The 72,089-nt window shown below is 44.3% G+C and overlaps 2 protein-coding genes across 5 annotated transcripts in view; both read right to left on the bottom strand.

The window, feature by feature from the left end:
• Positions 1–14,127, bottom strand: part of LOC310860557 (transducin-like enhancer protein 1) — a 79,190-nt gene extending 65,063 nt beyond the window's left edge. For all 4 annotated transcript variants that reach the window (XM_083767537.1, XM_083767534.1, XM_083767535.1 and 1 more), the window contains exon 1: positions 13,518–14,127. In XM_083767537.1, coding sequence (XP_083623663.1) covers positions 13,518–13,541 — 24 coding nt within the window. In that variant the 5' untranslated portion in view covers positions 13,542–14,127. The remainder of the gene's footprint in view (positions 1–13,517) is intronic.
• Positions 14,128–38,410: 24,283 nt separating this feature from the next.
• Positions 38,411–66,037, bottom strand: plpp2b (phospholipid phosphatase 2b). Its single transcript, XM_083767553.1, has 7 exons — positions 65,749–66,037; positions 65,465–65,541; positions 48,325–48,476; positions 45,794–46,059; positions 45,147–45,204; positions 43,661–43,837; positions 38,411–41,980 (listed from the first exon to the last, which is right to left on the bottom strand). The coding sequence occupies exons 2-7, from the start codon at positions 65,523–65,525 to the stop codon at positions 41,813–41,815; spliced, it is 882 nt and encodes a 293-aa protein (XP_083623679.1). The 5' UTR covers positions 65,526–65,541; positions 65,749–66,037; the 3' UTR covers positions 38,411–41,812.
• Between the last annotated feature and the right edge of the window lie 6,052 nt (positions 66,038–72,089).

The following is a 72,089-nucleotide window of genomic DNA, read 5'->3' as shown; positions in this document are numbered from 1 at the left end:
TGGCCGTGATTAAAAAGGGTGGGTTGCACGCACACACACACACACACACACACACACACACACACACACACACACACACACGCACACACATCTGTAGTAAAGGGTTGGTTGAGAATGTGGCATTCCTTGAATGCAATCAATGTTGTTTTCATTTGAGTTCTCTCTAATTACACCACAAGCAGCTAACCACATATGACCTCATATCCCCGCTGCAGCCCACAAACACACAAACTCTGGAGACAGATTGCACCCCCACCACAGACCATTTTGCAGCACACATGCACGTTGCACGTACGCACACACACACACACACACACACACAACAAATATTGACATCTGCAGTTGAATATTAACCCATTTTGGGTGGGAACCCCTGTTTTAAGCATTATGTTATAATTTAGCTATTGGAAAATAGCAGATCTACACAGAGTGCCGCGCTACGAAAATGTGCCTCAAATCTTTGAATATATATTATTACAGAGTGAACGTTTTAACTCAAATCTTTGCTTTTGGGGAGGTCCCTGGAACAACATATTTTCAGATGAGGGGCGGAGGCATATTACATATCATTTTTGGGGTCCTTGACATGAAATATTGAGCACCACTGATACAGTATCATATTTATTTCAGAAACCTGTCCGGATTTAGAAGACTTATTTTTTCGACGTCAGGCCTAAATGGGTTAAGGATACTGTGGTGTGATCTTAGCAGGTGGTTGTGTGAATATTAATAATCATAAAACCATAGAGGCGACGTGTCAGTGTCACTGTCTGTCATTTTGGAATCTCAATTCCAAAATGGCATCATATTATCGGCAGCCATCTTATCTGAATCCGGTACTAAAATGAACGACACGACTGGCATGTGGAAAAGCAATCTCAGCATCCCTGGCCTCTTTGGTCCTTTTTAGTAAACAACTAGCCAGCCGCTGCAGTGGCTGCACAGGCAAAATAATTATATTGCTGCCCGCATGGCAAAATTGTAGACAACAATGGCCCGTCTTACTATACCATCTTATCCGGGCCGGGTAAGATGGTGGACACAGTTATCCTATCATTGTTGGCATTGCATCTGCTATAGCTACGGCCAAATTAACCTGCTAGATATGATCAATAATCACGATCAGATGTGTCTGGGAATTTTAACCCAAGGCCATAACAACTGGTCATAGTCAGAGCTCAAACAGTTAGCACATCAGATACAGGCGTGTGTATTGAGACTGCTGGTGTGTGTGTGCGTGTGTGTGTGTGTGTGTTTATTTTTTGAGGGCCGCTATCCCCTCCAATGCATGGCTTTTGAAGATTACGTCATATGGCAGCCAAGTCTATGGGATTTTGAATGTTTGTTTATATGACGTAAATCGTTTGCCAGCAAAGTCTAGGGACTTTGAAGATGTTATCATGTTACAATGTTTGTTTAGAGCACTTGAGACTAGAGACGTGTATCGTTTGCTAAGGCTATGGACTATGGACTTTGTTTGTTTAGGGCACTAATAGACAACGTTAGACGTCATGTGGCCGATATAAATACAGTGGGCGCCCCTCGCTTCACACAACTGTGATTTTGGTTTTACATCTATAAATGGACCAAGTCTGTGTGCTGTACGTGTGTACGTCTGAAATCGACGTAACTCGAGAACCGTTCGCCCCCACCGACTTCAAATTCGACAAATGCGTTGCACACCCTCACAGGGAGCGCAGTGCCCGGTGACGAGTCGGTCGGACCCACGGTTGTCCAGAACCGCCACAAAAGGCCTCTGCCCGGGCCAGACATATTTGGGCATGCCTGACAAAGAATTCCATATATGGGAATAAAACGGGGACAAAGCTGACATGCATCACTGCATAGACAAAGGTTCGTCCTACCGACTTCTGACATCGCCATGCCTGACAAAGAGCTCCATATATGTGCATAAAAGGGGACCGCTCTAGTAGGACAAATTTAACGACAGACTAAATGGGTACAGCGAACAGAAATAGTTATAAATGTCTGACAGACAGTCAGAGTAGCCATTCGCCATACAATGTTGTAGCAGTGTTTTCATTACCAGTCACGTATTAAAGCCATATGACCCCGTCTGGTCTCATCCACCAATTTACGCCAAAAAACCAGGACATTGTAATCTGAGATCTGACTGTGACATATTGACATCATTTACTCATTAAATTTGGAAGTTCGCATTGGAACATAAACACATCTAATGTTATGTCTGTGGAGATCACCGCTCAATTTGTCTCTTTTACATTCCACTTAACCCATTTTTGGCAGGAACCCCTTTTGGTGTTAGCATTATGTTATGCTTTACCTATTGAAAAATAGCAGATCTACAAGCTCATAGCGCGCCACCGAATGGCACGCTACGAGCTTGTAGGTCTGCTATTTTTGAAAAATCGAAGAATGACTGACATCGAAACATAGCTTTTTCAAAAAACTGTCAGGATGTAGAAGATTTTTTTTTAAATCTGATCTCAGGTCAAAATGGTTAAAACTGTGAAAATTGTATCACACGATGATAACACCCATTTATTTATTTTTTCTAACTCAAATCACAATCCCACTGTGTCCTCTAGTCACTGCTGACCCTGCTGGTTGGTTTGTTAGACTAGAGAGGGTGTGTAGATAACCACGTGCCTCCTCTGGTACAACTTGACCCGTTACAATTATCCGCTTCTCGTCTTAATCACCAGCCAGAGAGGAGTTTCCCCCAGAGGAGAAGAAGGGCCGTTCGCACATGATCTTCTATCTCCCAGAAGTACTTTATTTTTGTTAGCACTTTTATTCCCAGAGGAGCACGCTATAACTCCAGTTTTCCCGTTTTTCATATGTTTATGAGGTGACATTACTTCCCCTTTATCATACAACAACAGCTGTGGGTGCGACTTCAGTTCAGGTGGATCACCACCCACCAGGCACACCAGGCATAATTAGGGCGCGTTCGGAAATACCGCACCGGAGCGCACTCGCCTATTAGTTTGCATTGCACAGTGCGCTCAGTGCACTATTTCCGAACGCGCCCTAAATGAACTGGTGCGCGTGTCCACATAAAGATGACATTTAAACAAATACTGTACACAAAAAGAAATCTTCCTCCTTATAATAATAATACCTGATGATCATGTTTTAGGGTGGAAAAGGATCATGGCACTCCATCTTTAAAATGCCATTTCATTATGTTTTCAGAGAACCACGGCTATGTTAAATAATAACCAAATTATTTTTGCCCTGTACTGTACATCGAAGGCCTCATGCTAGCCAACAGTGGCCGTGCATTCATTTCATACTCAGCGGAAGAGACAATAATAGTAAGCATACTGCAATGCTTCATTTGTACTCAAATTTGTGCCCAAATCACAGGTTTTCCTGTTGTGTAAATAGAACCTCTCATATCTCTCTCTATAGTCACGTAGGTGTCATCATGTAGCTGGCCCTCTCGCTTGGCCCATTAGCCAGGCTGCTAATTACACTGCTTACTCACAGAGCCAGTCGTTAAGAGTAAACATCTACCATGGTCTCTCTCTCTCTTCCTCTTGGTTGCCTAGTGCCTACCACCTCCACCACGGTCTCTGTCAGTGTACCCAGACAGTAGCGGCAACATGCCTGGGCAATGGCTCAGTGGTCCAGGCACCTTAGCTGGTAATCCAGTCTGGCAGTGTGCCGCGGGTTCGACTCCCGATCCCGACGGCCTTTACTGCATGTCTTCCCCCCCTCCTGTCAGCCTACTGTCTGTCCCTCCATAGAAAATATAAAATAAAGGCGAAAGCCACAACTAAAAAAAACATTTAAAAAAAAAACAGATGCCGCCAAGAGCCTCTTCCGGGTTTTTAAACAGCTGGTGGATGGAACGCGGCTGCAACTTGACTGCCGCGTTGGCAAAAGAACAACAAAACACGTTGCAGCCACGCGCGAGGATCTTGCCGCTAGTACAGTCTGGGTACACTGACTCTCTTCCTCTTGGTTGCCTACCACCTCCACCAAGGACACAGTGACAGTGGGGCTCACCCAGAATAGCATCATGGACTCTCTCCATTTTTCACTGTCTGAATGTTTGTCAGGCCGTCGCTCTGTCCATCTCTGCACGACAACCCCCCCCCCTCCTCCACCACCAACACACATACACACACACAAAAAACATTGCGATATACTGGGGTACCCTAGTGGCTCAACCTGATGACATTATATATTACACATTCGTTCATATGCAGTTTGAGGAAGTGACCTGCAGGGGATATTTCACTTTCAGAGTTTTTAAGTTCAGGATTTAGCAGGGATGTCCCGATCACGTTTTTTTTTTGCTCCCGATCCTATTCCGATCATTGGATTTTTGAAACATGCCGATACCGATTTTTCCCGATCCGATCTTTATATTTTATTTTATTTTATTTAGATATTCGATATTCATTTTTAGCTGCCCTGCCCCATTCCTATACAAACCCATTGTAACTTCAAAGTTTTAAGTAAGTCCTCCTAATACGTGATGGGGCCATGTTTTTAATTATAAAAAAATAAATGAAAAAAGTAATTGAAAGAACATGGCCTCCTCACATATTAGAAGGACCAAGGTTGAATCTAACATGGTTCAAATGGAGTTTGAAGTTACGACGGGTTTGTATGGGAAGGGGGCCGAGTCTGAATACTGAATCGAGCAACTAAAAACAAAACTATCTGGGGTGTTCACATAAGTAGCTCACAGTCACGAGTAGATGATGAGATGACCCCAAAAAAGTGGAAAGTGAAATATCCCTTTAAGACAGCGCGTGATGCGGGTCCACTGACCCTCCCTCATACCCCAAGAAGCAATCTCCTGGGCTCAACCTTGCAAGAGAAACAAATGTCTCTGTAATCGCTCAATGATTCCCTCACTTAGGTGGGAGTAGAGGGATAGCTAGGCACCCGTTTCATTAGCAACACATCTTCCCTTTCTGTCCCGCGCTTCTACTACTTTAGTTTTTTTTTACCTCCCTCCCTCAATTCATCCTCACTTAACCCTCCCTCCCTCACTCCTTCAAGCCTCGTTATTCAAATGTCCCCGCTGTCAGCCCACATTAGCGGAGCGTCAACAGTTTGGCTGTCAGCTGGTTTAATTGCTGGAGGTGCCTTCCTTCGTTAGGTAAACGCCTTCAACCCGTTCTTCTCGTGTTCTTCCCTTCTCAGAGTTGCATCCATCTCCACAACAGCCTGTGTACTGTACTGTTACTGTACACCTGAGATCGTTTCAGCAAGTGGAAGGCACGGTGCCAATCAATAGTGTGGCTCTCTCTCCACAGGACGAGTCGGGATAAGTAAGGAGCTATGCTGGGAGTCGGCCCGGAAGGGAAGGTTTTGCTAATGTGCTCTGAAGGTGGATCGTCTCTGCTCAAGGTCCTGGCCTAACCTTTCCCCATATTAAAATTAATCTATGCCATCGCAAAATCATGTTAGCAATGGGGGTATTGATATTTGTTCATAACTATTCTATAACCTTGTTCTACATGTCTATGTCTCTTCTCAATACTCTGTATAGGCCCTCTAAGGTTCATTACAATACCCCTCTGTCGAGACTCTGTGGGTCCAACTGTCCTCAAAAAAGGTGAGAGCATATTGGGGACCTACTAGGTTCGGCCTCCCCAGAACACCCACGGGGTAATTGTAACGTTAGCACGCCATGACTCCATATCCATGATTAAAGCAAAGAACACCCTTTTACTAAATACTTTTAGTTCCCAATGCAAATGTACAGTGAGTGACTACAGACAGTCTTAGAAATAAGAACGTTGTTTGTTATGCGGAACATCATGGATAACGAATTACAAGCGTTACTGACCTTGTCGTCTATGCTAGCAGCTGTTGTGCAGTTATATTGGGTATTTAATAATGCTACTGGTGCCTACATGGAGTAGGAACAGGGTCCAAGCTTTTAGACAGAGGGAACCCACGTGGATGTACTTATCATTCAAGAACAGGCATTGTTGTTTTTTACAGACGGTGCTTGAATAGGGCCGGTACTCATCGGTACAGAGTACCAATTCGGATGACTTTTGCCCTTATTACTTATAATTACATAGCCACACTTAACTGGTGAAACTGCGTACGCATGTAGTGAAGCCGAGTGCAAATGGCCACTCTGTTCTCCCAGCACTTTCACGGGTGCCCGCGGTCACCTCGACTGAGGAGATCCCTCAAAATTATGGATTTAATGGAGTTTCAAAGTTGGATACAGTGATTAACGAGGCTAAAAACTGTCACTACAGAAGTGGGGAGAACTAATGAATGGAGTTACAATGCCCACACATACAACCTCATTCACGAAACATGAGTGCTAGAGGATTTCATCTTTTAAGTGTAGCCAGTTTAAAAACATTTCCACTAACATAGTGGTGGCTGGCATTCCTAATTTATTTTCTAATCCGAATTTGTTCTTTGGTACAATGAAAACGTATGTTTAGAAAAACATGTGCGATGATGGTATTATTACGACAACATGGCTTCTATGGTCCCATTCTTTGAGCAAAATCAATAGTGGTGCAGAGTGCCAAACCTCAAATGGGAAAAAGAAGGAGGGAAAAAAAAGTTTCAGTGCGTTTGTAGATAATCATGCTTAAGTTGTGATTTATAACCATATTAACAGCACCACGTGCACACACTGCACAGTCACTCTGAACTCACGGTTCGTACCAGGCGCGCTGAAGAAAGGCCTCTGGACACTGCAGACAGAAAGCTTCTGACATAAATTATATATACCATACACATTCCTGTTTAGTTCTAATCCTCAAATCAGTAGCCAAATGTTACCCATCATGTTTTGTGCCTGTGACTGAATGTGCATTTCTCTTTTCTCAGTAGACCCGCACACACAAACAAAAACTATTGTGTAACCTAACATTTGTTTCATACCCCTGTGGTAGCTAAATTCACAGATTACATCAACAGAAAGTGGAAACATTCTTTGAATGTACAAGCATTGTGTGACTAGTTATAAGTAGACTTATATCGATTCATGGATGTTGTCGTCAAACGGCTGTCAAAAAACGTGACGTGCCCTGTCGCCCACAGATACGCAATACGCATGCCCTGTGTCCATGAGTGATATGCGTTTTCAGGCATGGAGATCATGGTCTTCATTTTCGCCCTGTCGGGTGTGTTTGAGCTCAACCACGACTCTGTGAAGCAGAACACACAGCAGTTCTTTATATCCCGCTGTGAACGTAAGCGGCTGTGGAGGTCATCCAGCTTGTTCTCATCGAGAGACTGAACGTTAGCGAGCAGCATACTGGGGATCGGGGGTCTGGTAGGTCGTCCTCGTAACCTCGCTAGGACGCCACCTCTCTTTCCCCGTCTGTGTTTGTTGCTGCTCCGTGGCGGGGTATCCGCGTTGTTGTTGTTGTAGAGTTCTCTCGGTAAATACCGCGGCTTCCAATCGCTGGGAACATCCAATCTTATGTCCAGTAGTGTCTTACGGTCATAAACAACAATGCACGAAGAGACAGAGACATAAAACATGAAGACAAACAATAAGACGAGAGCTGCTCTGAGCGTGTCGCCATAGTACGGCGCCATCGAGCTGTCAGCTGTCAGACCACAGAGTCGTGGTTGAGCTCAAACACACCCGACAGGGCGATACAACCGGAGGGGTTCTCTGTGTTCCGCACCGACCGTTCTAGGACGGTCACGGGCAAGTCGAAGGGAGGTGGTGTTTGTTTCCTCATAAATGACACTTGGTGCACAGACGTGGTTATTGCCTCACAGTACTGCTCGCCAGTACTAGAACATCTCACACTAAGGTGCAGACCATTCTATCTCCCCAGGGAGTTCCCCTGTGTATTGCTAACGGCTGTTTACATCCCGCCAGAAGTCAAGGCAGCCGAGGCGTTGGATGAGCTGTATGGCGTTATTAGCAAACAGGAGACTATACACCCGGAGGCCGTATCAATTGTGGCGGGGGACTTTAACCACTGCAACATGAAAACTGTGTTACCAAAATACTACCAACATGTCAAATGCCCAACCAGAGGGAATAAAACTCTCGATCACTGTTACTCCACCATCAAGGCTGCTTATAGAGCGCTACCGCGCCCTCACTTTGGGAAATCCGACCACCTGGCCGTGCTTCTACTCCCTGCCTTTAAGCAGAAGGTGAAGTGTGAGCAGCCCACAGTGAGATCGGTACAGAGCTGGTCCACAGATCACGTTACCAAACTCCAGGGCTGTCTTGATGCGACAGATTGGACCATTTTCAAGGACTCTGCCACGAGTCTGGATGAATATGCGGATTCTGTCGCCGACTACGTCAAGTTCTGTGTGGATATCTGCATTCCAGTACGTTCAGTTCGCTCCTATCCGAACCAGAAGCCATGGATTAACAGTGACATTCGCATCAAACTGAGGGAGCGCACCGTCGCCTTCAAATCCGGGGATGTGGAACTCTACAAGCGATCCAGATATGAACTGAGAAAGGCTATCAAAGCCGCAAAGAGACAGTACAGAGTCAAATTAGAACTCGACTACAGCGGCTGTGACTCGCGGCGAATGTGGAGCGGACTGCAGGCGGTTACGGGCTATAAACCCAAGTCAGGTAATATCACTGACACCTCCGCGTCTTTACCAGACGAGCTGAATAACTTTTTTGCCCGCTTCGAGGCTCACAACTCGGACCCAGCCACTGCGCAGAGCGCACCGGAGGCGGTGGACCTGCAGGTGACGCAGAGGTCTGTGAGTAAAGCGTTTCAAAAAGTTAATGCTCATAAAGCTGCAGGGCCAGACGGGATAGCCTCTCGTGTCCTTAAGACATGCTATAACCAGCTGTCATGGGTTTACACAGACATATTTAACCTGTCCCTGTCACTGTGTGTGGTGCCATTGTGTTTTAAAAAAACAATAATTGTACCCATTGCCAAGAAAAAACCTGTTACCTGTCTCAATGATTATCGACCTGTTGCTTTGACATCTGTTCTCATGAAATGCCTGGAGAAAATGGTTATCTCTTATATCAAGAGCATAATTCCTGCTAGTATTGATCCTTTACAGTTTGCTTACTGTGCAAATAGATCTGTGGATGATGCAATCTCTCTTGCTTTACACACTGCCCTGGTACATCTAGACAAGAAAAGCTCTTATGTCAGACTACTGTTCATAGACTATAGTTCCGCATTTAACACTATTGTACCATCTAAATTAGTGTTGAAACTCAGTGGACTTGGTGTGGGCAGCTCCATCTGTAACTGGCTATTTGATTTTCTGACGGGTAGGCCCCAGTGTGTTCGCATAGGAGAGAGAAGCTCATCCACAATTCTCACCAGAACCGGTGCGCCCCAAGGCTGCTGCCTCAGTCCTCTGCTGTACAGCTTGTTTACGTTTGATTGTGTCGCCAGATACGAGAATAACATCATAATTAAATTTGCGGATGATACCACAGTGATCGGACTAATAACCGACGGGGATGAGAGGGCCTATAGGAGGGAGATAGAGGATCTAACTCTATGGTGCGATAACAACAACCTCTCACTTAACACCAATAAGACCAAAGAAATCATTGTAGACTTTAGGAAGTCCAAAGGCATCCACACCCCCATTTCCATCAAAGGGTCATCTGTCGACATAGTTGATAACTTTAAATTCCTGGGCATACATATCACAGACACATTCACATGGTCACTCAACAACGAGTACATCCTCAAGAAGGCGCAGCAGCGACTGTACTTTCTGAGGCGCCTTAAAAAATTTGGCTTAAGTACAAAAGGACTAGTGAACTTTTATCGCTGTATAATTGAAAGTGTCTTAACTGGCTGTATCACAGTGTGGTACGGTAACACGACCGCTCAGGACTGCAACAGGTTGCAGAGGACCATTAAAACAGCAGCTAAAATCATCGGCACTACAGAATTACCCAGTCTCCATAACATCTACACCACTCGCTGTATGAAAAAAGCCCATAACATCATGGAAGACACCAGCCACCCCGCAAATACCCTGTTCAAACTACTCCCCTCCAAAAAACGCTACCAGAGCATCAAATCTCGTACCACCCGTCTCAGTAACAGTTTTTACCCCCAGGCAGTCAGGCTGCTGAACAGCTGACCTTGAACTGTATTGCACTTCACTTCACTTGCACTTTCTTTTACTGTTTTTTGTCTTTTCTTGCACTATAGATGTTTGTTTATGTCCTGTGTATGTAAGACGGAGAGTGCTCTGAGCAAAATAAATTTCATTGTATGTATACTCTGTATCTATACAAATGACAAATAAACCTGAACCTGAACCTGAACCTGAAAACGCCATTTTACAATCAGTGTTGCCATGATGTTGTCTTATTTCCCACAACTTTGGGCTTGTTTTTGAGGGGCGGCAACCTCTCCTATGGCCAGCTTTGTGTGTACCACATTGGTGATGATTTGGTTGGCCAGTGTTACGTATGCGTTTGTGTTGGTTGGTACACACAAACACAATAGTGATTTGATTGGCTGAGCACGGAATGTGATGAAGATAATCTGCATTTTTTTCCAGGGTTGAGGCAAAAAGTGGCGAGTTGCGTTTGTTTTGGGCTCATTTAAAAAATTGCTGTGGCTTCTTTGGCAAATTTAACAAGCCAACATTTCTTTGAGGTATACACTAGAATTCCCCATAGGTTTGGGGGAGTGTGAATCACATTGAGTGACGGAATCGTTCTGGTGTCTCTACATATTAAGCCCTTGGAAGTAAGCGTGTAATGTTATAATAAATAACCAAAACATTATTATACACCTACATAGTAATTATAATGATATATACATCTGATTTTGGTGTTTTTAGCCGGGATATAGGGACATATTATTGGGCTTGTTTTGGCTTGTTTTTCGACGTGAGATTTGGCTCATTTCTCTCGTGCAAGATTTGGCTTGTTTGTGGAGGTGGGTTGGCGTATTTCTATTCACGAGAGTTGGCAACACAACGGAAACATCTTAAATGTGTGGATGTAGCCTGAGCTGCAGCAAACAGGGCCCTAATCACCACCACCAAGGACTAGCGAGGGACAGGCAGGCAGGCAGGCACATTTTGATGATGCTGGTGATGAAGGTCTGTGGTGTGCTGAAATGAAACAGAGCTGCTGGTCTAAGCGTTCCACCCAGGCCCACCACAGTCTGCGCCTCTCTCCACGGGACGCCCGGCCATACATTAAGATGTGGTCGGGAACGCTCACAGGAAACACAGCGAGGAGAGGCTGGATGAGAGGGATTGGGTTTTAGAGTGCAAACCACAGACCCACACAGTCTGCCTCCCTCACAGCCTGCCTGCCTCCAGCCAGCTACACTGCTACGCTAGTATACACAGCTCATAGTTGCTAATATGCGTTTGGGAGCCTGGCAAGCTTATGATGAGTTCCCCTTCATCACTGTGTGACCATAAGACACGGTTTCACCAAACAGTGGGTCACAAGACACATTTTTTGAGTGGTGCAACCACTCCAAGGAAGAGCAATTAAGGGTGTGTGGCTATGTGACTATGACCACCAGTAGGGGCAAAATTGGTGCTGTTGTGCCAGAAACAGAGAGAGAGAGATAGTGTTGCACTGTTGCCTAGTGCTAATTACAGAGAGAGAGAGAGAGAGAGAGAGAGAGAGAGAGAGAGAGAGAGAGAGAGAGACACAGACAGACAGACAGACAGACAGACAGACAGACAGACAGACAGACAGACAGACAGACAGACGAGAAGAGAGTTGCACCACTCAGTTCACACAGGTGTGATTTTTATTAAAATAGCCGCTCTGCAAACTTGTAGATCTGCTATTTTCACTAGTTTGGATTCCGGACAAACATCTCATTTATTTTTGGGAACCACAGCCATATAAGACAGCATTGGTATAGTTCAATTTCAGACAGGACACTGTATGACTACTACATGTGTGGCATTAGTGTAACTATAGCCATTTAGTGTTAGGTAAAACTGTAAATGTTTACACTTGCAGAGTTAAATGGACATACAGGATTTTCCTGTGAACGTACACACCAAAAACATCAACCCTTTTCATATCAAGGCCCATTATTTATTTGGCTTTTGAGCCCATTTAATGGGATTTAGATATAAAGGGTCCATTTGGTTACCAACTCTCCATCATTTATAGCTGCAGTGGGGACCACCTGGAACCCCCTCGGGGACCACTGGTTGAAACCCACTGATGTACGTTGTACTGGATTACATTGATTTTCACCTAGTTGGATGTTAATTTACATCAAACCTACATGATGATGAATACCAATATGCACATACCAACGACACACACACACACACTTTACCTGGCCTCACGGCATAGGACTCTAATTGGTGGCGGGTGGAGGGCATGGTGGGGGGGGGGGGGGTATGCAAATGAGCAAATCTAATTGACCAGAGAGGACTTGTGTTATCGTTTGTTTCAGACAGCTCAAAGGCTCTCCACCTAATAACTAGAATAAATAAATAAACCGAAGCCACATGTATATGGTATCCAATCCATTCCTGCACCCAGAACCGTGCAGAGACCCATCCTGAAAACAGATATAGATCTCATGCCGACTTTCCCTTTCATTTTACCCCCCAGGCCATGGGAGTAACGTATTATACACCTATAGTTTCCTGCCAATAGTGGTATAGGCCTCAGAAGCACAATACATAAAAGCTACTTTGACTGACATTTAGCAAATAAGAAATATCGATTCATCCTTGATATGATTATATTAAAAAAAAGGAAAACATTTGGAGTTTTGTTTTTATGAGTAGCACTTCACCGGGCAGATCATTGAAGAGTGTGTGTGTGTGTGTGTGTGTGTGTGTGTGTGTGTGTGTGTGTGTGTGTGTGTGTGTGTGTGTGTGTGTGTGTGTGTGTGTGTGTGTGTGTCAACAAGCCAAGGCAAGCTGACTCACTCACTCCCTCTCCCTCACCCTGTGTCGAAAGGACAAACATAGACACTTCACCATCTAGGTCAACTCCTCCATATACTACTACACTACACTATATAGATTATACAGAGGCTCCATGTTCTCTAGGCAGATGACGGTGAGCAGCACCAAAAGGACACGGGGTTTGCACACACAAAGACACTCAATTAAAGCTGTGTTTTGTTGTTGTTTATAAACCTTTTCCTTCGCCAAAAAGCCCAGCCCCCAGGTTATAGGATAGGGCAAGGCAACATATCTGACCTTTGCCAAGTAAAAAAAAAAAAAGAAGACAACAACCTTGCACTGATCATAACTATTCAAACTATATACAACGTATACTACCATTCAATCTGAAATTTATTTAGCATTCAATCTGAAATGAATTTATTGTGTTGTTGTTTACCACAAATTAATTCCCGGAAACAACTGGCAAGGATGACAAAGACATATCACTGTACCGATTCCAGCTAGGGATCACATTTGCTGGAGTGAATTCAAACCCAATTTGTTTAAAAAATAAATAAAGAATAATAACCTCACTGTTGCGGACATTGTGTGTTTATCCACGCTACGAAAGACATACATACACCCATTAATTCGAGGCGAGGCGAACCATTTGCCGACTGTTGTTACATAGTAGCGTGTAGTCTACTTACCGGTGGCCGGTTTTGAGGAAACATCGTAGCCGCCTGACTTGTGTTGCGTTTCTCTTATTTTTTCTTTTCTCTCTTTGGAGCAAAGGGGTTCGCTGGGAACGGGAGACGACGATCTTCGTGCTCGTGCTGCTCTCAGAGAGGCATCTGGCCTGGTTTCAAAGGCGGTAATGGCAAAGCTAGTCTCAGCTCGCTCATTCCTCGCTGAAGACTCCTTTGTTCTGGTCTATCTCGCCAACCCACAGTCCCACACTGACTGCACTACTACTGCACTACGCGTAGGGTATACGGGAACAGAAAAGATGCACTCCCCCCCCGGGTCCGTACAAGATGGTTCAAGTCCTCAACTTCGCACTTCCAACAATTGGAATATCGCCGTTGTGTTGTTGTTGTTTTTTTCTGGCGCAAAAGTGTCCCCTCCCCGACGTATTCTCGCCGTCTCTCTCTCTCTCTCTCTCTCGCTCGCTCTAGCGCAAAAGGCAGAGGGGGAAACGTGGTTTTGCTTGTGGCTTCCTGAGACGGACACCACCACCACCACATTCAACGCAGCCGCAGCCTCTCTTTTGTCTCGCTGGGGCTGGTTTGCCCTACACTCCTTTCACACTCACAACACTCCCTCACTTCTCTCTCTCTCTCTCTCTCTGTCTCACCCCCCTTCCCTTCCCTTCCCTTCCCTTCCCCCCCTTTTCGGATCCCTGCTTCAGTGCTTGATCCTCAGTGGGACACAACATGAGACTTTGTTGATGGAGAGAACCCAAAGGCACGACGGCTACCTTATTGCAATTTCTTGGTTTAAAAGAGAGAGAGTAGGGGGGGGGGGGGTATTGTAAACGCTTGCGTTGTTTTCCTGGTTCAGAAATACAAATGCTTGCCATTGCCAAATAGTGGTATCATGCGTAAAGCCCAGGCTCCTCTTAAAAGTTTAAAATATTATTGCAAATCGAACAATTACAATCTTCTTCTTCTTCAAATAGCCTAGCGATATTTGTAAAGAAATCTTTCTTGATTTCATTCTCAGTTAGTTTTGCACTCTAATTAGGTTCATATGACAGTGTAGCCTTATAATTAACAAAACATAATGTTCTTCACATATTTAGGTTAAGGTTAATGTCATAAACAGTACAACATTTTCAATAGAAAGTGGAGGGTGCAGTGGAATTGTTCAATGATTGAATGAAATCTCCACGTGGGGCTCAGCCTCGGCACAGTAAACACTGGCGAGGAGAGCCAATGGGTATTCAGAACACCCACGTGGGGTGTACTAACCGTTCGCTGATTGGAGGATGCTGGTAGCTCGGGGCTCTGCACGTCAATCAAACGCACCAAGACTGCTCTGTGAAAAAAGTTAACCCTTAAGGAGCACAGTAAGTGATTGAGAATGCAAGGAGTTTGTGGTAGGTGTATCAAAATTCAGTGGTTTTCCTCTTCTCCCCCCGAACTGTCAGTGCGTTCAAAAAACCTTAAATCTCTCCAAAAGTATCTCCCCCAATATGGACAAAAATATATAGATTTTAGCAGACCTCAATTCCATACCAACATGTTCATTTCAAAATGTTACAAATAAAATATGATTCAGATTTGGGCAGTGACTTAAACCAACATGAATATAGAATAGATAAAATAAATGCTATAGTCGAATTAATGCAATACGACAACTTGGTAAGAATGACATCAACAATGTCAAAGCCACACATAGGCCTATACAGTACGATAGAAATGATCCTGCCACACAGATGAGATGGTGGTGTATTGACTGTGCTGTAGTGGTTGTTGTTTGTCACCTGGAAAAAAACGAAATATTCTGGAGAAATGGTGGAAGGGGAAAAAAATTGGTATTCTGGTGGCATGACCCCTTTAGCTGGGCTCATAATTAGAGAGAGAGATATTGAAAAAGCAATTTCTGACAGTGGAAATCACAACCTGCCAGAGGTGGAGTTTGGAAAATATAGAGAGGACTGGAGCGTGTGTGTGTGTGTGTGTGTGTGTGCGTGCGTGCGTGTGTGTGAAAAGGGAGAGGGGGAGGGAGGGATGGATGGAGGGGAGGAGTAGAATAAAGGATGAAGGACAGCGGGGGGGATGCTGAGAAAGACGAGCCGGTGGGAGGGTTGGAGATTGAACGAGAGAGAGTGTGTGTGTGTGTGCGTGTGTGTGTGTGTGTGTGCGTGCGTGCGTGAGAGAGAGAGAGGGAAGGAGACTTGTACATAATGCATGGCTTATGTGTGTGTGTGTGTGTGTGTGTGTGTGTGTGTGTGTGTGTGTGTGTGTGTGTGTGTGTGTGTGTGTGTGTGTGTGTGTGTGTGTGTGTGCCTGTGTGTGTGCGTGCGTGGCGTGGTGTGCGTGTACATACATGGATGCGTGCTCACGTGGAGCCTGTGCACGTTTGTGTGTATATGCGTGTTTATGTGGGTGGGTGTGTGTGTTAAGCAAGGCAAGTGAAGGAATAAAAAAAAAGAGAGACATGCGGGCGCCCGCGTGAACACACGCGGGCGCACACACACACACACACTCACACACACACACACACACACACACAGTGAAGGAAAAAGTCAGGAGAGTGAAGAGCAAAAGAGTGAAAGAGAGAGAGAGACAGACAGAGAGAGAGAGCGAGAGAGAGAGAGGGAGAGAGAGATTTTTATTGCCATTTTTTCCCATGAATTTTAATGCACAGTGCTGGTCTCCCCCCTTGGATTCTGGGATCACATTTATTAGAAAAAGAAGAGAAAAAAACTCCTGAGGAATGCGGTGCTTTGCAGCCCGCTGCTAGATGTTTCATGTTTGGGGGGGGGGGGGAGGTCAGCAGGGCACAGCACAGGATGCATGAGGCTGAGTTGCGTCGTACTGGGGGGGCATGATAATATTATATAGATGATAGAAGACGATAAGTGAAGGACGCATATTATTGATATTGGCAGGTCAGATGGTGTGTGTGTGTGTGTGTGTGTGTGTGTGTGTGTGTGTGTGTGTGTGTGTGTGTGTGTGTGTGTGTGTGTGTGTGTGTGTGTGTGTGTGTGTGTGTGCATTTCCATGACTGATACTGAAGGATATTGAAGGCTGAAATTGTCTTTGCACACTGTGAGTCATTTGATGAATGTCCAGTTACTGTCTTGTGATTTGCTATTGTTATAATTGCAGTATATGGCACCTTAAATTCGGAACCAGAACTGTACCGTATAATGCTACATCTGGAAATAAATAGTTTCTGGGTTTGGAGTTCATTTCAACTGTGCGCGAGTGCGTGCATGTGTGCGCGTGCGTGTGTGCATCCGAGGCCCAGCAGCACTTCAAAAGAGTGTCCACATATGGCAGAGGACACTGGGCGTAACGTTACACTGCCTTTTGTTTTTAGCTCAAGTCACGTGACGCTGTAAAGAAAGGCTATCCTGTCAAACACGCAGGGTGTAATAAGTCAACACACCCAAAACACAAAGACACGCGCGTGCGCACATACACATGCCTGATGCATGCGTCCCTCTCTCAACGGGCAAGGCATTGCAGGGAAGGGCCTGGAGCACCAGCATGTCTTGTTAATATAACTCTGAGAGAGGGGGTAAGACTGTCTCTTCCGGGTCCGTTTGGTTTTCATTTGTCTCCTCCCAGAGTTACAAATGGATTAATTAAGACGGAGGACTTTGCTGTGTGTGTATAATCACACGGAAAAGGAGCAGCGCTGGAAATCGCCAAACCGCTGCTTAAACCCACACAGAAGCTGAAAAACACACAGAGAGGGAGTGGTTACAAATGAGGCGATTAAAACAAGTTTGCTTCACATGAAACTTCATAATCAACTGGTTCATTCCTTGTGTGGGCAATGTTTGAGACACTGCACGGTTCTCATATATAAGGAGGGCTGTGGCTCGACAGTCCCTTGAGAAGAGACGTGCTTGACCACTGCAAAGTCTGGGACAACTCCTCCCGAATGGCCGGTCCGGTCCAGTCCAGTCCAGGCCGAACCAGGCCCGGCCGTTTAAGGACAAAAACAAACAAAACAAATTAAGATATTTTACATTTTTTTATAATTCGGCTGTACGCCTTTCCCAGGCTGAATTAAGAGGCCAAATCACTGTCACCATTATTCAGTGGTCTGCGCCGCCGCCATACGGCACACTTTTTCAGCACGTCCCTCATCGCCTGTATATGTTGTTAAATAGAAGTTCACGCAATTAACAAATACTTTGGTGCTTTGTTCTTAACCGATGAATATGTTTTGACTCGTCTGTCTCTTTCGCCTATTATGACAAACACTTGCGCAATTGTATTAAAGTAAAAAAGTCAAAGAAGTTTAGGGATAAGGGGTTTAGCACTGACGGAAATAGGGTCCTCGGTGTTAAATGGACAGCGGGGATTTCACTACAGCATGTGGGGGCGATCAGATAACTTGTTCGTAGGTCTTGATAGACAGCAACGGTCTTAACTGCAAACCACAAAGCATAATAGAATACTTTGCCAGGATTGCCACAAAGTTTCTTCGCACTCAAGGTAACAAGGGGAAAGAGGGAGGGAGGGAGGGACGGGGTAAGTAAGGGTGTGTGTGGTGGGCTGGAACCCCCCACACACACACACACACACACACACACACACACACACCCCACTGTCTCCGAGATGGAGATGGGGATGTCTCCTGCACGGCATGGGCCTGAGTGACAGAGAGACAAGGCCACAGTGTTGTCACAGTGTAGCCCCCTCCCCCCCATACACACACACACACACACACACACACACACACACGCGCGCACACACGCACGCGCACACACACAAACGCCTCTGCCTCCCACTAATGCCACCCCCACCATCCCCGCCCGCCATCCCCCCTCAAAGCAGACAAGCCTGGTGTCAGCGCAGAGACGGTAAGGTGATTTATTAGTCTCTACTCCCCTGGGAACCCCCCCCCCCCCCTATTCCTCCCATCACCCACTCTGGCCCCTCAAGCCCCCCCCCCCCCCCCCCCCCTCAAGCCCCCCCCCCCATCCCCCCTCATACTCCTGCTGCATGGCCCCTTGGGGGAAAGAAGGGGTAATGACCCACATCAGCAGCGGCTATGCTTGCTCACACGCATGCTCACGCACGTGTGTGCACAAAACGCGCCGCACACACACGCGCACACACACACACACACACTCGTGCACAATAGCACACACACTTCCTCTCTCTTTTCCACGTGCACGCACGCAGACACGCATGCACACACACACACACACGCTCACACACACACACACACACACACACACTTGTGCACAATAGCACACACACTTCCTCTCTTTTCCTCTCTCACACAGACACACACGCACACACACACGCACAGGCACACACACACACACACACACACACAGTCGCACACATCACGCCCCAAGGCATGTGTATGTGGGAACTGAGAGGCATTCCAGCGCTTGATGTTGTGTGTTCTGCTGCCTTCCTGGAACCCATCTCTGATACCAGAGGAGATCAATAGGCTATACTATAGCACCATGCTATGCATCTCACATGCACGCTTTCTATACCATGCTGGAGATCAATAGGCTATAGCACCATGCTACTACATCTCACATGCACGCATTCTACCAGTGGTGGGGAAAGTATACTCAAATGTTTTACTTAAGCAATTCGGAATTCCTGCGGAATTCAAAAATGTACTTGAGCAAAAGTACAAGTATTATAGGCATCAACATGTAGTACTTGATACCAAAAGTAAAAGTATAGTCATTGTGCAGAATGTGCCATTTCAAGTATAGGCCTATTCAAATGAATAAAATAAAAAACGCATTGTGAGCTTGTAGATGTAGATCGTCTATTTTCAAATGGCCGAAATCTAATAGGGCTGAAGTGGATAATGCAGTCTATGTTTTGTAATAATAAAAATCTCCTTCAGCGCCACGTTTACTGTTAGTCAAAAAGTCTACAAAGTAAAGTCTTCAAATGTATAAGTGGAGTAAAAGTACAATATTCGGATCTGAGATGTAGTGGAGTAGAAGTAAAAGTATTGGAAATTGGAAATACTCAAGTAAAGTAGAAATACCTCAAAATTGTAGGCCTATATACTCGAGTACAGTACTTAAGTAAATGTCCTTTAGTTACTTTCCACCACTGCATTCTACCATACTGGCAACTTAAGTGGCAAGGATCCCCCCCCTTTTTTCTTTTCTTTTCACAATATTCAAGTTGTAACCTTTCCCCATTGTAAACCCTGGAAGAGGGAAATTCCACCTCTCCTTTTCATAAGAAATTTGTCTTTGTATAGCAGAACAATGGAAAGATTTGTCTCTCCTCGCCACCACCATGCACCACCACCACCACAGTGAGGGGGAATATGATCTGTTTTTAACTCCCCACATATATCTATGAAAGAGCTTTTGATGAAGCAACGGAGAAATTTGGCCTTGAGATTGTGAGGTTGCACTGTAGGATCACAAGATTCACATAGGTATTAGATATTGTATTAGAAGAATGGGGAAATTCAAAGAGAAACCTTTCACTTGCTCTCCCAAACATAATTATCTACACTCCTGCTGAATCAGACAAGGTCAGTATAGCAATGATTTTCGCACTCTGCCTGCGTCCATCATTTCAAGAGCAAAAATGAACCTGTATGATTTTCGAATTCACGACACGGAGGTTAAATCTGATCATTGACTTGCAAATGCCGCCATTCCCCCTCCTGCACACGCAGTCACGCAGTCTCCCTCTCTCTCACACACACACACACACACTCTCACTCTCAGTCGCTCTCTCTCGCTCTCTCTCTCACACACACACTCTCACTTTCTCTCTCACACACACAGACTGGCCGAGAAAGCGAGCAGTAGATTCACAGGTTGTCAGATACAGAGAATCAGAATCATACAAGTATAGGCTAGCTCTGGTCCATGGGCGACAGGCTTACAATATTGCACTAGTTTTGCAAAAAAAAACACTCATTGGGCTTAAAATGGCCATGCCCACATTTGTGATGACGGCATTGGCCGTTTTTAGCCAAATGAGTGTTTTGTTTTTCAAACTAATGTTTGAAATGGATTCAGCATCATGAAAAAACCCCTATTTTGACACATCACATGTTACATAAAGCATGATATATGACATTTTGAATATTTTGCCTTCTATAGGTTGTTAATGGTATGGTCACATATTATGCCAATTATGAAAATTTCTCAACATAATGCAAGTTAGCATCCATGCTGGGGACCCATACTAAACATTTCTTGTATAAAGATAAAACCTTGGTGTACTCAACATGTCCGGGTTCACGATGGGGCTCTATGGGCTGGCTACTACTAGACTAATAAGCCAGACAACAGTTGGAGAGCGTCGAGCCGTCGAATCCTCGCCCATAACACCCATAACACCAGAGGGAGTTCAACAAACCATGTGCTTTTTTTAGGCAGCGTTCTCATTGTTTTCCAGTTCGTAGGCCTAGGAGCATAGAGCCTATCCACACTTTTCCTGGGCTGTGTGTGCTCCAGTTCCTGTTGATTTCATTGGATATCATTGGTCATCTGACCAGTTTCATTGGCTTTCATTGGATCAAATCGACAGGAACTGGAGCACACACAGCCCAGGAAAAGTGTGGATAGGAGGCAGTGTTTACATCCAGCGTAAACATCCAGCGTTTGCCGTAAAGCATATAGAAGACATCAAATAACTCACCAACCTTTTTTGTATTGCAACTCTATCCATTCCCAACCCCCATGCAGAATGCCATGGCTGCCTGAGCCTGATGCAATTCACATGCATTGCTAAAATATTTGGTCGAAGACAGCATATTTATTGCTGTGTAGCAGGGTACAAAAAGAAGAAATACAATAAAATAAATGACGTTTGAGAGCCCACGTATGCAAATAAGTCTATCCATTGTCATCTTGACTTGTCTTTCTTGAACCATATGCAAGAGTGGCTGGAGGACTGTGTTATATTGCCCCCCTCTGTTCATACGAAGTACTGCATTTGCTTTAATTTTAACATTCACGCGTACCAGCTGATAATAATTAATAAAAGTTGTAGGCTATATCAGTTACGGTATAATCACGCGCATACAATACTAAAGATCTGAGAATTAATCGTTCACATTAGTTATCAATGTGTTAGTAGTTTTGTTTTATGCATTGAACAAGACAATATGTGGTTCTATGGTGTAATGGTTAGCACTTTGGACTTTGAATCCAGCGATCCGAGTTCAAATCTCGGTAGAACCTAGTTTTGAGTTAGCGCTTTGGTAGAGATCATAAAATAGAGATGGATTTGCTGGATTACGTGGTAAACTCAGGTAAACTTCAAATGAATGACACAGGAGTGAGGAAAAGCCGAAAATGTCTAATAATAATAGTAATGTAGCCGTTACAGTCAGGTTTATATGCGTACCTAGTTGACCTTAATGCTTTGGCTTTTGTTTCAGATAGTCGCCATGGCCAAGGTAAACAGCGTGCCTACTTTACTTACTTACCTTCAGACGAAAAGAGGAAATCGTAGTCTACTTTGAGATTATTTTGACACGGACAGAATGCTTTCTGGCAGCGAGTATACATTTTCACCACATGATGTCGCTAGTTTACTGTAGGCTAAACGAAGGCTATTTTATAAGTGAAAGAAAGTGAAAATAAATGAGATGACTGAATAGAAATTCACGTCGACGTGTATATGAGAGAGAGAGAGAGAGAGAGAGAGAGAGAGAGAGAGAGAGAGAGTGAGATTAACCACACGAGTGAATATTTTCCATGAACTTTCATTTTTTCACATGGTGGAGCAATTATTTCTGAGCATATGATTTAATCCTTTTTTTCATGAACATTACTACTGGATGGCCTGGATTTGCTCAAAGGGATTTTCTAAAATAATTATAATTTTGCTATTATTACGGTTACTGCCAAAATAGAATTAAGCCATGGCTTGCACCTTCACTGCCTGGCTGGTACCCTCCGTGCCCTGCATGCCTGCGGATAAAATGTCACTCAGACACTGAATTTAGACCATAGCCTATTTTATGGATAATTTTAAATATCCAGCTCATTTTGTCTCACAATTTACAGTATGCAGGGCTGGATTAACCCCCACGAGGTCCCGTCTGCAGATCATTTTTGCGAAGGTCCCCGAACACAATAGAAGTTCAAACACAATAGAAATTCGAACACAATAGAATAGGCATATAGGTTTTCGTAAGAACACAATACAGTGCACCAGGTGAGGCGATAAGCACATCAATATAATGTTATCCTGAACCAGGATCAAACCCAGTATTACATTTCAAAATATTACACACGCGCACGCACGCACGCACGCACGCACGCACGCACGCACGCACGCACACACACACACACACACACACACACACACACACACACACACACACACACACACACACACACACACACACACACACACACACACACACACACACACACACACACACACACACACACACACACACACACACACACACACACACACACACACACACTGCTAACTAGTAAGGCCAGGCGGGGCCTCTGGCCAGTCCAGTTAGGGCCCAGGTAGGGCCGGGCCTTATTTTTCGGGCTGTGGCTGTGCGAATAACTTTGGGACGGGCCCGTCTAGAGTTTGAATGGACAGGTATCAGTCAAAAGGGAAACATCGAAGAGGAAGATGTGGTAAGGATCAACATATGGAACAGGTCAGCTCCATATATGGAGATCTAAGGGTTTGAGGTCAGATGTAGAGTTGCTGGCCGGCTCCACATATGCAGATCTAGGTGATGAACTCCATGTATGGCCATCCAGGGTTTGATGAGGTCAGTGTTGTGATCTTCATATATGGAGACAGCCATATATGGAGCATGTCATGAGGCGTGACGGACTGACGGCCATATATGGTTGCGTGACCGTCACCGTGGCGCCACCAGACGGATGAACTGACTGACTGACTGATAGGTTTCGCAGGTTTTCACAGTAATCTGCGACCTACGGTCGCCATAAGTATATATAGTGTATACACATTCTACCAGTGGTGACATGCAGCTCTGCTGTCGTGCCGCACTGTGTCCCTTCAGAGCAGGGATGGGCAACCTTGACGATGTCGAGGGCCAATATATTTCCACACTCACTCCAGAGGGCCACAGTGCATATTACTGTCATAGCAAAAATAGCCGATCTACAAGCTCAAAACATTGCGACGCGTTTTGAGCTTGTAGATCAGCTATTTTTGCATATCTTGGCACTAGTTCTCTCTCTGACCTCGTTGTCTGTGACCAGTCAGAGGCCCCCGTAGAGGTCCACGTTTCTGATTAGCTCCGCCCATGTGACACCAAGTGTCATTCGTATAGGATTCTCATCCCGTGCAGGGCATTCCAAGCAGGTTCCCTCCTCTGGACCTTCAGATCCTGTTCTGCGGAAAGCAGTCCAGCCAGGCTTGTGCCAAGGTCATCAAATAGGTCTACGGTTTTCAAAACTGGGACTTTCTTCAATCCAGCATCAACAACAATGTGTTCCCAATGAACCTGCCTGCATTAATATTATCTTGCTGATAAGCTGAGGTTAAAATGCACCATTTTAAAACAAAAATACATCGCATGGATGCATCTGGGACTTATCCTCAGTGATGTGTCCCAAGGTCATCAGGGTTTCGGGTCTCCCAACATCATACCCCTCGCTTAGGTGACCCAGCCGGGGTGATCAAGTCCTGACTTACGTTCCAGTAGCTACCCTCGATCAGTCCCATTAGGGAAAAACCAGGGCCACACAATCCATTCCTCCTGAACTACTCTGCCGGGACTGGGAGGTACCATTCTGGCACGTGGAAGGACTAGGCTCTGTGGGTTGACTCCTGTCCGGGCCCCTCCTACGTCTCACCAGGTCCAGCCCCTGTGCATTGCACCAGACTCCCAGCACCAGGCACTTTATTCAGGAATGCTGGATTCTCGAGCCGCAATGGTTCAGCAGGCTCCACCTTGCCCTTGGTGGTGCCGCAGGCTCCGCTTGAGGCTTGAATGGCCCTCCTAAAGGCATCACTGTAGGTTTGTTGTGCTTCTTCCTCACGGAAGACACAGGCTGGGGCGCCAACCCATACTGCTCCCGGGTGCCGTCTACATTCCGGCTGCCACCCGTCTCTCCGGTGGTCACCAGACTATTCCTGGTTGTCACGTAGTCTATTCCTATGAGTCACTATAAATAGAATAACTAAAACAAAAATACATCGCAAGGATGCACCTGGGACGTATCCTCAGTGATGTATCCCAAGGTCATCAGGGTTTTTACAATGACTGTCAAAAAGGGTTTTGATGCTCCATATGTTTGCCTGTAATTATATCATGGCCTTCAAACCTATTTCTCACAAAGTAACCTTCTAACATCGCCAAATAGGATGGAATCGCATGTTGAGGGGACTCTAAACAGCGCAACTCCAAAAGTGCTTTCACTTCTGCCCATAGTGGCTGCCACAAACGTGAACAGTTGCACTGTCTTTCATACATATAGGCCACTGTGTTTCCCCTCACAGCTTCCTTGTGACCTGATGGCTACACCCACAACTAACTGACACAAGAGTCCTGGTGGAGACCTGAGCTCACTTTTCTAGTTACATTGTTGAACTGTGATATTATCAGTCAGACATACATTACATATATACATTTGCCATAATGAAATGCATGCATGTAATTAAGGGGGGATATCGAAAGCATAGGCAATTAGGAATGGATCCCCCCCCCCCCCCATCATCCCCTTAGCAAATCAAGCCCTGAATATAATATATAATCAGAGAGAGAGACCTGAGGGGTTCTTCAATTTACAACTCATTCCAGTTGATCTGCCATCGGTTTCTACACTGTAAAAACGTCAGTGTTCATTTACGATGGGTCCATTTTGTTCCATTGATTAGGATATTACTATAATGCTATGCTGTAATGCTGCTCCATTTGAAGTATCTTAATCAGACGCTTTGGAGAAGCCCCATTCCCTGTCTTTAATGTCAAATCATGATTTTGTGCAAGCTTCCAGAGAGAGAGAGAGAAGAGAGAGAGGGGTTTCAAACTGATTTGTCTAAAAAAAGAAAAATGGATGGTTGTACTTTGTACACTGTCGACAAATAAATCTGCACGCGCGCGCACGCACACACGCACACGCACACAAAGACAAAGAACCATCTAGAATCTTACCAGCTGAGCTCAAAGTATGGTGGAGGAGCGAGAATCACTCCACACTGACATCTCTCGCCTTGGGACACACTGTACATCCTCCAAGCCCAGGGAAACTAACTCTGTGCATTTCAGCCAATTACAACGATTGGCTGCACGCTTTAGACTAGTCACTAGAGCATGACTTGATTGGGAATTGAATACACAGCCATAAGAACTCGATTGGAACTCACAACCTCAGCATTGCTTAGCAGGTTACTGTCATATAAGTGCCGAGCACCTTCTCCTTTCTTCTCTGGAAGCTTGGATTTTTGGCTGAAATAAATCGCACTACTCTCTTCTCTGCTCCTTCTTGGCCAGCAGCATGCAATGCTCACATTTTCCCAGTTTCATTAACTTTTCCCTCTCTCTCTCTCTCTCTCTCTCCAGTCTCCACAGATTCCTGGCACAGGAAGGGACCTTGTATTTTCCAGGGGAGCCCATGCAGCTGGCCTTACAGTACACTACTACAGGCAGCAGACCCAGGCCTCCCGTTTCCCCCTGTGGTCCTTCTCCCGCTCTGCTGCAGTTACATGGGAAATAAATATACACACAGACAGACAGAAGCACACACGCGGAATAGAATAGACATGTCACATTCCATTTTTCGGCCCCCAACTCATTTGAAAAAGAGGAAGAAAAAAAGAGAACTAATTTGAACAAGGGAAATGAGAAAAAATGCTAAAAGTCTATATTTTGTCAATGGTAGATTTAATCCATCCACAAATTATTATGCATTAGTTCTATAGTAAATGGTGCATTTATAGCACTTTTATCCAAAGCGCTTTACCTCGATTGTGCATAAGATTTCTACACCGATAGTGGAGGAAACCATGCAAGGCACCAAACCTGCACATCCGGAGCAATTAGGCATTCATTGTCTTGCTCAAGGACACTTTGACACTGACTCTGGGGGAGCCCGGGAATCGAACTGGGAACATCACAGTGTCCCATCCAGCCGTTCTACCCCTGAGCCACTGCTACAGGTGAGGTTGGTTGCGTTCAGTGAATAGAGCAGCACAGGCACACACTTGGGATTACAGATGTGATTTTGTACAGTTGCTATTATTGTGTGCACGACACAAATCCGTGCAATAATGTATATGATCAGAGCCTCACTCTGGTCTAGTCCTGGTGTTGCTATGGATATACAGTATTCAGGGAATTTGCTGTGCATGCACAACGTAGTCCGTTGGGATTGAGAGACTGTAAGCATGCAGTCCTACTGTAAGTGATTTAGTAACTCGTCAGACCCGACCACACGGCTCCGGAGGAACACTAGTTAATGTGTCACTTAAGAAAACCTGTTGATCTTTAGGGAATTCCTGTCGTTACATTAAGCTACATTGCGCTACATTGAGCTAAAGTGCTGAGTTAGTGGGTTTAAATGATGGGTGCTGCTGAACCAGCTGATGTTTAAATCCACAGTCCACACATGCATGTTGTTGTACTAATAGGCCTATATGTTGTCTGACTATGCAACTCCATAACTCTCCCCCATGCAGTCTAAATATAGCTACTTAAAGATAACATATAGCAGTGTTGTAAAAAATGCCCTGGCATACATAAATACTCTTACTCAGCTTAATTTGGCAGAAACACATATCAATGCTTGGGTGATGAGATGGGTGGTCTCTCCTCCCTCTCACCCCGATGGGGATGGTGGTCTGTCCACAGAACTGTTTGTGTAATTCCGTCTCACATAAACAGAGTAACGATGCAGACTTGATCATTGCAGTGAACCAATAGCCGTGGCGTGTATTTTAGACAGTCATCCATGAATCCATGTTACATTTTCAGAGTAGCAGAACTGCAGAATGACATACTTTTCACCCTGAAACAAGGCCACAACAGAAGCCCTGTCAGCCTGCACGGTCCCCTTGTGGCACACCTCAGGTACTGAAGGTTCTGTTTACTCCTCCGTGTAGCCATTATTCAACAGCAGGGACAAACTCTACCCTGGACCGTAAATCTATAAAGACTCGGGATGACTTATGAGGTCGCAGGGAACGACACGCGGTGCCAAAAGCGGTGTGTGTGTGTGCATGTGTGTGTGCGTGCGTGTGTGTGTGTGTGTGTGTGTGTGTGTGTGTGTGTGTGTGTGTGTGTGTGTGTGTGTGTGTGTGTGTGTGTGTGTGTGTGTGTGTGTGTGTGTGTGTGTGTGTGTGTGTAAATATATAAATATATAAATCCATCACCAGGGTCAGTGGTGGTGCTGGGGGATGGCTGGTAGCCAGACACCAGGAGTGCTTCTCTCTCTCTCTCTCTCTCTCTCTCTCTCTCTCTCTCTCTCTCTCTCTCTCTGGCTGCCTGGAAGAAGTGCAGCATTGTCCAGTTAGTGTTAATTTTGACAGTACATTCTGATTTAGTCTTTTGAATAACACACCATTTAGTTTTAGTCCTATTGAGACATCTGCAATTAAGTCTAGTCTTTTAGTGTTCATTTTGAAAGCAAATTCTGATGAAGTCTTTTAGTCTTTCGAATACACCATTTGGTTGTAGTCCTATTTAGTCATATGGTGATTCTAGGCTTTATATAGTCAACACAATTAACACTGCAGCCAGGCCTCTGAAATGAATACACTGCTACTGTCTAAGTTAACAGTCACAGGCCCAGATAGCATATTATAGACTGCAGACGGAAGACATCAACAAAATATCTCATTCTGATGAATTTGAAAATGGAGGACCCCGCCGTCCCTTAGTGCTTTTCCTGGTTTTATCCTCTTAGCAGATTTGGCATTGACCTGTACTTTCGTTGAACTGTACCCATTCTTCAAACTGTTAACACATTTCTCAATCAATGAATCAATCAGTTTCAGAGGATAGAAACACAAAAGCTGCGACACAATTCTTGCTTGTAGATCAGCTATTTTCGGGGCGCAACCCAGCACTCTTTATCTACTGGAGATGCGTGTACGACATGGATTTCGAAACAAATTCGTTAAACGCAAAATGCTGCGTTCAAGTTCAGGAGAAAGTTCGGAAAAAAGCAATTCTTCTGAACGCTGCCTTCCGGCATGGAAAGGAGTGGCATTTGCATTTCTTAAACTATAGTAGATGCTGCATTCGTGGTCTGTGACCCAAAAGAGACATTTGATGTCTCTCCGGGACCCAAACCCAAATCTTTTCATATGGGGGGGGGGGGGGGGGGGGGAAATGTTATAGAACGTGGTAATTAAAGGAGCTCTCGTCAGACACTATCTTCTTCAGCCAACAATTTCTTGTATGCTATATAACATAAATTATATTTCCCTATTCAATTTGTGACTTCCTCCCCCCTAAACCCTGCTTTGAAAACAGCCCTGAAGACTTCACTGTAGAATTGATTCACCCCCCCACCACCACCCCTTTTCCTGTTCTGTTCTTTGGCTATATAGAAGTGTCTATTTGTACGTCTTTAAATGTTTTGATGAATTGAACAAGGTGGACCCTCTTGTAAACAAGTGTAATGCTTTATTGGGTCGTCCACTCACAGTTAACAGTTTTTGTATCGAGTTGTGCTGGAAATGTACTGTAATTCTGCAAACTGTTAATAAATATTTCAATAAATCAATCAATGTGGTGGTTTTTGAAGTGCATTCTGTTAAATGAGTGTTGTTGTGAAAACCTCACCGTACAGCAACAACACAGAAGATGGAGACAGGATATTGCTCGCTCCACAACAAGTATACATTCTCTGGTCCAATTGCAAAGTAAACAGTTTGGAATGGGCTGCTGTAACTACGGAAAGATTTGGAGGCAGTCCACATAATGTCTATTTTGAAGGATGACACTCCCTCACAATAAACATGTATAATTTGATCTATAACTGCCTGGGTCGGACACCTCCTCCCACTGAGGTTTGGACATTTGGAGCCGTCAGTTTTTACAGTTTGACAGGCGCCGACGCCAAAGGCAACCGTCTTGACATTTTATGGTCATGATGTCTATACTGTACGTGAGATTTGTCAAACTGCCCCGAAAAGGATGACGTAGTATGTTTTATACCCAAATATGCCGTATACTCACAGGACATCTCAAAGACTTCACACTCTCGCCGTTCTAAATGTGGAACATGAAATTCACGCAATTATTCCCAGTTCACACAGTGCTGGTCCATTGTCTTAACACATTTTGGACGGGAACCCCTTTTGGTGTTAGCATTATGTTATGCTTTAGCTATTGAAAAATAGCAGATCTACAAGCTTATAGCGCGCCACTCGGTGGATCTGCTATTTCTTTTAAATCGAAGAACCACTGACATAGAAATATAGCTTTTTCAGAAAACTGTCATTTTCAAACAGACATTTTTAGAATCTGATCTCAGGTCAATGTTTCTCACTGCAGAAAGAGTGGTGTTGTCCATGTATAGGCAGTCTGCGCGAAGACAAGAAGCCGTCTATAATAAGAGGAGAAAAACAACAGTGGCTGGCGGCTCGTCTTCGGCAGGCATTTTAATTGCTGGAATACATTGCCAGGCTAAAAATGTCTGCGTTGGCCTTCAGCATGGGAGAGTACAGAATGACTCACTGTACGTGTGAACACCTACTGTAAAGTCCTGACATTTATCATGAATTAAAAAAATATATGATCTGCTTCTCAGCAGAAAATCAAGACTATATTATTGACATTTATATGTTCAATGTGAAATGCCTTTAATTAAAGTGGCTGATACTCGCAAGGATAGAGTAAATGTGTTGTGTGTAAAGTTGTAAAGTAAGTGGTACTGTACTGTACTGTACTGTACTGTACTGTACTGTACTGTACTGTACTGTACTGTACTGTACTGTACTGTACTGTACTGTACTGTACTGTACTGTACTGTACTGTACTGGCCCTCCTCCCTGGGTCTGGGTCTGTGTGTTAGGCTGTGCAACGTGACACTTGGTGGTGGACAAACGCTATACCGCTATATTCGTGCTCGAACACAGGCCCAGGGACACAGCCACACACATAGCTAGGAGTGGTTGCACCACTCAACAACTCAAACAGTAGGCCTACTTGGATACCCCAATTTCAATCAAGAAGAAACAAAAGTAAATTGTGACCGCACAGACTCGTCAATATAGGCCCTACTGTTTCCTTTGCCTTTTGTTTATTGATCAAAATACTTCCTGCTGTATATGACCACAACTGGCAAGATACTCAGTCAGGCTCCAGTGTTGTTAGCGTGTGTTCACAGTAGCCTATATGTGTATGCGTGTGATTGAGTGGGTATGTAAGCAGGCCTATGTGGGTATGGTGGGTATATGGGTGTAGCTCTCACGACTTTCTCTGAAGCAGTTTTTTCTCTTTAAGTGGAGGAATCAGCGACGGAAGCCAAGATCTCCAGCCCAGTGGAAGCCGCAAAATAACAAGTTACACCGAGGCGAAGAGAAACAATGCGCGTCGGCCATCTATCTGACGTTCATTCTCCTCCAGTGTTTTCGGTTCAGGCATTCCAGTCTGGGACCGCACAAACCGTCACCTACTGGGGGGGGGGGGGGGGGGGGGGGGGCAGCGACCAAACTGGGTCATCCCCAAACGGTCCCAGTGAACCGAATCCGTCTCTCACAGCATGAAAACACACAGGCAAATGAGTCTATTCTGTCTTTGCTTTTTTACTGCTTCCACTGCTGAGGTTTTCTGAAACCACTCATTTCATTTCGGGGGCCGCCTTTCACCATGAGGCTCGAGGTCATTCACAGAATTCCAACCTCTGTTCCAGAACCATTCATGATTCCTGATGGTTTCTAAGGAATGATGTATTTGCCGTCCGTTTATTCGAGTGGTTACCATACTTGTCATCAGATTAACGAGATTTCACATTTTCAAGTTTATTTGAGAAATGCAATATAGCCACACGCCCTGTGTAAACTGTGGAAGAGAACTTTATGTATAGTTGCTTAAAGAGGACTCCGTCCATCTTTTACAGGGACCACCTGATGACCTCTCATCCAGGCCAAGGCTTCATCCATTAGAAATGGATTATTATCGCATCTTTGTTTTTTTTTGTTTTTTTTCCCATAATCTTTATCCCACGATTTTGTAACCCATTTTTCACCCCTGTGTCAATATCTAATGTGATCCTGGGCTCTACACACCCTCCGCCAATTAACCTAGTCCCCAAAGATGGGGGACATGGGGAGAGCAACAGACTTGAACTCATGCTTCCTTCATGCCCGAGTGTCCAAGTTGCTCCTTTACACCTGACAGGGGGGAGTTTCCCTGGTTGGACGTAGCGCGTGGAAGGAACACGTTATTCCAACCAGTTCCATTCCCCTCCATCAGGCGCCCCGGCTGGCCAGGGGGAGGCAGTTTAGAGACCAGGATTACTGCATGTTTTTTGTGAGGGTACCACTACCTACCCTAGGGGTAGGGGACACGGGGGGGCATCCTTTTGTCCGACAACTCATAGGCCCGACGGGGCAATGCTCCGAGGTGCGCTGCGGGTCGGGAGAGGGTAGCGGTTAGGTTTAGGTGTCTGCCCCGGGGGAGGTTAGGGTTAGGGTGAGGGAGGAGGTAGGTTGTCGTTCGGACCAATGATCCGTCGGATGAAAGTACTGCACTCGGGGACACGAGGAGAACATGCAAACTCCACACAGAAAGGCCCTTTCGCCAACCCCGCCTCGGGTATGCATGCATCTTTCATGTATTTACAAATATTGCTGTCAGGTGGAAACCTTGTACGTACATAACGGAATTTCCGGAATGAATGCCCTAATTCATCATGGGTGTCACTAATTCGAGTGCCCTAATGTCACACAAACGTATAGAAAATGGCAGAGAGGCTATTTTCTCAATTCTTTAAAGTTTTTAAGATAATAAAAAAAACGAACGGTTTTGGACATAATGCGTCAACAGGCCTTCAGACACATGGTGGCAAATTCACAACCCCAAGGTCATCCATCCATATCCCACTTTGATGTCTTGCTAATATTAAAGATGACATTTGGAATCAATGATTTGAATCCATAGCTCATTATCCCGCAGCAGATGGCAGATATGCTCTGGATATACGCTGTAAAATCCTGGGTTTGAATTTAACTCCATGAGTGTCAGTGTAGAAATGAACTCTCATGATTTTTCAGTGTATGATAGGCAGGCATGTCGCGCGTAATTGTAGAACGCAGCTAGGCATTCACTGTGAAGAGTGTGGGCGCAGACACCACAAAACAGTTTGCAATCAAACAGCCAGTCAATATACAGGCATGAGAGACGCGCCGACCACGGCAACGACAGACAGGCTGACCACATAGTGTTGCAGATGCAGTAGTTAGTAGTGTAGCAAGCAACTCTGACAATAGTACATGTATTACTGCAGAGTGCAGACAGCTAACATTTGGATAGATGCACCAACGCAAAGCCAAGTAGCCAGGTGCCTATTAGATGGGGGTAGCACCCGCAGTTTCATTAAAGAGGATATTTCCAGAGCACTTAACCTGCCAGTTATAGCCTAGGTAAAGAAACGTTGAATATGTATGTGTTTGGTTCCAAAACACCCCAGAGAATTACCTGCAGGAAATTGAAGGCTCTTTTGAGAAATATTAAGAACAATCAAAGCATTGATGTCCATTTATTGGAAACACCCAAGTTGAGCTCTTCTATGATTGAAGCGCCAAACGGAAAGATAAGGAGGGACTTGGAAGCAAAAGGAATGCCCATAGCAGATGTACCCATCATGGATGCAGTGGAATTAGGAGTCCTAATTGGCGAAGACCAATATTGGAAAATGGTCACAGGAAAAATGGAGAGACTGAATGAAGGACTTAGTCTTAGTTGCACTGGAAAGTGTATTTGGATGGCTGGTGCAAGGAGAAGTCACCACACTAAATATCACAAATGAAGTTGTGGACATTGATTGAAGCATAGGAGGCCTTAAGTATGTTTCACCAGTTTCAATTGAAACTGGCCTCCACCCTCAGGGGGGCCTCAACAAAATAATGATGTCATAGGTATATGGGGGCCTCATATTTGGTCTTGAAACAGGCCTCCAGATTCCTAAGGCCGCCCCTGAGAACACACAAACACACCAAGCTGGCCATAGGGGGCGCTAGCTCCCCTCAAAGAGCCAGAATGCAAAATGCTTGTCATTCAGCCTCACTTTGAGTTGCTCAGTGGACTGTCTCTCACACAGCGATATGGATAAAGATATCACACCCACGTGGCGTGAGCGGCACTGTTATCACCATACATCACATTCCATGCTCAGCCAGTCAGCTTGAGCACATTCCGCGCACGTGCGCACACGCACACACACACACACACACACACACACACACAGCCTCAAAATACAACACAGCTCAGTGTTAGGGAACGCTGTAGCAATTTACAATTTAGGCATTTAGCAGACGCTCTTAATCCAGAGTGATTTACATTAAGCAAGAACAAAAAAGCATGGGAATGCATCACATAAAAAGCATTTATCATGAAACATGCGTAAGCTAAGAACGTAACAGTGGAATATCTATATAATGAAACTATATTATAAACTATACGTATATACTATACTATGCTATACGTGTGGAAGACCCATAGATCCATAGACCCCAAGGTAGCCGCAATGAAGTAATAAATATAGCAATAGAGTTCAAAGGGTACAGATGAAGAACAGCTACACTAATTGGCGTCGTTAAGGCGTGCATGGCAACAGTTTGTGTCGCGTGTGATTTCACACCAGAAGATATATAAGAGGATGCACTGTGTTGAAAATGACTGTAGACGGATGTTGTCTTGGACCGTTTCAAAAGCAGGAGGACCAAAGCGAGTCTATCATGCTGCTGTAGCAGTGAGGAACAAACTGTATTTCTTTGGAGGCAACAGTTATGGAAGCACCTTCAACAACATGCAGGGACAGATGGATGTCCATGTCTTCAACACAGTGTCTTTATGCTGGAAGAAGTTACCTCCAGTGGAACCAGGAAGAGGAGACGGTCACCTTGAGGTTCCATCCATGCGCTTCGGCCACACAGCTGTGTTGGTTGAAGATACAGTCTACATCTGGGGAGGCTATCCTTACTGCAATGTGCTTTATGCTTTTGATGTTGACTCCCACAGATGGTTCCAATCCAGGGTTTCTGGGACTGTTCCAGAGGGGAGGAGTGGCCACTCAGCCTGTGTGTTGGAGAAGGTCATGTTTATCCATGGAGGACGCAACAAGCTGACTAGATTGACTAATGACATGTACAAGTTGGACACCAGCACAATGGTCTGGACTTTAATTAACACCAGAGGAACTCCACCTCCTGATTCATCAGCTCACTCTGCCACCATCATTGGTACCAAGATGTTTGTATTTGGGGGCCGTGGGGACCAGGGGGTCTACAACAGCATCAGAGTGTTTGACACAGAGACAAACGCCTGGCTGGACACACCTTCTGCACAACTTATACCAGAAAGACACTGTTGTCATTCAGCATTTACCTACAATGGAGAGCTGTACATATTTGGTGGCTGGAACGGTAACCAGACCTTCAATGATGTGTGGAAATTCAGTCCAGAGACCGTCTCCTGGAAGAAGGTTGAGCCCAAGGGGAAAGGACTATGTCCAATGCGTGGTATGTGCTGTTGCATTGTGGGAGATCGTATCATCCTCTTTGGAGGATACAAAGGAGATTACACTATCTCTTATGAGCTGTTCATCTTAGACTTGAGTCCTTGTCTTAAGACGTTATGCAAGCTAGAAGTTATTCAGTACGCTCTGGACCAATCAGAACTCCCACACAACATCAGGTGGGAACTGGCAGCCATGGCAACCAACGACAACCGAGACCACATTCCAGACGAAGGAACAGCAGAAAGATCAAGAAATGATGGATCAACATCTCATCCCACCTGATGGTGAGCCACCACTCAGCATCACTTACTGAGATTCAAACCTCAGGAGACTCCTTCTCTCCAGACAGGCTCTCTAACCATTCAGCTAGGCATCAAACAATGACAATTGTTCCATCCAACACGATGCGGTGGAAACACAAACCTGTGTCTGTATGTTCCAAACTGAACACGGTGGAACTCTCTTTATTGTATATTTATTTCTATGATCTTTTTTTATTTAAAGGACCAAGGAGTCCTGAAAGGACTTGTTATTGTTAGTTTTTTTTTCCTTCTCCTTAATAATAATAGAAAATAATAATTGCAAAACTTGGCCTACAGAAAAAACTAAACTCTTAAGGGCGAATGTGGCTCAAGAGGTAGAGCAGGTCGTCCAATGATCCATGGGTCGGCGGTTCGAATCCCGGCTCTGAACCCCACACTGAACCCCAAATTGCTCCCGATGTGCTGGTTGGTATCTTGCATGGCTTCCGCCGCAATCGGTGTATGAATGTGTGTGTGAATGGGTGAATGTAATGCACAATCTATGTAAAGCGCTTTGGATAAAGGCGCTATATAAATGCACCATTTACCAATTTATCTGGTACACAGCAAGCTAAAAGGAATCAACACACCAGCACACCAGAGACCAGAATACTTCAAACCCAAACAAATAGTTAAAAATAGAACTACAAAACGCACGTTGGAGATTAAACAACAGCCAGCACCAGCAACTGTTTATTTAATCACATAACAGAAAAATGTGGCTTACAATATGTCGGAGAAACGAGTAAAACAATAGCTGCAAGGCTGAGACAACACAAATACAATTTTAATAATGCAAAAAAGACAACTAAAAGGATTGTTCAACATTACATGGCACATGGCATTGAAGCTCTAAAAGTATCTGGACTTCAACACAATCCCAACTGGACAGTAGGACAAAGACGTTTTAATGAAAAACAGTGGATCAAGAACCTCAACACGGATTTTCCTGGAGGTTTAAACATGCCAAAATATTAAACAAGTTGTTTTGATTTTGTACCAAAACTCCACAGCCATATACATGCTAAACACAGCCAACAATCAATGAAAATCAGACTTTGAATATAGGGGACAAATTAGCACATTCCACACCAAGCTAACCTGGGACACAAAGCAAGAGTGTACAGTGCATGAAGTCCCCTCAGTCAACCCCCGCCACTCTTGGCCCTCTCTCTCTCCCTCGCTCACTCACTGCCTTGCTCTCTCCCACAATGTTAATGTTAGTAAAGTTACACCTATTTTATGTAAATAACATGGTAAAATGTGTAGCATTGGGAGGTAAAGGGGAGACACTTTAATTGTGAAGGGACGACAGGATGAGGAAAGGTGGTGTTGTTGCTAATTGTCGAGAGTAATGGCTGCGTGTGATATTGAACAGTCAAACTATTCGTATCAATATACGGCTGTATCAACAAAATAATTATGTCATAGGTATATGGAGGCCTCATATTTGGTCTTGAAACGGGCCTCCAGATTCCTAAGGCCGCCCCTGGATTGAAGTGATGCACACATCAGCGTCGGAGAGGAACAGGCACTGTTACGCAACTTTTGAAAAATCGAATCCCTTGGAATCCACATGGCAGTGTATCCCAAGCCGTGCATATCCATGGCTTCCCAAGCCGTGCATGCCTATTCCCACTAACTATAGGCTGAGGAAGAAATGCCACTTGACAGTTTTCAAATCAGCCTCATGGTGGCGCTACAACAGGCCAAGTTGCGTCTCACACACACACACACACACACACACACACACACACACACACACAAACATGTTTAAATTACTCCTAAACATTTTGCCAAACATCACACACTCTCCTATCCTCCTGGTACCTGTGCCTACAGTAAGAGTCAAGAAGAGACAGGCGGCATCTTTCCCATCTTTTCATAATCACAGGCAGATGTACCGTATATATATATATAATTTAATGTTTGTGTAAGACGAAAATGTACATTAATAACTGAATATAGGAGGGGCTAGAGCCTAGCGCCCCTCAAAAATCTGTCACAAGATGGACAGTATAATATTGGCCACATGACGTCTCAATCATAGTCCATAGACCTGGCTGCCATTCGTTTTTGTTAAGTGTCTAAACAAGCATTACAAGTCCATAGACTTGGTTGTCATGACGTAATTTCAAACGCCAGGAATTGGAGGGTCTAGCGCCACTGACTCAAAAACATAGACGAAACCTCCTTTCTAGTATACTCATTTACTCCCACTTTGGAGTTTTTTTTTCCTTTTTCAAAATATGTCTTGACAATACAGATTGATATAATATAGAACATGAGTTTAGCACATGTGCAGGGCTTTTGCAACAAATTACTGTTATTGGTTTAAATTAATGGTGACGTAGGTTTTCAATATAGCTGCCAATGCCACGCCTACACATCGCCCACACGCGTGTCCAGTGTTTACGGTATTTCAAAATAAAATAAATACATGTGGGGGAGAGGTCCACTCTCCAGGCCGTGCTCACTGAGATGGCAGGGGAGGGGAGCCTTGCCTAAATCTCCCCCAAATCCTTGCGACTTGGTTCTAATTAGCCATGTTGAAACTATGGATAAGTGGAGCAGGGTTTGGTTCAAGCAGGTCCACAATGAACGAGCCACGTACCCAGTTTGTCTTCAGTCAGTGTTATAAATCGTGGAGCATTAATACAGCAGTCACTTGAGAGGTGCAGTACACCGTACGGAGGACTTTCACTAGAAACAGGATAAAGGACCACGGTTCTGCACATTTTTTTTTCATTGTTTTACTGAACACCGCTAATTTGTACGGTTATATTTTGTTTTAATGGATTCTGTTTATGTTTATTTTATACAAAGCATTGTGTGCTGCCGTCTTGGCCACGAACCCACGACTCCCTTGTAAAAATAGATTGAGTAGTCAAGTCAATAGGGACTACACCCGTTAAAATAAAAGGTGAAAAAAATAAAATATAATAGAAAAAACTCCAATAAAATATCACATACCGACACTGTAGATGGGTTTTCTTTATTTAAAATTCTATGTTTTACACACAGACAATCTACAGAGGAGTCAATGTACAAAAGTAAACACATCATTTATATTTGACACACAGAAGAATGGCCAGAAGACCTTGTCGAAGGCACCGAAACACAGAGAGGAAAATGTAAAAAGACAGAGCCACGTCGACCAGAGAAAGGAGAGAAGCTGGGGCAAAATCAAAGAACCATGACGTTTTTACATCACCATCCACTTTTGTGCAGTGCAACGTTGGCCTAGCATGACCAGACTAATGTCACTGACTCACTGCATTAGATATTAGTCTGGAACTTGGCTGTGGAAGATTAATTTCCAAGTGGCTGGTTACAAACAGATTCCAACGTCACCGCAAAAAAAGAAAGTCTCCTCACTTTGAACAGTGGGCTCTGATCGGTCACACACAACTCTGGGGTTGAGCAAAAATGTAATTCAAACTGAGGAGTGACAGATCAATCTAGCCCAGGGATTTATTTTTCTTGTCCTGTGGTAGATTTGTCTGGTTTCCAGGCTACTGTGTAACCCGGGCTGTGCTGGATGGATGGGTGGATGGATGGGTGGGTGGGTGGGTGGGTGGGTGGTGGTCGTGTAGGAAATACACAGGTGAGAGAGGATAGGGGGGGCAGCTTGCACGACAACACTTCACTGAAATCCGTTCCAGGTGGCTCTCATTCTCTGGAATTCAAAGGCAAGTCCTTAAAAGATGTCTCATGGGACCATGGCTCACCACAAGGGGCCCCTAGCTCTCCAGTCTCCACCTCTCTGGTGCCATCGTGGCGTTCCACAGTCCCAGGTCATCCCCGGAGCCCGCACAATCACTACCAGGTGAGAATCCATCCATCCATCCCTCTCACTCTCTTGTTGTTGGGTTTTCCCCAATTTTTTTCTTTTAATCGGGTCTGTCTGAAACGTCATCAGTCCTACCGCGGGCTGTACAACAACTGCACAGGAGCCCTTATTAGCAAATTATCCCCCCATCCACGCACATAGCACGGTGGGAACGGGGAACGAACACAGTGAGATCTTTTTGAAGTGGGGAAAGGGGGCAGTGTTACCAGCTTACAGCACAGAGGTTGGCGTTTGGCACAGAGCCTTTTATCGTTACAGCAGTCCTTAAAAAGCCCCTGCCAAGGCATCTGGTTCATGTTTAAGACCTGGAATTGGATCCGTTTGTGTGGCAACTCCAAAAGGGCACTATAGTCTGAGAAGGCTTAGGTTTAGGTTTAGTTGCGGGGCCAGATTGCTCTGTACATGGGAAATGAAAACATACCCTACACGTAGAGCCAAAAACATACATGCATATACAGTATATAATATATATGTGTACATATTATAGACTTAATTGAACATGAAACGCATCTCACGGTATTAGCAGACAGATATGGTATTAGTGGCTCGTAGTGGCAAGCAAGGAGGGTGATTGCACAAAACCTAAAACAGCGCCGGCATGGAGAATCCTTCCACGAGTAAATAAAACACGTCTCGTATTTCAAATAAATTAACGCCATTATCAAAATGGCCCTCTCGTTCTCTCCTTCTATAATAATAACAACAGAACACAATGTAACAAGAACTAATTTAAAATTAAGCAAAAAGATCGAAAGAAAGGGTAAGGATTAAAGGAAAATGTCCATGGTCTTTTAAAGGGCAGTGATTTCTTTACACTCTAGTAGTGGTATGTCACTGTTCAAAAAAAAATCTAAGACAAGCTATCCACGTCAATGTATACTACCACTCTGCAGTCCATTTCACAAAACGATTCAATCAATATCGCTCAGATTACTTTTAGGAAAATAAGTAACGCTGGCCCACATGCTAGTGACTAAAAGAAAACCATTCTAAAAGTGAATCTGTCCCGGTCTGGAGATCTATTGGCACCGTTATGGGCATTAAGAGGTCAGACCTGATGATCTGGCGGTGTGAACACGTTTACGACTCAATCCCTCCGGCGGCGTCTGCTAGCAGACTAGTCAGAGCTGCTCCCATTAGTGGCCACATTTTGACACTAATGTGGGCAGATCTCGGGGGACGCCTCGTAGAACGAGGTGAGCGGCGACACGATGATTGGAATATTCGGTTGACACAAACGCATCTCAAAATGACGGCTAGTATAGCGTACGCTGGCATTAAAATGACTTGTCAACCCATTTTGGGGCGGGAACTCCTTTTGGTGTTAGCATTATGTTATGCTTTAGCGGTTGAAAAATAGCGCGCCACTCGGCGGACGACTGACATAGAAACATAGCCTTTTCAGAAAACTGTTGAGAATCTGATCTCAGGTCAAAATGGGTTAATATACATCGTATCCCTCTGATGAACTATGGTCAGGTAACAAGTCAGGTAACAAGTTGTCTAAAATGTCTGCAAATTAGATACTGCATCTCATTTGATGACCATATGATTACTGTTGGCTGTTGCTACTTCACTCTTCACTATTGGCTGCATGTCGGCTGTTATTGGCGGTATTTGTTAAGACTTAAAAGACAGATCTGTGTGATCCTTTCATCAACTCAGAACGTGAGTGGAAACTTGAAGGCGTCTATCTATTGTTGGAGGAAGGTCAGCGACCACAGCCTGTTAAGATTATTTGAGTCTTCTAGCATGTGGCCAGGTTAAGGTGCTCTAAAATGGGATCAACATAGCCATGATTATACTTTCGACAATATTGAACCCTCTTATCGTCTTTCTGTCCGTATCATAGTGCCTTCATCACTGCCAGCACAAAAAAGGCCATTAAAAAACGGAAACTCACATAATAAGGATAATATACTGTACACTTCGGCATCAGCAACGACGCTTAAAAATCATTAAGCTCCTCTCTACCAATGGGAGGAGAGGAGGTCATCTTTTTGAGAGGGAGCTCGGGCGCCCGGGAACAGGGCACGGTCCCCTCAGTCAATCCAGTGGTTTGAAGGGGGGGGGGGAGGGTATAGGTGCAGTGTATAAGTGGTTGACACATCTGGAGCTTGCTGCTGCGAGGCTGTAAAAGCTGTCGACTGACTGAGGCTATTAGGTTGACCCCCCCCCGGGGGGTCAAACGGCTACATATTGTACGCTGCGGAATGAAGAATCCATATTGGAGGCACTATAGAACGGGGGTCGTCTCGCGTGAAGATTGCGAGTCGTCGGCACGCTGTGGAAAACACAGACAGCTAAAACTGAAGGTCACGGGTCGACTCTCTCATACAAGAGCTACATAAGTCTAGGACAAACAAAACGAAGATCGCAGCCCTCTTGGTCGGGCCCTCGTACAGTACATGTGCTTGTTGGGGTAGCTATAGCAGCGTGCAGCCCCAACAAGGACCCAACCCTGCATGCAGCGTTAGCGTAGCGTTAGCAGGCCCCCCGGGTTCACACGGGCCCCGTGTTGTGATGGTGGTAGTTGTAATGGTTGTTCTGCTCGGCGTCGGCGATCTGCAGGCTGGGCTTCCTCTCCGGCTCGTCGCTCTCCTCCGTCTCCGGGCTGGTGTTGGTGCAGCGCGGCGGGCGCTTCTTGAAGAAGTCGGACACAAAGTGAACCTGCGGATGGGAGAGAGAAGAGGAGAGGGTTTTGGTGGTGCTGTTCAGCTGGAGACTAATCTTTCCCAGGGAGAAGTGTACGCGAAGGACGTAAGGGGATGTAAAGCATGCGAGAGGGCTGGGGTGGAAAGTGTGATTGCACATGTCTGGAAGGGACCTGTTCATTGCACCAGCTGCTCCATGCACGCACACATGTGTACGTGCACACTCACACACGTGCGTGCACACTCACAGTGTCACACACACACACACACACACACACACATACACATACGTCTGAGGGGAACACACAGGGAGACACAAGGCCCGTTCGGCCTCTAGAAACCGTAAAATATTGTGCACCAGGAGGGTCTCAAATTGCACACAGCAGTTCCGAATGCCCAGTCTCACTTTCCAATATGAATCACACATGCGCACGCACACACACAAAGGCGCACACATTGCACATTATACACCAGCCCGGAATTCCACAAGACATTCTGACAGCACTTCAATCAGAACAGGGAAGTTGGTCAAACAATAAAACAGCCAGCTGGACGACGCGCTTCAGGAGGGCCAAACAACTGTTGCCCGGCGACCTGCCTGGTGGAGGAATCTCACAGTGAGCAAGAAAATTACTTTACATTTTTCTCTTTAAATGTTTGTCCCACGATATTTGTAACCTAATTGTTTTCACCTGCTACTCTCCTTCTGTCTACCTGGGGAGAGCTCCGAACTGAGCTCATGCTTCCTTCAATGCCACGAGTGAGCAGGCCGTTTCTTATCACCCGACAGCGGGGAGTTTCCCTGGTAGGACGTAGCGCGTGGAAGGAACACGGTATTCCAACCAGTTCCTTTCCCCTCCATCAGGCGCCCCGGGCTGACCAGGAGCAAGGACTATTAAAAGAGGACTGGAAGCAAAGACCATGTTGGTGGACCTCCATGTTGCTCCCTGGAAGGAAAGAAACAATGCAATGGGCTATATGCAGCCAACGCTTCCACGTTCAGCTCCCTTGGTCTCAACTGCATATGTTTCTTTCCTTCCAGGGAGCACCATGGAGTCCACCGTACGGTCTTCGCTTCCCGTCCTTATTTAATAGTCCTTGACCAGGAGTAGGTAGTATATAGAGACCAGCAGGATTACTGCGTGTTATTTGTGAGGGTACCTACCCTATGGGGACACAAGGAGAACATGCAAACGCCACACAGAAAGGCCCTTTTGTTGGGTGTATGGGCGCTGATGACGCGGAGGAAAGAACATGCCCACAGCATCCCCAGCGTTTAACTTGTAAATGCAGAATAAGCTTTTTGAAATATTCTTAAAATACGGAAAATACAATTTCGGTTTTACGCCGGTTTTAGCCGATCAGCTATTTTTGAGTGGTGCAACCACTCCAAGGAACAGCAATGTCCGTGTCCCTGTGTCCGCCTATGTGACGTTAATGAGCACCAGTATTATCTGAGTATCAGTAGGGGCGCTGTTGTGCCAGAAACAGAGAGAGAGAGACAGTGCTGCACTGTTGCCTGCTAATGAGAGAGAGAGAGAGAGGGAGAGAGAGGGGAGGTGATTTTTGAAAAATCGTGAAAACGTGGCGCATATGAATATATATATTATTTTCAGAGCAGAGGGTTTTAAGACAAGTGGAGGAAATCAACAGTGATTGGAAGAGCACTAGCCGTGCAGAAGGAGCAGCCACTCACGTTGAGCACGGCGATGAGCGCTCCCTGCAGCAGGCCCACCAGCACGTCGCTCCAGTGGTGCTTGTAATCGGAGACCCGGGTGTAGCCCACGTACACCGCGAAGGCCACCAGGAAGAACTGGATGGTGGGCCGGAGGAGCCGGGCCCACTTGGCCACCAGCCTCGCCTGGACATACAGCTGCATGGGAGAGAGAGAGAGAGAGAGAGAGAGGGGGGGGGGGGGGGAGTCAAGGGCACCGTGAGAAAGAGCATGTTTATTTATTTGAGCATTCCTTTCCGTTATTTCACAAAGCCGTCATACGTGGTTCTTCTGAAATGTCATCTGACCAAACAAGGTAACAACATGATTCGGAGAAGAGACGCTATTATGACTGGCGCGAGCCATCTGTTTGCATTGGTTGGCATTTGTCAAATGTTCTCAAAGGCTTGTCGAAGTTGCTGACGAAAGGGGGTGAGGTAATGCAGCTTTAAACATTTCTTGGACCTTGGCACTTTCAATGTTTTCTCGGTAAACTATATGGCATACATTATCAGGCCGGGCTCCGTCCAGTAATAAAATAAGAGGCAATAACTTGCATGCACTGCCACCTCGCCTAAGGTCAAAGAAAACCAGTTGACTTATATAGTAGGTGAGCGGTAAAATGTGTGACTAACTGGAAAAAATGAATATAATTTTAAATATCCCCTACTACGAACTGAAACTCCTTTTTAAAGGAGGAGGAAGAAGAGGAAAAATAAGAAACTGGCAAAAGGCAACACAGATTCCTGGGGTTCCGGTACAAGCCGGTTTGTCAGAGGCGGCGTGGTGGATGTTGGCACTACGGCAGAGCCCCCCTGCCATCCAGCCACTCAGACTCAGCGCCGAACACTGCAGGGCGCTTGTACGCTTAATACACTAGACAGTATATAAGCTGGACATCTGCAAAGCTTAGCTCCGTTTAGCTTGGAGCCAATAACCAAAATACTACCGATTCTAGCTAGTAGTAGTAGTGACATTTCAGTCTCTTATTTCAACTGCTGTTGCCAAACAAGGTTCAAGAGAGGATGACAGATTGCTTTGCTTGGCCCCCTCGAAGCACACCGACGTCTAGCAGCTAGGCAGCGCCCTGGCCCTTCACACACAGACAGACCCAAGGCCGCCGAGGGCAGTGAACTGGACAGACAGAGGGGGGTCAGAGAACCGTCCTGGTGTCGCCTTCATCGTCAGCTCTGAGAAACTGCAGCGTGTCCCTTTCAGCTCATTTGTCTGAGTGTCTACATTCTTCCCTATATATCCACAGGCACTGTCTCTAGGAAATACACCCAGCACAACACAACACAACACAACACGACACAATCAGTCACTTCAGTACCGATCTAAAAACAGAAACATGACATCAGATCGTGATTCCGTCCGGGGGCTCTCATGAGACCGATTCATATGATATGAAATGTGTCCACATGGGAGTACCGCTCGGCGGATATAGAAGGCTTTTTGTTCTACTTACCGCTAGGAAGAGCATGCAGTACATTCCAAACGAAGAGTGACCGGAATAGAAGGATAACCTGGAGAACAACAACAATACAAAGAGACGTCGTGAGTGACCCCACCGCAGCTCAAACACGCCACCAGAATGACATTGTTAACATTAAGTCAAATTATGGCGTCCCTCAAATCAATGTCCCCCTTGTGTTTTAACCCATTTAGGCCTGACGCTGACATTTTAAAAATGTCTTTTTTTAAATGTCTTTTTTTCTGAAAAACCTCATGTTTCTATATCAGTGGTTCTCAATATTTCATGTCTAGGACCCCCACAAATATATGAAATTGGCCGCTGACCCCCATCTGAACATGTGTTGTTTCAGGGACCACCTCCCAGAAGCAAAGATTTGAGTTAAAAACGTTCTCTCTGAAAGAGTATATATTCAAAGCTTTGCACCACATGTTCATGATTTTTCAAAAATAGCAGACCTACAAGCTCGTAGCGCGCCACCGAGTGGCGCGCTACGAGCTTGTAGATCTGCTATTTTTCGATAGCTAAATTATAACATAATGTTTAAAACACCAAAAGGGTTTCCCGCCCCTAGTAGTGTAGAGCAGTTTGCACAGACAATGAACTATAAAAAGGAAAATACTGCTCTAGCCTTTCCCCACCTGGACTCCGTGACGTCTCGAGGCCTGCCAGTGCAGTTGATCTCCAGCGCGTAGCCCTTGCAGACGACCTTGGGGGCGCAGACGGCCATGAAGTTGGGCCTCGGCCGGCCGATGGTGAACTTGGCGAGGTCCGTCAGCGACTGGCTGACGGCCGCCCCGAACAGGAAGGTGCCCAGGACCTTGTAGAGAGCGGCCACGTACTGGTTGAAGTCGGAGTTGGAGTAGATCCTCTTGCTGTAGACCAAATAGGCCTCTCCGGACGAGACCTGGGGGGGGGGGGGATAAAAAGAGAGAGAAAAAGGAGAAGACAAGAGATTGTGTTATTCAGACGTTTTCTATTGCAGTTTTGAGAAGATTAAATATCCCTGAAGCTAAAACCATTAAACCGTTTCATATCCTGTGTGTGTGTGTGTTTCACTGGAATATTCCCTCCCAACACACAGTAAGTTACCCTTTTTTTTTAAACTTTCAGTAATATTAATATAGTAAACAAAGTCCAGTCCACAACATTTTAGCAGTTGATTTTAGAATATTAAAGAATATAGCTTACAAGCATGCCAAACATGTCAAAAGAGCAGTGAGGATGAATATTTCTCCCATAAGAGAACAAAAGGTTTAAATTGTTTTTGTTCACACAAGAGATATAAAGGGGATACGAGCTCGACATCCCACTGTAATATGTACGTTGAAGATTAAATTGTATCAAACGTATTAGACAAGTTATGACATGTTTTGTGTTGTGCTGTTGCGTTGTATGAATGGTATGTATTGATATGAAATATGTTTTTACCAGCTGCTTGGAAAGCATGCTGGTCTATTATTTGGGGGGGGGGGGGGGGTCCCCAAATTAATAAATGCGCATGCGTGCGTGCGAGTGTGCAAGTGTGTGCGTGCGGTTGTAATGCACGTAACTCGAGAACCGTTTGCCCCGCCGACTTCAAATTCGACACATGTGTTTCCACACCCCCGCAGCCAGCCAGCCACCTGTGCAATTTCCAGCCTCTGCCTCAGCCAATTGATTGCCATGGCAACCCCACATCTGCAAATTGATTACTTAACCACTCCACTTTTCCACAGTCAGTTTGGACTCTTCAGACACAGGCAGACAGGCAGATAAAGATCTCCACGTGGGACACAGACAGATAGTTAAAATGGGTGCTATGACAAGTTGGGTATTATTAATTAGGTTCCCAAGTTGCATCGTTCTCAAGTGTTTGGAAGTGTGTGTGTGTGTGTGTGTGTGTGTGTGTGTGTGTGTGTGTGTGTGTGTGTGTGTGGTGAAATATGACTGTCATTTTGGGCTTGTTGTTTTTGTATGATATTGGTTGAGACCCCAGGCAGAGTAGCTACTGTAACTGTACAGTGAGCTAATAATGGGTGTAGTGCTGCACGATTCTTGCTCAAATGTGAACCTCGATTTCTCTTGCGATTGTCATTTTTTCACACTAGACCTGTACGTTGCCTGTCGGCTGCACCGGCTTACAGTATACTTGGGAAAGATGCAACTTGGGAACCTAATAATACCCGTTGTCATAGCACCCATTTTAACTACCTGTCTGTGTCCCACATGGAGATCTCTGTATCTGCCCGTCTGCCTGTGTCTGAAGAGTGCAAACTGACTGACTGTGAAAAGTGGACTGGTTAGGTTAGGGCATGGGTTTTCAACAGGTGGTCCGTGGACCACTGGCGGTCCGTGAAGGTATTGCATGTGGTCCCTGACCATGCATTTAGTAATGTAGGAAAGGGAAGATTTGTATTTTAATTCATTGTATTGACCACAAGTTGTGGTGACATGATGATGACGCTCGATCGATGTTGTCAGTTACTGGGAAGTCGGACGTCAAGAACTTCCACAGAAAAGGGAGTGAGAATCTCATGGGAAAACTGTACCGGATTGCGACTAAGGAAATGTACCCATAATTAATTGCATGTGCTGCTCGCTCAGATACATACAGTAAGTTACAATGAACAGCAACATGATTTTAATATGGAAGGTTAATTTCCCCCCTCCCAACACAACAGTGGTCCCCAACAGGTTGATTCTCAGTCAGGTGGTGGTGGTCCCTGTTTCATAATCAGTTGAAAACCCCTGGGTTAGGGGGTTCAGAGTCTGGTTCAAGGACACACTACGACACTAGCCTGGAACTCACCTATGCTTTCTATGGCATAGGCAACTCCCGGCAGGATCCGCCGGGAGAAACTGTGCGCAGCTGCTGGACATGAGACTAATTAATTTGAGCGACAGAGAGAGAGAGGAATGTGTGAGTGTGCGTCAATTTAACAAAGGTGCAGGCGATCAGAAATCAGCAGAGAGTGATCGACGTTTGCGCTACTGTATGCCGAGTTGAAGTGGACTCGGTCCCAGACTTTTTTTTTTCCTCCCTGGAAATAAAAACGTCTGGGGTTTTCCGAGGCTACTACGACAACGACTCTGGGAGGAGCCCGGGATCGAACTGTGGAACCTTTCCGGTTCACCAACCGGCAACTCTACCCCCTGAGCCACACTGCCACCCCCCAACCGGCCGACTTACAATGATCACGGTGCAGGAGATGGTGACGGCGGCCAGCAGGCCGTGGGTGATGGTGTCAGACTTCAGGGGGTACATGATGCTCTCGTCGTCGCAGTACACCCCTCTCTGGTACGGCCTGAAGATGATGTTCATGACGATGAAGGGCAGTGCCGCTGCAGTGAGAGCAAAGCAAAAAAAACAACAAGCACAGCCTGGTTAGATTGGGGCTTGATTGGGCTAATTAGTCAGCAGTGGGTTTCAACCCAGTGGTCTTTGAGGGGGTTCCAAGGGGGTAAATGATTCAACCAGATAAATGATGGAGAGTTGGTAACAAAATCGGCCCCTTTATTAGATTTGGTAAATTGAAACCAAATGGATTTAAGTTGTCTACACAATTAGAGAATGTAGAAGAATTATTATTTTGATAAACGTTTGCCTGTCTCTCCTATGGTACCAACATCAATACAGCGTGGAATTGTGGAAAAAAGTATTATCCAATGATAACAAAATATTCTTTAGTTTTGGGTCTGAGAGACTACATCTCATCAAATGGTGGTCCATGGCTCAAATGCTGAATTAATAATGGGCCTTGAAATGAAAAAGGTTGAAACCCACTGGCTTAGATTAACAAAATATTACAGGGGAAAAAACTGAAATAGTTTCTGGAGGATCTTGTCCAGTCGATACGACTATTAATACACCGATGCTTGATTGAGACGAACGATTAGTGTTCGCTAAATTATGTGGATAATGGAGTCGGGACTGAAAAAACATTGTTTCGCAAAAATAATGGAATCGATGCATAAATAACGGGTCTGTTTTCTTTTTCCCCCCCAGTCTGCGTTTCAGACATGACATCAGCTCCTAATCTGGGAAGTCTCAATGTTTCTCCAAGAAGGTTTAGCTAAATAATTTTTCTTCCACCTTAATATTTTGATATGCACAATGATGAACAGCCCGGAGGACCCAAACAAGCAGTGCAAACACGTGCGCACGCGCCTGGCAGGGGTTTGCAAAAACAAATGTTGAAGTAGTATTTTTACTCATGCAAGCTGGCACAAAACACAAACACACACACAAACACCTTCAGCGGCTATAAATCTTTAGGGATTTGGGTCATGGTTGTGTGCACACAAACACAAGCCCAAATATAGCTGGCCAACACTCCTGGACGAACGGAGAGAAATGTCCTTGAGTTATCCTGAGGCATTCATCCCAAAAACCTACGGACGGACGGACGCGCACACGCACGCACGCACGCACGCACGCACGCACACACACACACACACACACACACACACACACACACACACACACACACACACACACACACACACACACACACACACACACACACACACACACACACACACACACACACACACACACACACACACACACACACACACACACACACACACACACACACACACACACACACACACACACACACACACACACACACACACACACACACACACACACACACACACACACACACACACACACACACACACACACACACACGTTACCCTGTGTGTGTAGACCTGCCCAGGGGCGCAATAACCGCAGGGACGCGGGGGACGAATCCCCTGCCAGCGTCACATTGGTCCCCCCCAGATGAGTTAGGGGGTCCCCCCTGGCTGGGGGGGTCCCCCCCTGTATCCCCCCTGGCTCCAAAGTTATATTAGGAGTAATACTTTTGAAATCCTGCGTTCATAAACGAGATATATTTTGAAGCATATATTTGATCCACCCCTGTTTAAATCCCAAAATGGTTTGGCCCGTTCTACTGTTTTCGGAAGTTGGGAGTTGTTACACCGCAATCAGTGACCCAATGTGCTTTGCACTCTGTAATGATTCTAATAATACAGGAACAGGATTCAATAGGTCAGCACCTTTGGTGTCACGCACCACTTTTGGTCAGACGATAGTAGATGAATGGATTTACTTTATCCTTTTCATGTCAAGGACCCCCAAATGGACACGTATTAGCCTGCGGACCCCCCCATTTGAAGAGAAGAGAAGGACCCCCATAAGAGAAGATTTATACAGCACCGTGGGACTCCAATTGATAATCAATGTTAATTTAAAAAACTGAGAGCGTCCACATGACATGCCACAAACTATCATGTAGTTGTACCTCTGGGGGTACAACTAAGTACCCCCAACAAGCTCATAGCGCGCCACCGGGTGGCGTGCTACGAGCTTGTAGGTCTGCTATTTTTGAAAAATCGAAGAACGACTGACATAGAAACATTTTTCAGAAAACTGTCAGGATGTAGAAGACATTTTTTAGAATCTGATCTCAGGTCAGAATGAAAACTGTCAGGATGTAGAAGACATTTTTTTAAATCTGATCTCAAGTCAGAACGGCTTAACCAACAACCTGGGGCAGACTTGCATGTAGAACCATAGATTGGAGCAAGGGAGGGACCCGGCTCCGGGGCATATCGACCAAATTACGTGAGGTGAATTCCTCCTCTCGCCCGAAAAAGCTACATAGTACTGACTGCACCACATGGCAGGCAGACGGCCAGCCAGCCTTGGGGCCAGCATGAAAAATGCCGATGAGGCCGCTGCATATATACTAAATGCAAGAAAAACATGTCGTGAAAAAAAATCACTGCGCACACTCGAAACGTGCAGTCTCCCACTCCCCAAAGTATTACGTTTCTGTGTAAATCAGCGGCACCCAGAAGCCCATTCTTCCAGCATAATGTCTGCAGCTGACATAATCCCGGGCGGACGTCCAGGGACACGTATTGATGAGAGGCCAGGAGTCCACTTCCATACGCCGAGACTAAATATAAATATACATGCAGATGTCGGGCTTTCGGGATTCAGTCGAGGTGAACATTCTAGAAGTCTAGAAAACACCCCTTCTGGAATCCTGTGGCTTTCAGCCTTTATGAATGAAGTGGCTCTATAGATGGAATCAACAAAAGATCTTTAAATTTCACCTGGATTCAACCTGGCTGAACCCGAGCATGAATAGAAATGCTGTGCACTATATGTGAGGTATAAGTTTAGCAAAAATAAATAAATAAATAAAGTTAAACCAGATCATGACTACAACTCTAATTTTGCAGGCTGGGGGGGATACATCTTTTTTTGAGGGGCGCTATCCCCTCCAATGCATGGCTTTCGTCATGTGGTAGCCAAGTCTATGGACTTTAATGTTATGATGTAATTCGTTTGCCAGCCAAGAGTAAGACTCTCTAATGTTTGTTTAGGGCTGTAAATGACAACGTAAAACGTCATCTGGCTGATATAAATACTGCCCTCGCTGCGTCCCTCACTTCACGCAAGTGTGATTTTTATTTTGTTAAAGGGAATGGGGAAAGTGACATTAACTTTCTCATAATAAATGCACTCCTCATGTATGCACAAAATGGAGTCTTTGCTGTCATCTAGTCTCGCTTTGCCAGACTGTTTCCAAACGCTTCCGTCATACAGTCTGGAGCAACGGAAGCTCTATCATGAGTAAGCGATAAAAGCGGAGGTGGAGACTCTTTACAGACAGTCACACACATTTATCCTAATAGAAATAGAAATCATCTAAGCATATAAGCTTGTTGCTTAGCTGAAAAATAAAAAATAAAATGTAAAAGATATTTTAAAATATATTTTCGTGAACGGAAATGGCAGCTTCCTTACTCAAAATTTCAGGAGGTGTAGTTTTCCAGACTCTATATAGCATTCGGAGATTGTGGAATAGTTGTCTGGCTACGCGAGGCTAGCCGCTATCTGACGTATGTTTCCAAGGTGCCATCAGATGACGACTGGCATTGTTTTTTAGTGGCATGCCAACTGTGCACATGTTCCCTCACAGACGACCATGCAGACAAAGAGCTGTATTGACTCACTGGAACGCTCCAAGGACAGGAAAGAAGCAGCTTTGTGTTTAGTTAAGAGAATAAACAATGGCATTCAACACAGGATAGACACATATCATTGTACGGCGAGTCCTCCAAGTAACATAACCTTGGAGGAGTTGGACAGGAGGAGGCAAACAAGGAAGGGGGAAAAACCTAAAATAGAGTTGCTGGGTGACTAGTCCGCAAGAATTGAGATCATGATTCTCACACGATTCTCAGTTTTTCCTGTCTGTAGTTGCTGAACCTTACTACATTCAAAATGTGGTACCTTGAGCCAACTAGCGTGGCTTTAAACAGACAGCATCAAAGTGCTTGACTTAAACCTCTCTTAAATTCTCTCTCTCGTAGTAAAAAACATAAGAGTAAACCCCACTACCAGAATCAGAATAGGGTCAACGTGGTGTCTGGTTGCTATAGGATCGAGCTTACCAGCTCTCCACTTGCCTCCCAACTTGCCCCAGACTGAATCATAAGTATTATTATTATCCCGCCCTCAATGTCTTCTCATATTGGACTGTACAGTCAATATAAAATGCATTATTCAGGCACATTTCAGCCACCTTTTGCCCATTAGGACCACTCTGCGCAACATCATCAAACAGCGACGCGCACCTATGGTAACATCATTCTACAGGCCACTGTGTTACACCTATTTTTTTCTGTGGCGCTCGACCGGCCACTTTGGACAGGACAACTAGTGCTGCACGATTCTTGCTCACATTTAGAAGAGATCGCATGTGTGTCTGAATCTACATTGCAAACTTTTTTCGATTCATTGTGCAGCACTGACAGCAACAACACAGCTTCCAGAGAAGTCACAACTCGACTCAACTCATAATCTATTTTTCTAAAACGCCCCAAAATTGGATTCCGATTGGCTGGTTTCCATCTAGTAGACGTGATAAAAAACAAGACACTATAATGTACTTCTTAGGTCGGTTTATCAATCACAGGTGCGTTATTTGCTTCTACAGTGATCCAGCGTATCTGTAGCTGAACGAGGGAAGGAGCGCTTGTTTTCCTTACAAGCCCCAGCCGCACAGGTCTTGTACAGTTTTTTCCCCCTTCCCTCTACTTAAGGGAAACTTCACCCTTTTTGCTAAAAAAATATATGTTAATGACGTTTAGAAGATTTAAAACACTTCCCTGGGGGTCTTAAGTGTGTAATATGTGGTTTTTAGATAATTTTTGTGTGTGTAATATGTGGTTTTTAGATCATTTTGATTTGAGCAGTGAGCCCAGTGTCTCTGATGTCATGGACACTGGGCTCACTTCCTTCCTGGACTACAATTCCCATAATGCGTTGGTGCACTGCCCCTCCTTGTGGATAGGGGAGGGCTGTCTTACTGAGACAACATGTAGTCCAGGAAGTAAGACGGACGGACGGACGGACGGACGGACAGACACACGGACCCACACACACACACAAACGGACAGAGTGCAAAACATACTCTCTCCCCATGCCCTCGGCCTGGTGGAGGCAATAAACATTTAAAGGCCAGTTGATTATAGTTCCGTGAGGGTCTGCAGACAGTGGACGAGACAACGTGGTTGTGATTATACTACAATTTGTGTCGCGGACACGCACATATTCAAGAGCAACAGCAAGGCTGTAGTCAATATGACATGATGCTGCTAGCTATGCGGATGCGGTTATGCGGACATGTGTAATTTGGTGGACAAGTATAATTTGGCCTTCACCCAGCCTGCCCATTAGGAGCAGTGGGCAGCTACCGAACAGCAGTGGTGGAAACTAACTAATGTACATCTTACGTAAGTACTGTACAATTTTGAGGTACTTTACCATACTGGAGTATTTCTAATTCCATTTCTATACTTTTACTTCAACTCCGCTAGATCTCCGAGACAGATATTGTACTTTTGCTCCACTACAATTATTTGGAAACTTCAGTTACTAGTTCGTTATACTACATTATCATTACAAAACATACATTACCCAATTCAGGCCTATATCATATCTACAAGCTTGTAGATCTGCTATTTTCAAAAGATTTGTATACATTTGAAAACCTGAAATGGGACATTCTGCATAATGAGTACTTTCTACTTTTGGTACTTTTGTACATTTACTCAATTTAATTTTGAGTAACAGACTATTACTTTCACTTAAACAAAGTATTTCTACATTCGCAAACATGTACATTTACCTCCTAAATAATCCCCTGTTGCCTCATTTAGGAGAGTTGGAAAATTTAAATACGAATTGTTGAGGGAGAAAAGAAAACTACAACATGGGACCAATATACGACCGCAAGACTGTTCAATTAATATAATCTTTGCAGCCCGCATACATTATAGAAGAAGTACCTTCATAATCCATTCAATGTGGATTATGAAAGACATTTTAAGACATTTGTTATAGCTTAAAATTCTGATTTATTTGACGACAGATATGACGAAAGTTAGTGTTAATGTTAACAAAAATGTTAATGTTAATGTTAGGTCTCCCTGTGTGAACAGCAGAAGCTGGATGCCACCTGTTACAGCGAAGGCAGGACAGGCAGAAGTTCCCACTGGCTGCCCAACCAAACACAAGACGCATGCTGCTCCAACATTGTTTTTACACACAGCTGCCTACTGGCCTCGACAGGCAGCCGGTGGTAAAACTGGAAGAACAAAGCCTTGTGTTCCATTTCCCTCCGAGTGCCACCAGAATCCTGTCCACGATGGGACCACAACAAGGCAATATGAGGGATTCTCCAGCTCAGCTTAACATCCTGTCCCAGAGTGACTCCATGGGGACTGTAAGAAGAGACAGGACAGGAGGTGGCTTGAGGTAGATGGCTGCATCCTGGCTGCCTCCAGCTGGAGGACACAGTCAGAAAATAACCATTGTCCTGCCTCCTGCCTGTCCCATGCAACCCCAGGCTGTAGTCTGGAGAGCGGAGACATCATCGGATATGCAAGGGTGTCCATTCTGGAATCTGGATTTATTTGTTGCGATTGCCGGCCACTACTCCAACATAAACTCAGATGTTCCATTACCGATATTGTCAACTCCCCGTCTGTGCTTTCTTGGTTTCTAAAAAATGTCTTGACCTGACCACCACAGTGAAATAAACACAATATTTATCTCAGTGAAAAACAATACTGTATAAAAAGGACAGATAAGACTACATATAGTAAATGAACTTTCAGTGAACGTGTTCTTCTTCCAGTGCCATTTTGCCAGCCCAAGTCTCTTCAAAACGTTATTTCAATATGGAAACGTGATTGGAAGTTACACAAGCTGTCAAGCACTCTGAAACACTATTCGAAAGCATAACATGATCATGGAGTTTCGATTAGCTGGACATTATTTGAAATGAAAACAAACCTCGTCCTCGAAGGGCTACCGTGTTGACTGCCGTCATTACGGAGAGGGAGGGACACGGCGACATGTGTGTTACGTCACTCACGAGCCGCGTGTGGAACGGAATGTTCACATTTAGTAAAAATTTTGACAATGCAACGCATTGGAAATGTTTTGGTTTTGGTTTAACCCATTTAGGCCTGACGTCAATTTAAAGAAAAAAGGCTTAAAACCTATGTTTCTATGTCAGTGGTGCTTAACCTTTTTCATGTCAAGGACCCCCAGAATTCTCTCTATTGGGCCACGGACCCCCATCTGAAAATATGTAGTTCCAGGGACCCCCCAGAAGCAAATATTTTAGTTAAAAATGTTCGCTCTGAAATATATATTTAATGATTTGCGCCACATTTTAAAGATTTTTCTAAAATAGCTAAAGCATAACATAATGCTAACACCAAAAGGGGTTCTCGCCCAAAATGGTTTAAGCCCCTATTTGTACCTCCAATGTATATCCGGTTTGTTTAGCCAAATGCACGAGGCGTACGTAGAAATATAGCAATTATTTTCAGTTTCAGAGCTGGTCTGTTCAGAATCAAGGAAAAGGGTTATTTGCTTAATATGGCAAGTGTTGAAAGTCCCCATAAAAGTGGCAGGAGCGTAATTAATTCCACATAGGAGTCGCGGCGTAGAGTAACTCCCAATATTTTATGAAGCATTTAACACTTGCCAGGGCTCGACCATTAATCACAGTGGAAGGGTTAGAAACAACCTATAGGGCTTCAAAGACCTATCAAACCACACCGAAAATCAGCGCTGTTAATTTAACTCCAATATTGTACAAACTGAGGCAAATCAAACAGTGAAGATTACAGTGACTCAGTGCAATGACAATTAGAGAGAATTTCTTCCTATAAAATTGTATAATCTTAAACATTAGGAATACAAATTAATTCTTAATTTTTTAATGTTGACATTTCAGAAGTTAATTACACGACTGACTGCATTCATAATTACATTCATCCATATTAAAAACCGTAATACGCCAATATTCCCATTAGACCAAAATGAGAATGTTGTGCTCGGAGAGCTATGCCAGTTTGCTACACAGTCCATCCTTCGATCTCTGTGTGAATGAGTGTACCTGTCCTTCTGCGCATCTCCAGAACCGCCTGACCGATCGACTATACAAACTGCAAAAGGACCAGAGGAAAGTCTAGGCCTGATGTCGAAATAAGAAAAACGTTCGCTCTGAAAGAATATATATATATTCAAAGATTTGTGCTGCATTTTTACGATTTTTCAAAAATAGTAGACCTACAAGCTCGTAGCGCGCCACTCGGTGGCGCGCTATGAGCTTGTAGATCTGCTATTTTTCAATAGCTAAAGTATAGTTAAAACACCAAAAGGGGTTCCCGTCCAGAATGGGTTAAGACTTGGGTCCTGGACGACGGCCGGTGTCCAAAACCGCCTAACCAACCGATAAACCCATATGTGGGCATATACTCTTATGACATGAGGGGACCCCCAATATGGGCATAACAGGGTGCCTACAGTTACCGGGTAGGGCATGAATTCCCAATCCCAACTTGCATCGTTCTGGAGTATAGGCTGGGTGGTTTCCCGTTGTTGGTTTACTTAAATCACAGAACCTGGACTCAAATAACCCCTTTTCCATAGCTTGTGAGAACCGTGTACATTAATAATGAAGCACTGATTCAACAAACAAACTTGAAATGACCATGTCAAACAAGTTTGGATCAAAATAATATTGGTCCTCACTCAGATGAAGTTACCCAAACAGTCTGGGTTGCTGTCCTAGGCTAGAATGAATAGTATGCCCCGGAGTGTGTTTGTGTGTGTGAGCCAAACAATTTACCACTGCAAAAGAATATCTGAGAGACTAACCAGCATCTCTCGCTTGAAAGACAGACAGACACAGACAGACAGACAGACAGACAGACAGACAGACAGACAGACAAGACAGACACATGCACGTACTCCTCGCAGACAGAAATAGAACCCACGGACAGACAAAATCGGTCTTCAGGATACCGCGAGACAATCCCGCAGCCCAAACTGAACCCCTCCTGCCTCTTGGCCTCAAGACGGAGCCAAGTTATTTTGCCTTGAACTACTTGAAAAACCCCACGTCCTCGTGTAGAATAGCTCTCTTGTGGAGAAAAAAAAAGCAAGGTATTACACAGGAAGGGAGGGCAGAGGGGGTTCTTCTGGGCCCACCCGTCTCATAGACACCTGCCTCTGGTAGAGCAGAAGGAAACACTGCCTGTTTGGAATGCTGCCAGGAAGTCTAAATCTCCAACCGCCAGTTCCAGATCTCCTGCCTATACGGAGCCCCTAATGGGAGAACCTGTTTGAAGTTGCAGGATGCAGATCTCATATTTCCTGTCTCAGATTAAAGAAGGCCGTATTTCAGATGCTTCCCACCCATCTGACATTTAATGCCTCTTATGTGAGCTGCCCACAAATCCACATCCAAAACTTTTTTTACTCGAGACCCCAGGAGGACCCAAGGTAGCTGAAAAAATAGCCGATTTACAAGCTCACAATGCATCGTGATGCGACGCATCGGGACTTTGTAGATTTGCTATTTTCACTACTTTCTTTTCTCCCTAATTCATGGAATTTGCTTTAATTCATGAAATTAGTTTTTAATTATTTTTGCAAATGTTTTGAAATGATAACAATTAAGAAAGGCTAGGGCGTCTGCCAGCCCCTTCAGAATTCTGAACAGAATCAGTGAGCATCAGAATAGTATCATACGTGTAACGTGGTACATAATATATACATATACTCTATCAATTAGTCTATACAACGCCTGCCAAAAGAGTATCTTCAGCGGGGATTGGGGAAAGGAACAAGCCTCATCTCTTGCACAAAGTCATTCACTCCTTCTCTGGCACTTCCTCTTCTGTCCTAGTGTCCTCCCACGCACTTCTTTGGCTGTTGTAAATATAGAGGCCTCACCGTCGGAGACACTGCTTTATTTAGCAGCAGGCAGATGTGCAATTACGGACTGATTTGGACCAAAGTCTCACTGTCGGGCTGAGCCTCAGCTCATCACGTCCTCTTTTCCTACAGCAGCATGTCTCTCAGCTTTCCTCTCTGACAATTTGTTTTTCGCTCATCTAGATCATGGCTGAACATCTTTAATGGTCTCGCGGTTACTTCGCCTACTGTAGTTCCAGACTATAGTGCCGTATCCTAAAAGAACCCATGAAACCACCTAGACAGTTTCACTACAATTCACAATTCTAAGAAATCATACACCCTGGGAATATCATCATGCATAATATTCTCGGAGGTGGTCGTCTGGTCCTGCAAGTTGCAACGTGTAGGAATGTGTATTTTTTGTGTTGCAAGATGTAGGTGAGAAGTGACAGACTTACTGAAATAGAGCGCGGGAGTGTTGATTCTCAACTTTATTTCATCGGAGGAGAATATTCTCACGAATTGCTTACCGGTACTTATTATATAATATTATAATATTATATTCTTGATATGTCTCAGCATCATTATTTATTGGAGCCTCCCTCGCCACCTCGTTAAATCCTATTGATACTCCAGTTTAGGTGATAAGGTGACCAGTCGCCAGTCTGACCACCAAAACAGTGGTTAGTAAAAACAAGAGAGATGCGTTTGCCGTTTGGGCGAGCGGTGAGTCGCTTACCACAGTGGTCACCCTTATCACCTAAAACTGAAGTATGAATAGCCCTAATAGTTACATTGTTATCCCAGTGTGGATGAGGCAGGACTACAATAGCCCTCTCTCCATCCTCCTGACTCCGTCCCTTAGGTTAATCCTCATGTCTCTCTAATGTTGGCATTGCGGGAGGAAGCCTGCAGGGCGGCGACATCACTACTGACATTTAACAGATTGCATCAAGTGTTGTAAACACACAACTAAACCCTCTCTCTCATTCCTTCTCTGTCTGTCTCACCCCTGGAACAAGCCGGACTGACTCATGTGGAAGGTATGTGCTGAGCCTACAACCTCCAGTCAGCGTTAGTTGGTCTCTGGAATTCTAATTCACACGAGGAACCGCCCAACCTCCACCACCACTCAGTCACACACCAAATCCTGCCCTTGCTGCCCTATTCTTGATGTTTAATCCCGCTGGCTGGCTCGCTCGCTCCCGCCGCCGCCGCCGTCGTGTACGCATTCTGAGCACCAAGCAGGGTAGAAGTAAAGAGGGCATGTGGGAGGGAGGGCAATCAAACAGTCTGGTTTTGGGGAGATCAAAGAAGCGGGCCACACAGGTTTAGGCCCCAACGAAAACACGTATATAGTAGGAGGAGCAAAAAATAGCCTGCTTGTATATGCAACAAATTACACAGGTTTCAAGGTTCTCTGAAACCCATTAACGTTTGGTAATAATAGCCCTAATAGGGGAAAATATCCTCCTATCCCGAGGACTATATGTTAGCGTGCTAGAACAGTGTGCTTGTTGAAAAGGGCTCCAGTTTCCATGACAGGGCTCTCTCTCGGGGGCAACAATTCCCATCAGTGTAGTCGATGCGTCTCTCTGAGAACCCGGAACAATCCGTCTTCCCAACACAAGACACACGAGAGCTCCAGCTCCCCGGAGACGCTGAAGCATGCGTTACTAGAATCTGTGGGCCGTCAACAAGGTCAAGGCAGTAACATGGTGATGATACGCTGAAAGAGTGTGGGAGGGTATCTATCGACATCAGTTTTCGGGAAACAAATACTGACTTTGTTTGTGGCAGTCATGAGTGAAAAGATAAAAACCATGGAACGGCGAGTCGGATTGCATTGTTAACACCACCAAAATCATGTGCTGCGATATTTTATAAGTTGGATGACAGAGTAAATCACAGCTCCTGGTGTTCTGTGATTCAACCAGTGCTTGATGGGTAGCATGTTGTCCAACTTTACACCCACACGCAGTCAATTGAAACGACCAACACTACGTTATGACATCCCATGAAAGGTGACCAGGGGTTTGTACTTGTTGTACCCCCCAAAATCCCTTAAAAGTCCTAAGCAGTGGCCAGGGTCCTGTAATGTGAGCACTCAAGTTTTCCACCACTGCTACGTGGTACAATTTTGAGGTACTTTCCTGGAATACTTCCAGTGTTCAATACTTTTACCTCTACTCCACTATACATCTCAGACAAATATTGTACTTTTTCTCCATTACATGCATTTGACTTACTAGTAACTTGATTTCGATTATCATTACAAAACATACATGAACCACTTCAGCCCTAATTAAACTTTGGCTATTTGATAATAGCTGACCTTGGTTCCCTGCCACGGCTGACTTCAGAATGACTCACCCAACGTTTAGTAACATTATCCTCACTATCAGCTGTCTGGTCTGTCTGTCGTCATCCTCATGCACAGATGAGTCCCACAACACGTGAGGTGTGGAAAATATTAATACTTCTCTTTATGTTCCGCCACTGTATGCATGCACGCCGCTAACACGTGTGTGTTCTTGTTGAGTGCGTGCATGCGTGTGTGTGTGTGTGTATGTGTGTGTGTGTGTGTGTGCATCAAATTGTGAAGAGCTTTTAACTAAACAGGTTTGTTGCAAAGTATAATTCACAGAGCAAAAACTGACAGCAGCAGCAACAACAACTACTGCTGTCACGCAATATTTTCTCCTTGGGATTCTCAGAGATAATCCACCGCTCATTACAGCGCTCGTTACTTGTTTTCACATCACCTGGAGTGACATTCAATACGGTTAAAAAAAGGTCCTCCTACTCCTTTGACTTCTCTGTAGCAGTGGTGGGAAAAGTACTGAATTGTTTTATTTAAAAGGAAATGTATCAATATTGCAGTGCAATGTAGAAATTATAAATTACAAGTCCGGGATTCAAAATGTATTAAAAATGTACAAAAAGTACAAAAGTATTGGCATCAAAATGTACTTAAAGTACCAAAAGTATGCAGAATGTCCCATTTCAAGTTTTCAAATGTATATATACAAATATTTTGAAAATAGCAGATCTACAAGCTTGCGACGCATTGTGAGCTTGTAGATCGGCCAAATGGCCGAAATATATATATTATAAGGCTGAAGTGTTTAATGTATGTTTTGTAATAATAATAATCAAAGTAACTAGTAGTAAAGTAGTGTAAAGTTTTCAAATAAATGTAGTGGAGTAAAAGTACAATCTCTGCCTCTGAGATGCAGTGGAGTAGAAGTAAAAGCATTTGGAAATTGTAAATACTCGAGTAAAGTACAAATACCTCAAGATTGTACTGTACTTTGAACTTAAGTAAATGTACATAGTGTACATTCCAGCCCTGGTCTGTAGCCTACCTCCACTGTACTACCTTCAGATACAGTATGCTGTAGATGTAGACACAGGGAGAGGTTAACCTAACCTCAGACCTTCCCATGGTGCGCACGCGGCCAACACCCTCCATCTATTTGTGCCGAGTGTACGCTTACATGGACAGAGAATGAGGAGGAGGAAGGGAGGGATACATGAAAGAAAGAAAAGAAAAGAAAGAAAATATCTTTTATGAACCACACAAACTCAAAAGTCTAAAAAAACCTAGATCTGAGGAGCTCGGGAAAGACCCGGGTATAGTATCCCCCGGTGATGAATTCCACAGGTTTCACACACACAGCTCCCCAACAAGTAGGGTCATTAGAAATCCAAGATCGACTCGACCTCATGTTAAAGAAATTAGCGCGCTACGCCCTGTATAGGTCAACTGCACTCGCTGTATTATATTTCTTAATTAAGAACCCGCAATAGAGCTGTCAGCGTGCATATACAAAAAAAACCCTAAAAAGCCACAAGGTGTGTGTGTCAATGTGTTTTGAATAATAATCAGGTGTTTGAGCTGTAGACTAAACAATACAGCAAGGGTCAGCGAATCCTAACTCCAAACCACACTTTAATAGAGGTTGTCAGACCAATACATTAATGCTACGTTATTATTATGGCTGAAGCAACCACACATAATTAAATCACTGAAGAGAAAGCCATTCATTGGGTTCACTTGATTTTACTATTTGGGAGGCTGGAGTGGTGGAGTCAAAAGGGAGAGGAGAGTCAGTGGGTGGGCTTGGGCCGTCAAGATTGGACTGACTGACCGCCCCATACATATCCAACTCAGTGGGGGTTCCCGAACATTTCAGGTTGAGACCCAAAAGAGAGATTAGAGATTTGCCCGGGACCCAAACTAGTGAAAATAGCAGCTCTAAACAAGCGCACAACGTGGCGCCAGCTTGTAGCTATTTTCATTGCCTTTTTTTACTGCTTGTTTGTTAGTTTTAACTTTTTTTTGTAGAAAATATATTTTTAAATATATGTAGGAAAAGAAAATGGGATTTTTACTCGAGTCGTGACCCATCAAATTGGTTCGAACCCGGGCTCCTCCAGAGTCTCCCTGGAAATAAAAACGTCTGGTTTTCCGAGGCTATAGTGTCCTTGAACAAGACACTGAAGTTGACTGAACCCCTAATTGCTCCCGATATGCAGGTTGGTGCCTGGCAAGGTTTCCTCTGCCGTGTGTGAATGGGTGAATGTAATGCACAATCTATGCAAAGCGCCTTGGATAAAGGCGCTATATGCAACATTTATAAATGGGTCCCTGTTTGGGACACAGTGATCTAACTACTGCATGGCCCCGAAATCCCAGACTAGTAAAAGTAACAAGGTTATATAAAGCTTAATATACTGTAGACTTCTATGAGGCAACAGAGTGTGTGTGGTAGTACTAGTAGAGGTCTGCCTATGGATGGACATGCAGTGTTCAACTGCCTGTTCCTAAATGTAAACGACATGACATCAGCTTGTGACTGCAACTTGTTCCTGTTCCTGTCTAGATACTTCCTTAGTGTTAACGAAGTCCACACCCACAACACCAGAGGGAGTGCAACGAACCATGTACAACCCAGATTCGGCACAAACAAGGGACTAAATTATTTTCGCTCCTATGCCACCAAAATGTGGAACGCCCTACCAACAGTCATTAAGACATGCAAATCCCTCGACTCCTTCAAAACCGCTCTCAAAGGGCACCTACGGACGGCTGCAATTCGAAACTGGCCCCCGTAAAATCTGAATCCACCCCCCACTTCTTTTCCCTTTTTACCTCCTTTATGAGGAATTCCTGTTCTGTTCTTTGACTATATAGAAGTGTCTATTTGTATGTCTCTAAATGTTTTGATGACTTGAACAAGGTGGACCCTCTTGTAAACAAGTGTAATGCTTAATTGGGTCGTCCACTCACAGTTAACAGTCGTTGTAATTGTATTGAGCTTGTGCTTGAAATGTACTGTAATTCTGCAAACTGTTAATAAAAATTTCAATCAATCAAAATGCATCCTCACTGGTTTATGTAGCCATGGAGCAGATCCCACCAGGTGGCCAAGCTCTCTTCTCACTCAACACCAACAGCCACCACACAACACAAACACAAACATCTGGATCGTGAACCTGCTGCTAAAGTCCATTATGCAATAAGAGTCTCTCTCGCATCACTCGCCGAAAACGTTCATTTCGGAATTGTGTTCCATTTCAGCGAGCATCATCATTATCAAGCATGAATTAAACTTTACTTTCACAGCAACTAGATGCACACAGCTCCTGATATACTGTACATATATTACTATCTGCTAAACTTACTACCAATTTTACTGTATTGTGTGAACAAAATAAATAGATACTTCCCTTGCCTTTCTTTAATTTACTTTATAGGATAATATCAAATATGGAGACAAAGTAAAGATACAGTCTTGAACACCAAGCTGAAAGCAAACAGCCACCATTCATGTCAGACAAATTGACAAATATCTCTGAAGATTCTGCCGATTGAATTCTGGGTGATGGAGGGGGGGAAGAATAGAATAATTATAGTATCTAAGGTTTACTTTTTACGTGGCACCTTATGATTGTGTTGGCTGCGATGTATATATTAAAATGTATTGTGTGACGAGTCAAAAAGGAGAGGATTTGATCCTGACAATATTAACTCGGGACTCGGGTATGAATTATTTATTAGATAAATGTCTTTCATCATAACCTAAGCTAGTCATTACACATTCCAATTTAAAACACAGCCTAGACTAGAGAGTAGGCTACAGTAGGGTGTTTCTGATCCGTCGCAGCCCGATAGAATAACATATTGATTTAAGTTAAAATGAAAATAACGGTTTGCCGTAAGTAAATAGGACCTTGAGCATGCAACTGTGGAAGTACAGTAGAACATTCTTTGAGGGATTCTTGGCAGACAAAATATTGAAGAAAAAAAAGGGGACACCGAGACATGCATATCAAATTTCCATAAACAAACATTCGGCTTCCTGAAACTGTGTAAAATGCTGCAAAGTCAGTCAGCAGCACTGTACAGAAAAGGGCGTATATAATAGCAGAGTTTATAATGCTGTAGTGTAATCTAATAGCATGTCAACGTGGACTGTATTTTTACCTATTATTTGCATGCATGTAAAAACACAATCAATGGACGACAGGCTGGCTTCAAAGTAATATGCCACTGTCACTATAATGTGCTAAATAGAATAAACAGTTTTAGTTTACGCTATGATGTCATGTTGGTAACAAATTGGAAAATAAAGTAATTTACAATGTTTATGGTATTTAATGGTGCCACCACCCCACCTCTTAAAAAAGGAGACAGATGGATAGTTTCTGTCCTTCTGGACAACAAAGCAGCTGGCTAAAGTAAAATATAGCACCTCAAAGGAAATCAATAAAAAACACAATAATTAGTGGTGTCACAAAAAGGGTGTCGTGGTGCCACAATCATGTGTTGATATTAAACTTCACACACACACGCGGTTTGACCACCACGGTAAGCATGGGGTGGATCGGGATGCACTGTTTGTTGTGAAATCCCACCCTCACTAGTAAGGTAACCATAGTAGAGCTGCCATGAAGGTAAGCAACGACCTACAGACAGAGTGACACAGTGTACAGAGTGTCCACAACTCACCGACGAGCACGCACAGCACGTCCATCAGCACGTACAGCTTCTTCTTCCTCAGGTCTTTCATGGTTGTTCCCGTCCCTCTTTTTTTAATACGCCACGAAGGTAAAAATAAATAAATAATAATAATAAGTCTACCTAATAAATAGAACTGTTATTTTTATGAATAGTCTACTTGCATGAAGAAGTCCATTTGCGCTCGCTCTCAAGCTTTGCTTTGCTTGGGAGTAACAAACGGAGAAAAAGTGCAGACTGTGCAGATACACCTATACTAGAGATAAACAAGCAACCTGTACTAATGACGACTCCTTCCGGGGTGTCTGTCCTCTTCTCTTCCTCTACCTGTCCATGGAAGAGGGAGTGACAACCATGAAGGTGTTTGTTTTAAAGAGGAGGAACAACAACACTGCTCTTCTTAAACTCGTTTCGTGACCAGACGAAGAGGCTCTTCTTCTTGTTGCGCCTCTTCTCTTCACGACACTTCATTTCAACTAAGACGGATCCCTCGATTTCACACACAGCGCGCCGCTCGCCTCGAACTGCCTGAGAAACCAACCAACAAGTCTTTTACTGCTCAACTACAGCTCACTCACACAGAGCAGAATGATCCCTCCTCCCGTCCTGTGACTCCTGTCCCAGTCACTTCCTATAGCCTCTGTGTGTGTGTGTGTGTGTGTGTGTGTGTGTGTGTGTGTGTGTGTGTGTGTGTGTGTGTGTGTGTGTGTGTGTGTGTGTGTGTGTGTGTGTGTGTGTGTGCGTGTGTGAGTGTGTGTGCTTGTAGATCCGTCGATCTACATCTACAAGCTCAAAATACGTCCCAAACATACGTATCTCTGAGTGATTATACTCAATTGGTTCGTAACTGACCCCAGTAAAATGTCCCCCCTCCGCCCACTTTACTGTAGCTACACATTTTTTATTTTGATTTATTATAGGATTTTTTGCATAGTACTGAAGTAGCCTAATGTATATTATGTCATTAAATGTTCTGATGATGAATTGAAAATGGAGGACCCCAATGGAAACGAGCCTATTAGTGCTTGTCGTATCTGGACTCGATAATTCTGTACTATAGCATGCTATAATCAACTCTAAGTTGATTGTCTAGTCTGTCTGTCTGCAAGTTTGAAAGCAATCACTCAGTCAAGTACTCTGCATTGTTCATTACTCCTTTGAAGCTTCTCTCAGGTGTGAATCAAAACACACGTAGCAGCCATCTGCTATTCCTATGCACGTTGTTGATCTTTATGTTAAATCCCAACCCCTCCCAGAACTCAACTGTTTGATGTAAACTATATATATGTCTGTAAATACAATGTTGAGTTAGTCTTGTTGGGGGCAGTGTGACCGTACGGTCATGTGCCCTGGGCTCCGCGGCTCAACTCAAGGGCCGCGGAAAGCCCTCTGTCTTTGTCTGACTTACTGCAAATAAATACATCGATGGATCTTCAGTTCACCTCTCTCTGCGTGATTTTCCTCATCCGACCGTCTAAGAGTTTACCGTCTATACTCTTCGTTACTTTGTCTATTTTAGTCCAGTTTAGATGAGTGTACTTGTTGGATTTACACGACAAGTTGGAGCCTGAAAAAACTGCTTTTGGGATGGTTTTCCATTCCAGGTAAAACGAACCGTGGACCACTGGACAATTTGGACAAGTTGGCGTTGAGTTTTGAATTTTATTTTTTCGGCGAACGGCGGAACAAAGAGATGCGGGGACCAACAGCACGTGCGGTGCTCTCCGACGTGGACGGCGACGCAGCGGGAGGAAGCGCCTCTACAGCGCATCGGATGGCGACCTGCGGATCTCCACATATCGGCGGGAAGCGGCGGGGATCCGACCGGGGAAAGCGACACTACAAGCGGCGGGCGGATGCGTCTCTTCACGGCAAGCAAGCAGCGGCGAGGAGGGAGGCGTTCTACAAGGGCCCTTCAACGAGTGAGTCTTCCACCGAGGGGGGTCTCCGACCAAGCGGCGACCGAGAGCTTTCATCGCGGCGACAGGACGGCACGGCGCGATTCATCATCAGCGGTCGCGAGCGGCGACCACGTTTTTCATTCATTCTTCATTCTTCAAACAGCAGATCTGCAAGCTCACTATGTTGCGTTTCGATTGACCCGTAGCTATTTTTCTTTCCAGTCAGTATGTGATATTTCATATTCATAGTGTCTGGAAGGGGGGAGTGAATATGTGTGTTTGGACGGGACGAAAGGACAATGGACACGTGAGGGCAGTGCGCGGACAAAACATTGCAACAAGGTTTTCTTCATAACATGATGCAGTTCTCAGTTTGACCACGAAAGGTAGGCTACCTACGTCACATGTTTAGAAGGGAAATTATATTTGAGAAGATTTAAAATACAGTATGGACAGTTTCTGTGTCGGAAATGTGGGCTAGAGTAGTCAAAGTGAAAATAGCGGTCAAAATAGGTTAGTCTATTACTTCACTGTAGTAATACGTGTGGGACTGAAAGTAACTCTGATGAAAAAGTAGCATGATATTGGGTTATCGCTTCATTTTTGAGCAGTGACCGTTCTTAAAGTAGATTGATTTTTTCTCAAACGAATAATAGATATTAAACAAGTTAAGAGACAATGTTTTGCGACACTAGAAAGAGTTCATTTATAACAGATGGAAGAGATTCAACAATCTATCTGTATTCAAAACGTTTGTGTAATGTATAAGTTTATTCAACATATAATAGGCATGTGTTGATATGTGTTTTGTCGAAGTTTAAATTAGTTAAAAAAGTTGATTAAAGAGCCTATGGTGTCTTGGAAATGATTAAATAATGGTAAGCTTTAATGAAACAATTGTATGTGGCTGTGTCAGGCGGACGATAGTGGCCCTATCAATACGCGTCAGTACGTAATTCGTCTTGGTATTAATAGAGCTAATTATGGTTTTCTCGTATGAAATTTAGTGTGCGAATATAGTCAACTATGAAAAGGCAGTTAGGTGCCGCGATGTGCGAGGTTTTGCTGTTAATATCGAGATAATTTAGCCTGTAAAGGTGAGATAAGTTAACAGTAGCAGCGTAGGTCGATTCGTCATTTACCAGGCCTTAAAGGGGTACGGAATAGTGAAGTTGCGGCGTGCTGTTATCAAAATCGAGGCTTTCGTCAACGGGACCAATTTCAAAATAAAACGGGATTATTAAGCATGTCTGTAAAAACTTGTGTGTTTTAAAAATGGAAACACAGGGTAAGACAAAGTTGTGGTGTGTTTAAATGTCAGTTAATTGTGAAGTGCAAATGTCAATTATCGGATATGCATGATGCCTGGAATTATTTTTTGGGAACTTTTAAAGTGGAACGTTCTGTTGTTTCTTTCCTAATGTTTAGTATAGTACATGTGATTGGGTCAAGGGGGGTGTAATAGAATTATTGTTCCATATTTTTATGTGACCATCATCATGGTAATGGTCAAGGGGGGAATGTCGTATCTGGACTCGATAATTCTGTACTATAGCATGCTATAATCAACTCTAAGTTGATTGTCTAGTCTGTCTGTCTGCAAGTTTGAAAGCAATCACTCAGTCAAGTACTCTGCATTGTTCATTACTCCTTTGAAGCTTCTCTCAGGTGTGAATCAAAACACACGTAGCAGCCATCTGCTATTCCTATGCACGTTGTTGATCTTTATGTTAAATCCCAACCCCTCCCAGAACTCAACTGTTTGATGTAAACTATATATATGTCTGTAAATACAATGTTGAGTTAGTCTTGTTGGGGGCAGTGTGACCGTACGGTCATGTGCCCTGGGCTCCGCGGCTCAACTCAAGGGCCGCGGAAAGCCCTCTGTCTTTGTCTGACTTACTGCAAATAAATACATCGATGGATCTTCAGTTCACCTCTCTCTGCGTGATTTTCCTCATCCGACCGTCTAAGAGTTTACCGTCTATACTCTTCGTTACTTTGTCTATTTTAGTCCAGTTTAGATGAGTGTACTTGTTGAATTTACACCACATGCTTTCTTTGGTTTTTGAATCCTCTAATAGCAGATGGTGACCTTGTATTGAACTGTGCTTATTCTATAAACTGTTAATAACGTTTTCAATCATTCATAATTTCATTCATTCATCATAATGTTTACTTTGGGTCATAACTGTGAAGCCTGATTTAATCGGGCTGACATATATCTGACCCTGCTTGGTACACACAAGGCTGATAAGTAAACAGAAACCATTTTGTATAATTTAGGCCTACTTTGTAGTTTGTACCGCACCATTAGCGCCATAATAAAAATATACAATTGAAATACAATTATGAAATAAAGTTATGTTTGTGAAACAAGATAAAAGTCATATAAAACAAGTCAAACAAAACAAGCTAAATAAATTCTGGCACTAAATAGGCAGGCATATAAAGCTATCCGCATGCAGTCTCGCTGCAAATGAAATAAGGAGTGACATTAAATTGTGTTTGCTCGGTTAACCACCGTCTGAACCCGTTCCCATCATAAATACTGTGACTGTCATCGAGAACCTCACTCTGGGCACTTCTTCTCTCCATGATGAGAGGCAATGGAGGCTGAACAGTTTTTTAGAACTATAGAAAACTGCTCTCCAATTTAGCTCCAGTTGAGCTGAGACAGGATAGACCTAATTTATTCTTCGTCCTCACATTATGATTCATTCAGTCCCCCAGTGGAAAGTTTACTTAAGTACTGTACTTAAGTCATTTAATATGTTGAGATATAGGCCTATTTGTACTTTAAGTGAGTATTTCCAATTTCCAATACTTCTTTCTACTCCACTACATCTCGGATCCAAATATCGTACTTTTACTCCACTACATTTATTTGAAAACTTTAGCCTACTTTAGTTACTTTGATTATTATTCCAAAACATACATCAACCACTTCAGTCCTATATACAGTACATTTCAGCAATACATTTGAAAATAGACGATCTACTGTACTACAAGCTCACACTGCATCGCGACTTATTGTGAGCTTGTAGATTTTTATACATTTGAAAACTTGAAATGGGACATTCTGCATGAGTACTTTTACCTTTTTCTACTTTTAAGTACATTTTGATACCATTACTTTTGTACTTTTACTCAAGTACATTTTGAATTCCGCACTTTTACTTGTTAACAGAGCATTTCTATATTGTAGTATTGATACTTAAAAATAAATGAGAGTACCTTTTCCACCAGTCTCAATCTGGGACTGCATGGGACCCCGTTCTGAGACTTACTGATATTCTGGGGACTGACTAATAAAACTAAACAGGGTCTATGACATTTATCAGAACTCTACAGTATACAGTGAATAAAGACCCCATGCTGATCACCATGGGCCCAACTGTAGATACATTAAAAACAATAAAACTACAGGGAGGTCAAAACTTCCAGCCTTTGCACAAGCAAAAAAAGACTTTTACAAGTCCTGCTGGGACTGTAGAATTAGCATGACTTTGCACCAGCATGACTCCAAGAAAACCGAAGTGCATTGCCTCGGGCTTCCAGGATCCGGCTGTTTCAGCATCAGCAGCATGATATTTAGCTATCCCTCAACTCAATGTTTGTGTCTTTAAGTGCGATTTGTCATTCTGCACATGTTTTGCCTACAAACATTGAAGAAGAAACAACGTAACCTTATAGTCGTACAAAAGGCCACAGCACAAATAAATAAAGCACAAATAAAGCCACAGCAGGGCCCTCTAGGGTAGGTACCCTCACAAAAAACACGCAGTAATCCTGGTCCCTATATACTGCCTCCCTGATGGAGGGGAAAGGAACTGCTTGGAATAACGTGTTCCTCCCACACGCTATGTCATGGACTCCTCATGCATGGAGGGGGGCATGCATGAGGTCAGTCCGTTGCTCTCCCCAGGTTGGCAGAGGGTCTGGAGTGCCCAGGATTACTTAGACAATTGACACAGGGTGGAAAAAATGGGTTGCAAAAATCGTGGGATAAAAATGTAAGAAAGAGAAAATAAGGTCACAGCAGGGAAGTGTAAACAACGGCTGTAATCAACAAATTACTGCCAAAATACCTGGTGATAGTAGGCCTACTATAAAATAATCTGAAACACAGACAATACCTTATTACCTTAATATAGTTAATCAGTGGGACATTTCACTCCTGACACAGAATACAGGTAAACGTGAGACGTCATTGCCCCCTCCTGGTTGCTTGCAGCAATAAGAAGCTTATTTGAGACTGGAATGATTTTTCTTCTCTCACTCTCGTGTGTGTGCGTGTGCGTGTGCGTGTGTGTGTGTGTGTGCGTGCGTGCGTGCATGCGTCACAGACACACACAGGCAACAAATGAAAGGACTAAACAACATAAAGTGTAAACAATTTAAAAAAAAATCTGCCCTAAATACACGTAGGCTAATATTGCAACACTTTCATTGTTTTGTTTCAATATCTTACATGTTATTGGACTTGGTCCTTAGGAAAACGAAATAGCCTATCACATATATGTGGATGAAGTTTGCAGTACAGTTTCCATTGCGGCTAGTGTAGAATCTACGTCTCCCACTCTCCCATGTGATTTACTGACTTACAGATTTACTTGAAACTTCTGCATTGGAAATGTTGGGTGGTTTTGCCATCTGGAGAGAGCATTCACAGATTATCACCATTTCTAATGCAGGAACATCAAACGTATAGA

This window comes from Protomyctophum parallelum, assembly GCF_964188405.1.
Source record: "Protomyctophum parallelum genome assembly, chromosome: 6".
Lineage (NCBI taxonomy): Eukaryota > Metazoa > Chordata > Actinopteri > Myctophiformes > Myctophidae > Protomyctophum > Protomyctophum parallelum.
The sequence above is the reverse complement of the archived record's forward strand: the minus strand, read 5'-3'. Positions and strand labels throughout refer to the sequence as shown.

Coding starts and splice junctions, on each gene's coding strand:
- plpp2b (XM_083767553.1), bottom strand. CDS start 65,525: ATGAAAGACCTGAGGAAGAAGAAGCTGTACGTGCTGATGGACGTGCTG. Junction 46,060..48,324: donor TCTCCTGCACCGTGATCATT/GTAAGTCGGCCG, acceptor CCCCCCCCCCAG/GTCTCGTCCGGAGAGGCCTA. Junction 43,838..45,146: donor ACTGCATGCTCTTCCTAGCG/GTAAGTAGAACA, acceptor TCTCCCATGCAG/CTGTATGTCCAGGCGAGGCT.